At 38.1% G+C, this 70,584-nt stretch overlaps 1 protein-coding gene across 4 annotated transcripts; it reads right to left on the reverse strand.

Annotated features, from left to right (window-relative positions):
* Window positions 1-18,777: 18,777 nt before the first annotated feature.
* On the reverse strand, window positions 18,778-56,142 carry tfap2b (transcription factor AP-2 beta). Of its 4 annotated transcripts, none has more exons than XM_007892976.2 (8): window positions 56,046-56,142; window positions 50,767-51,216; window positions 47,459-47,605; window positions 42,293-42,353; window positions 29,362-29,578; window positions 28,762-28,880; window positions 25,348-25,489; window positions 18,778-19,545 (listed from the first exon to the last, which is right to left on the reverse strand). In XM_007892976.2, exons 1-8 carry the CDS (start codon window positions 56,124-56,126, stop codon window positions 19,464-19,466), a joined length of 1,299 nt encoding a protein of 432 aa, XP_007891167.1. In that variant the 5' UTR covers window positions 56,127-56,142; the 3' UTR covers window positions 18,778-19,463. The 4 variants fall into 4 exon arrangements, with proteins under 4 accessions (XP_007891167.1, XP_007891163.1, XP_007891165.1 ...); XM_007892972.2 differs by having other exon boundaries at window positions 19,477-20,532; XM_007892974.2 differs by lacking the exon at window positions 47,459-47,605 and having other exon boundaries at window positions 19,477-20,532.
* Window positions 56,143-70,584: the final 14,442 nt, after the last annotated feature.

Here is a 70,584-nt window from a genome sequence, read left to right on the forward strand (position 1 = left end):
CGAAGAGATGCTGGATTTTCTCAAAACCAAAGTTGAGGGGATCCGCTCAGCTGTCTCTGCCCTTCCGACCACTACCCCTCCCCATCTCTCAATCACACCCCGGCCCTACCCGTCCCTTCCTCCACACCTTCGAACCTGTCTTCCCCTTCTTCCTCACTAACACCATAACTCACATGATACTGACTACCTGCTTCCTCGACCCCATCCCTACACCTCTCCTTACTTTCTAGCTCCACCTCCATGCCCTCCTATCTACAGATATCATAAAACACTCCCCGTCCACTAGCATTGTTTCCAACCCCTTAAAAATGGCTGTCAACACTTCTTTTCCTTAAACCTCCCACCACCCGGACCCACGCCTACTCTCAAACTACCACCCCATCTACAACCTCCTTTTCCTTTCCAAGTTTTTGCAACAAATTGTTGCTTCCCAGCTTCGCTCCTTCCTTCCCGCCACTCCTTTCATGAACCGTTCCAATCGGGTTTCCGTGCCGCCCACAGCAGAGAAATGACTTTGGTCAAAGTGACAAATGACATTTTGTCCATCTGTGACCAGGATTCCCTCTTTCTCCTCATCCTTCTTGTCCTCTCTGCTGCTTTTGATACCGTTGACCACTCTATCCTCCTCCATCACCTCTTCTCTCACCTCAACCTTCATGGTTGTGTCCTTGAATGGCTCAGATCCTACCACTCACACCGTCTCCACTTTGTCTCCACAAATAGCTTCTCCACCAGCCCTCACACCATCTTGTGTGGTGTTTCCTCAGGGCTCTGTTCCAATCCTCTCCTCTTCAACCTGTACATGCTCCCCCTTGGTGACACCATCTGCAGACATGGGGTCAACTTCTACATGTACACGGGTGACTCCCAACTCCATCTTTTGCCTCCACCCTCAACTCCAGGACCACTGCTGCCCTGAAAGACTGCCTGTCAGACATTAAGCCCTGGATGAGAGCCAACTTTCTACAGTTGAACATCAGCAAGACCGAGACTCCTTGGATTGGCTCCCATCAGAGCCTCTACACCTCAGCCACTGACAGCAGCACCATCCAAGGATGTACACTCCACCCTACTAAGCCAGTCCGGAACCATGGCGTCTTGTTTAACCCTTAACAATTTTGCTACTCCACATCCGTGCCATGACCTGTTCTGTCTTCTGCCATCTCCGTAGCATCTCCTGGCTCTGCCACTGTCTCATACCGCAGGCTGCCAAGACCCTCATACACACATTCATAACATCCTGGCTCGACTACCCAAACTCCCTGTTTGTCGGACTCCCCAACTCCTCCCTCTATAGGCTGCAGATCATCCAGAACTCTGTAGATCGTGTCCTCTCCTCACCAGGCTCTGTGACCCTATCACACCCATCCTCGCCTGACTCCACTGGCTTCCTATCACACAGAGGATACAGTTCAAGATCCTGGTCCTCACCTTCAAAGCCCTCCATGGTCTTGCTCCCCCCTACATTTGAGACCTTCTAACCCGCCATCAAACTGTCTGCTCCTTCCGTAAAGCTTCATGTTCCCCGCCTCGCCTGCCTCAACATTGGTGGGCGGGCCTTCTGCCACTCTATCCACAGCTTCTGGAACTCCACTCCACAGTCCCTCCGCCTCGCCTCCTCCCTTACCTGCTCCAAGACCCATCACAAGAACCCCCTCTTTGACTGTGGCTTCAGTCACCCTCTTTCACGCTGCCCTCCACCCTCCGCGATCCCAACCCCCAGCTTGGGTCCGAAACATTGATTGTCCAGGGCCTTGTAACATCCTCCCGATGTTAAAGGCACTATACAAATGTAATTTTGTTATTGTTGTTGTATGATTCAATATTGACTGGAGTCGCTTCAGATGAATCTGATCATATTGAGATTGTCATAGAATCATAGAATTATGCATCACAGAAGGAGACCATTCGGCCCATCGTTTCCCCTTATCATTGCCCGGAACAAGCGGAAACAATGGGAGGAGTTTGATTTCACATCTGAAGCATGTGCCAGTGAAGCATGCAACAGTAAATAGGTAAGCAGATTCAGTACTCAGATCAGGCTAGTTAGTCTGATCCCAAATACATTTAGTTTACATGAGGGATGATTTTAATCTTCCAAATAGAAGGGTTTAAATCCAAATTGACATCAAAGCAAAGTAATTTGCAAAGATTATACATTGTGTTTTGAGCTGGAACAGTTGCAAATTTGGAACAAATCAGAATTTAAAGCTCTAATGTAAATGCAGCTGTAGCTGACTATTATTTTCCTCTGGAGCAGGGCCAGACTGCACTGAGTTTGGTTTTGAATCACACAGAAGCATCCTTATTTCCCCGTAATAACTGTACATGAAAAACATACAGTAGTCTTAATTTTGAAACTGCAAGTGCTTAATTCGATCCTGACATGCCTTTGATGTTGCTGTCTTAGAACTTTCTTGTGTTCAGTGTCCTTTTTTTTCCTCATATCCTTTCCCTTCAGCCCTGTGATTTCTATTCTTAAATAATTTGCTTTTATTATCCAATTTTGCAGTTGTCTTCTCCGTGCCGTGCACTAGCCTCTGGTGGAGAGCAAGCAGTCAATTTACCTCCAGGTTCTTTTCAGCACTGCTCTGTAATTGGCTAATAAAGGGTGCCCCAGAGCGATATGGGGTGGATTAGCATCCAATGATTTTTTTTGTTCCTACCTATGATTGTCATGTATTTGGCTCCTTACCCTGACAGCCCACCCAAGGACAGACACATGTCATGTAGGGAATTGTGAGCGCACACTGACAACCAAATGCTGTGTAAGTCACTCTAGGCCCTAAATTTCACCTGATCTTAGCTGAATAAAACTATTGTCATAGAATTTATGATGGCATTGAATTGTGACAAATTCTCCAATTCAACTTTAATTTGGAAGCAAATTTTCATATTTCTTAAAAATAGGACTAAATTTAAGTACTATCAAATTCTGAGCAATCTTAAATTTTAACACCTTGGTTTCCTTGCGAAGACCAAGTGAAATTTAGGGGCACAGGCCTTTTGAAATATATTTTTATTTTATTCCTTTTTGGAGGGAGGAGGTTGCGAATTTATTAATTCCCCCAGTAAGGGTAAAAATCGCAACTCTCAGTTTATCTGATTCTTATGGATCCAAATCAAACATCTAATAGAGATGCCTATTTGTTCATTGACATGACCTCTGTATCAATGATATTACATAAAAATCATTCATGATTTAATGATAATAATAATCCTTGCATTTGATATAGCACCTTATTGGAGTCCTGTAGCTCAGTGGTTAGAGCATTCGTCTTGCAAGCGAGAAAGTTCGATTCCCGGCAGGGCGAAACCTTGGGCAAGTTTCCTTACTCCACGCCTGATAATAATCACTCAAGAAAAAAAACAATAATTAGATTGGTCACTTCAATCCACGACTGTTTGTGGGACACAGCTGTATGCAATTGGCTGCAGCAAATATACAGTCAATTCATTTTACAGTATATTCTGTGAAGCATTTTGAGATGTCTAGAAGATGTGAAAAGCACTATATATATCAAATGCAAGGATTATTATTATTTATTATTATCATGTCATGGAGACATCTCAAGGATTTTACTATGAAGTGTAATTACTGTGAATGTGTAGGCAAATGCGCTAGCCAATTTACACACAACAGTGTCCCACAAATAGCATAAAGTGAATGATTTGATGTCTTTTTAATTTTGTTGCATTCATATAACTGAAAGAACCCAATTCTGCCAAATGCAGAAGTTATGATATCAATGTCAGTTGAGCTTAGTACAACAAAAACAATAAATTGTATCGATACAGTGCATTTTATATAGTGCCTTTACATCGGGAGGATGTCCCAAGGTATTGGACAGTCCAGGGTTTGCCCCCAAGCTGGGAGTTGGAATCAAGATGGGTGGAGGGCAAGGTGGGGGTAGGAGGATGACCGAAGGCATGGTCAAGAGGAAGATCTTGAGATGGGCCTTGAAGGAGGCTGGAGAAGGGATGATGCAAAGGGACTCCGGGATGAAATTCCAGAGGATGGGGACAAAAAGGCTGAAGGTCTGACCACCAATGGTGGAACGGACAGTGAGGCTGACATGGAGTATGCCAGTGCCTGTTGAGGGAGCGGGCAGCTTGGTAAGATTTTAGCAAGTCACAGAGGTAGGGAGGAGCAAGACCGTAAAGGGCTCTAAAAGTGAGGATGAAGATCTTAAATTCAAACCTCTGGGTGGGGAGCCAGTAGAGCCAGGTGGGACAAGGGTGATTGGTTCATGGAGCTTGGTGTAGGAGAGGAAATGATCTGCAGAGTTCTGAATACAAAATCTATACTTGTGGCAAAGCCTCACCATTATGGAACCAGAAGCAATTCATTAACTGGTGAAATCCAAGATTTTCGTCCTCTCTTTTTTGCTGCCTAGTCTCAGGACCACATAACCTGAACCCAAAATAGTATCACTCCAAACTAGAGAGTCAAGGATACCCTTCCTATTTTAAACTCATCATATAAAGTTGAGTCATATGGCATACAATGAAGTGAGGGTAAGTGATTTACAGGGAGGAAAAATCATCTCACAGTCAATAACTCACTTGTACTGTGGTTGGCACCATTCACTGATTTATTCCCTGTACACCACCAATCTCTGAATCTCTGACATGTACCATTTATGTAATAGATGGGCAATTAGGCAATGATGAACATGAATGAATGTACAATGGTGTGCATGTGTGTGTTTGTTGGGGAGGATAAGTAACTAACCCACATGGAGCTTATTGCTGCAGCTGACAGTGGAAAAGACCAAATGTGCCTCAACATTCCCACACTTTCAAATTTGATATTACTTTAGTTTTACCTTTTACAACTGCCACTGATGCACAAGGAGAAAAAATGTCTGCCGCTCACTGCAATAATACAGCAAACCAGGTAAATGTAGGAATGCCAACAGGAGAAGAGAGATACCGATCTGCCAGCCACCCTGACTGTTCCAACCATTTCACTGTGCCACATCACTGCAGTTGTTTTCATTATGCGCAAGTGCTGGGGTTTCCTCCATGGAAGATTCCATGGTAACCGGGGCATGGTCAAGGACTAATTCAAAACATTGCAACTGTAACAGCACGGGTTTGGATGTCAGGTTGCATCCTTGTGAATGCAACGATGCTGCCACAACACTACCGAGCTGTTTTGATGTAACTTGTTCTCTTTTCAAATTTAGAGTTTCATGTGAGGTTTGGCCCTGCCCGCAAATCGAACCCGGGTCCTCTTGTTTGCGAGACCCATGCTCTATTGATACATTCAATTCACTTTACAGTATATTCTGTGAAGCACTTTGACATGTATCGATGACATGATAAGGCACTATATCAAACGCAAAGATGATTGTTATTATTTTATTTGGCACCTTAAGTCTCACAATGCAGTTCAAGCTATAAGGTGCGTAGAGATATGCACAAAGAGGCTTTCTATACCACAGTATACTATACTTTCCCAATGTTTTTCAGTGGTGAGGATGTTATCTTTCATTAGCAGGATGCCTGCTGCACTGACTCAGAAACCTAAAATTTCTTGTGGGCTTAACTGGAAGATTTAAACTTCGGCCTTAAAATTTGGTCATGCAGAATTTGAGAAAATTGTTAAATGCGGTCTTAATTTGGAAGCTATTTTTCTGCAGTTTTTTTTAGGAACTACACAATGAATGGCTTCTTAATTAAAACTGAATTTAAGAACTTTCTATAATTCTGCACAATCTTAAATTTTACAACAAAGATCTTAAGGTTAGGGCCATGAGAAATTTCGGGCCTTAGGAGCGTATGGTTTTGTGTATTGTTGTAAGCCCTGCGGGCTAGTAGGGAGTCAGGAACTCTCTCTGCAGTAGTTGATTTCAGCAATTTTAATGCATTTGATGTGCAATGATTATGGTGAGACTAGGGATGTGGTAGGGTGAATAAACTAAACTAAAGGGAAAGGCGATAAAGAGTAAATGCACTGTGGAGTGATATGCTGTAGGACGGTGCTTTGCTATGGTTGCTGACTCAACTATAATTCAACTGAACAACAATTTGAAATGCACATATGTGGTGGTGTCAGTTAGCTTAGTTGCTGTGTTCTTTCCCTGGGGTTCATATCTCACTAGGGCATTGGATTTGTAGCTAACACTAACACCCCAGGGTGGTGGTTGGCTGGAGACTGTGCTGTCAGGGTTACTCTTCTTCAGATAAAATTTAACTCTATCACCCGTGGCAACTTTGCTCCAAGAAACCTTCCCAGTGCCTTGCTTCCCAAGGCTCCAGTGTAAATAAGATGTGGCATTTCATTGGAATGCCTTGGGAATACCATGCATGAAAGTGGCACCTCTTCCAGTGCTTCAATAAACAAATCAGGGTCTTCACATGAAGTCCAATCTCATACCAAAGAATAGAACGATAATCTTAGTTGTCCAGTTTTTGGATATGTTTTTAAAGTAACTGAATATATTTATTTTTAAAGTAAGTGGTGCCCTTCAGGTATTGCTACCAAATTTTGATTGCTTGTTCCTGGTTTGATATCTTGAGATTTACTCACATAACAAGATCCATAACATCATTAACTTAATGAGAGGTATGGTTTTATAATGGAATCTGATTTTCAGTAATTTGTAATAAGAAATCTGATTAGAATTCCCATTCCCTGAGGGAACTCCATTCCAGAATGAAATCCAGGAGTTCTGATGGATCAACCCCAACACATCTTCAAAAGGTGTTCCCATTTACCCAACTTGAATTCTTTATTAAGTAATCCTGTTAAGAAATATTGCAAATTAGGCTTTGCACACAAACATCTGACATGGCAGTGTCAGGATTTCTTGCCAAATAATCATGCTTGTTTACTTTTTATTTTATCAAGCGTTGAGAAATGTTTCCCATCCACAGATTGTTTTAATGATGAGATAAAGAATAGCAAAATTGAATGAGCATTACCACAAATTAGACTATGATTCTGAATGTTATTTGTAAGAAATTTTAAATAAATAGCATTAAAACAATGCAGTGGCTGTAGTAAAGAAATCAAAATTGCAAGATTCACAGAGTAATTTGTAAATCATGAATACTGAACGAGTGATTGACAGTGATCTGGAACTCTGCTGGTGCCTCGATCTCAACTTTGAGTTGGGATTGGAGCAAATTTTCAAAGAATGGACTGCGACACATCCAATATTTGCTATTTGTAAATAATTCTTCAATGAATCTTGTAAATTAGAGCCTAGGTTATGGCACTAATGTAGATCCATTTACATGTAACTATAGGATTAGGTGCAGATGCAGGTAGTGGAACTTGCAACATCTGCATACCTATAGTTGACTATGTATCCATGTACCAGTGCTACTCCTTCCACTTTTGTGGTTCCTTACAAAGATTGGATTGGGTAGCTCACATGGCACAGGCACAATGAGCTGGATGTTTTTCTTCTATGTTGAAAATTGTTTGATAATAATCATAATAATAATCCTTGCATTTGATATAGTGCTTTCAACGTCTTCTAGATGTCTCAAAGCGCTTCATAGAATCTACTTTAAAGTGAATTAACTTTATATTTGTGGGCAAAACGCAGCAGCCAATTGCGCACAGCAGCGTCGCACAAACAGTCATGGATTGAAGTGACCAATTTACTATTGGTTTTTTTCTTGAGGGATTGTTATCAGGTGTGTTGAGTTAGGAAACTTGCCCAAGGTTTCACCCCGCCGGAAATCAAACCTTGGTCTCTTGCTTGCGAGGCGAGTGCTCTAACCACTGAGCTACAGGATTCCATGCCTTGACACCCTGCTTGCTGTGGCTGATCTTACTATAACCAGGTTCTTTTAAAACAAACTTCAGAAAACTGGATTCAAAGATAAGATTGATTCCAAGAGTGAAAGTATACAACACCAAAAGGGAAATTCATGGTTCACTGCATTAAACAAATACATTGCCAGCACTGAACAAGTTCATAATTTGACATTCATTTTAATGAACCTGCCACTGTTTTGTTAATGAAATAATTTGTGAGTTTTACAAAGTCAAGTAAAGCTGTGCAGTACAATCTGAAGAGGAATATCAACTAACAGTTCACTCACTCTATATGCCTGCATGGACATAATGGTCTTCAACTTGCAGAGTTTACTTGGACAAATGGACAATGACATCTTCAGAGCCTTGACAACCTGCTTGTTGTGACCGATCTCACACTGGTACCTACTGTATCTAGTCTGTTATCTCGCAATACAGTGGTTCAGTGACATTCCTCATTCAGTAATGTTTTAGAGAAAACTTTTGAGTGAAATTGAATTGACCTAAGTTGTTTTGTCTTTTCTTCAATTGCCATAATATAGTCACCAATGCTGCTGCATGCTTCGCTCAGGCAGGAAATTCCTCTGGATGTTTCATTTCATTGTTTGAAACTTTGAAATCTTTCTTTATGCTTACTATAACCAGGTTCTTTTAAAACAAACTTCAGAAAACTGGATTCAAAGTTAAGATTGAATTCTGCACGCTATAAAATGTTAAGAAAATAGAGTGAATCTATACACAGGTGAAATTTCTCCTATTCTGTGTTAAAATTCTAAGATTTTGCAAAATTGTCAAAAATATTTAAATCATTCCTTAATTTGAAAAATGGTTTTCCACAGTACTTAAAAAGAGACAGCTTTCAAAGTAAGACTGAGTATAATAATTTTCTACAGTTCCATGCAATCTTAAGATGAAATGAACATACAGACTTTAAATGGAGTAGAATTTCAGGCTTCTGGCTTATTTTGCTTATCAATGTATAAGAAGAAGAATTTTTATCAGGGAAGATCTTGAAAATGAGTTGAAATCTACTTTATATTAATGCCTTGGTGAACTGTTGGCTGTCAATTCTTTCTAATGACAAGCTACTTTACTGTACCAGATAACTGAGGATTGTCAGATGCTTTATAATCAATTTTCTCACTATTTTGCAGCTTCCAAAGAATGTTGACTTGCTCCATTACTACTGAATGACTGGCTATTTAACCTCCTGTCACAGATTGGAGTGCTTCCTAATAGCTCTTTGAATTGAGCCTGCCATGTTCTTAGTTAAGTTAAAATGTATCGTCAGGATGGAGTGTTTTCAAACCTTGAAAATATTTAATTCGTGAAAACAACAAGGGATGCAAAGGGCAGCAACAGTATTACTTCACAAGTGAGACAGGATTTGTGTCCAACTTAATGAGATAGGATAAATGTCTTCTCTTTCTGATAGCTATTTCAGATTTTATGTGAAATGATTCAGGGCCATCACAACCCTAATACTCCAGAGAATTGAGTACACAATTTAATTGGCACTAATTAGAGAACTGTACTCTAAAATAAAATCATAAGAATAGGTGGTGTTAAATGAAAATATACTGAAACAGTAAGTGTGACCTTCTAAACTTAAAGGCATGTTATTTGGACAGAGCGGAGGGAACTTTGCATTGGTTCTGACCTCATTGTTATACAAGAATTAGGAATGCTTAAAGCTCACACTGGGTCAAAAGGTGTGAAATATGTAATTCACCGAAACAATATTTTAATAAACACACAAGAAAATTTCAGTATTTATATTGAACTTTGTATAAAATGACCAGTTTTCGCAATGGAGGTAACGTAATATTTTGTTGCGGCTTTGTCTTTCTCTTTATTTTATGTATCTGTACTGCTGGGATTATATTAACTAACATCTATAGCTGCACAACACTACAGCGTATATTTCTACCACATAATCAGATGTGTGTGCCTGTAATAATAATAATAATAATCCTTGCATTTGATATAGTGCTTTTCACGTCGGGAGGACATCCCAAAGCGCTTCACAGAACACACTGTAAAGTGAATTGACTGTATATTTGTAGGCGAACGCGGCAGCCAATTGCGCACAGCAATGTCCCACAAACAGTCGTAGATTGAAAATGACCAATTTATTATTGTTTTTGGTTTTGTAACTCTCTAAATGGGAAACTGCTGATCATAGTCCCACAATTTGGGAGGTGTCCCAAGTGACAATGGTGCGTTTCTACACAATGCAGCTCAAAAGATTGGGCTGGATGAAGAAAATAAGTCAAATTGGTGGGGAAATTATTATGTGGAATTGATGATATCCAATTACATTATGAACTGGATAATACGTATGCAGTAAGTAGTGTATTTTAATGCTTCAATAAAAAAATTAAGACAAGGTTATAATCCTTGAACGTGAATGTTAAGAAGATTAAGGTGGTTGAATCTGATAGTATAGATACATTCAAGAGAAAGCTTGACCTTCGCATGAGGGAGAGGGGAATAGAAGGGTATGGGAGGAAATAAGGAGAGAGAGGAGACTTGTGTGGAATAGAAACACCGGCATGGACTGATTGGGCCGAGTGCCCTGTTTCCATGCTGTATTCTCTTTGTGCATCTTTGTAAGATTCAGGGCACAATTTTTCACCTACTCTTAGCATGCAAGATCATTTTGTCTTCAAATTTAAGATCAAGCAGAATTATTAAAATGTCTAAAATTCATTCTAAATTTAGGTGATTTTTTTAAAAAAAACTCAGGAAATCTGGTATCCAAATTAAGACAGAATTCACAAAATGTTTATAATTCTGTATAATGCTAAATTTTGAGACAAATTACTCTTACAGCAAAGACAAAGTGGAAATTTGTGCTTCAAAAGACATTTGATTAAGTCAGCTAAATCACATGGGTGGATCTCCTTGAAGGAGATTGCAACCCAGGCTAATAGATTAAACTGATTTTACTGTGCCTTACTTTGTAATATGTTTAAAGCCAGTATTAACCCCTCTTTAATCATAGATAATCTGATAAGTAAAATGATATAAGTGAGCTTTGAGAAAGCTACAATCCATTAAAACAAATAAATACAAGTACTTGTGTAATAAATGTTCGCATTATACACATCCCATGCAACAATGTTTTCTTTGATAAATGAGAATTGATTCAACTGCTATCAGCTTCACAGTGGTTACAGGGATTCCTTTGGAAAAGGTTTGAAAAGTATGTTTAAAATGGTGCATTATTATTATGTTTTTATTATGTGTTGTCATTTAAATGTTTTGATAAGACTATTTTAAAATGAATCAAATTGTTATAAAATGTTATTCAAAATATTGTTTTGATTATTATGCATTATTATTGAAATGGTTCAAATTGATGGATTTGGTTTCAACTTCAAAACCAGTTCTTAGCAAAATGTACAGAAAACTAACTTCAAAATTAAGAGTAGATTTAGGAATTTTCCAAGTCCTGGATGCTATGAAAAGATACAAAATTGGAGCAAATCTAGACCCAGGTGGAAGTTCTACTTAATTATCACCAAGGATAGTTAAGGAACAAATGCTTTTAAGAATGCTACAGCTCTATGTTACTGATTCAGTCTCAATCTCGGTGGCTGTCAAATATGGAACAAGGATACTCGAAATAAGGATATCCCTCACAGGGATAATGTATTTGTTCAAAAAGATAACAGGGAAAGACCAGAGAGAAGAGATAATGCTAACTTAACCACAAAAAAATGCATAATTGTCTACAAAATACAACCAGGAGGACGTCCCAATGAGTTCATGGGAATTACTGTAACGTGCAATAATTGTGTATTTTTTGTGGTGAATGCGGGAGCCAATTTGCACAGAGCAATGTCCTACACACAGCAGAAGTGAATGACCAATTTTATTTAGGATATTGTTGGCCAGGACATCAGGAGAAACTTCCCGTTCTTTTCAAGTAGTGTCATGGGATCTTTAATGTCCACCTGAACAGGCAGGTGGGACCTCAGTTTTACATCTTATCCGAAGGATGGCATTCCCAGCACTGCAGTGGAGTGTTAGCCAAGGGTTCAAAGTCCCAGGGTGGGTCTTGTATTTATCCTTCATCTCATTGCCAGTTGTTGGGTTTAGTTGATCCACATTGGCTGGTGCATTCATCAATTACTACACTTTGAGACATTTTAGTGTTATGAGGCCAACATTCCTAGGGGCCAAAATTTTATTAGGGTGGCAGGAGAGTTAATGACATAATTTTAAAAGTTAAGTAGTGTGTTCCTTTTTTATAATGTAACTATACTCTGTGAATTGTCACTTTTGTCTGAACTAAGAAAAGTTATTTTATGGGTGTTAGTTTTGGCACTAACATTCTTGAAGCTCGTCTTAGAAGGAGCGGATATGTCTGCTTGGAAACAATTATAATGCAAAGTATGTTTGTTTAACAAATGGATAAATTTGACTTTGATGCCCAAGCTGTCAGGTGCACATGCCACTATTACTTATCTCAGCTACCCTCAGACAGTAGTCAACTTGTTGCACTGACCCATCCAGCAGAGGAGTGGACCCATTCTCATGTACACCTGGAGTTTATAGCCTCAGCTCTACAAATGATAATGTATCTATAAAACTCAGAATTTCCTTTTAATTAGTGTGCACCGTTGGCAATGGTACAATTTCAAAAGACCTTGAGAAGGCAAGTGAGTGCAGGTGATGTCTTCACTGGCAAATAATTGAAAGACATTTTTAAGAAAGTTACCATCCACAAAATGCAAGAATTAGCACCTACTTGGGTTCTGTTAATGGATCTGTTAGGTGTTCTACCGTGTGAATTAAACCAAACGTTGGAATCTGAAGAGTGGTTTCAGACTTCCCTACATCAAGTTTGGAACCATTTGGCTGGAAATTGATGTATTGCTAGTGTTGTTTTGAGCCCATACCCTGTGATGTGTTGTAGGTCTTGTAAAGTAAGCTTGAATGTAACCAAATAGCTGCTGGTTAATCAACATGCTGCTGCCTGAAATAACAGCTTTTCCCCAGGATGACTTTAGTTTTGTTGACAATGTAAATATGACATCTTTTAGGAAGCAGATGGTGGCTGCAACAGTTTTGTTCCTCTCTAATATCCCAATGCCATTGCTTAGTGCATCAAACAGCTCAATGGTTACGTACAAGCAGGGGAAGGTGTATGCAACAATGGCTATCAAGATGGGCAAGCCTTTACAGCAGGTGACAAGAGATGTACCTTCTCCCAGCCCAGTGGAAACTAGTGGAGTACATTGTGGTATTTTTGCAGAAAAAGACAAAAGGAAAGTTATCCTGAGAAAATAAGAACTAATGTGCACACATGAAGATCAAGTACCTCAAATAACCTTCAGCTGAAATTTCTTCCCAATGTAGACTAACAAAGGACTTCACAGGATACTTTATAACACACTGTACATAGATAACATCTCTGAAATCACTGGAATAGATAATTGATCCTCCACCCCTGCAGTTATGCCTTACCAAGGCACTAGAAATCTTTGAAATGTGTTTTATAGATATACTATTTACAGGAACACTAAGCTTCCTTCTTATGTAGCCCTTTTCTCAAATCCTCTTTAGGAATATTTGTATGTGATGTTTTTAAATGCTGAATGTGGCATGTATTTTTATGACAATGAAATTTGTGCAAAGTGTTTGGCACTAGCCAAGAAAGTACTTTTGTTATTGCATCGGTACACACTATTACCTTTCATTGTTTGACAGCACTATCGTGTATGCTTTATAAATATTGTGTTTGGCATTTATATAGTATTTCACTTGTCTAAAAATTGGAATTGTGTTGTGTGGAGCAACTGTTGTGTACCAATCAATGCAATAAGATATGTAATTACCCCCATCTTATTGTGTGTAAAGTTTTTAAAACTTTCCATTTGGGCCAGAGATTGACCTGGGTTGGAAGGGATTGGTACTGCAGGATGTAACTTTAGTTACGTAAGAGCTGGAGATCACCAAGGATATGCATTCCCTCATAAAATCCAGCTCCTGAGTTTCATTGATAAATCTAGAATTCAACCTTGCACACTTTGTCCCTCTCTGTGTTGATGCTAAATATAACTCCATTGTCGAGCTTACGACTTGTAATCAGTTACTTTGTCATGTTGGTTCCCTGAATTTCTCTCCCTATATCAAATGTGAATATTATTATCACATCCCCCGACCCACCTGCCCCACCATTAGTGGGAGAGCCTTCAGCCACTCTGCCTCCAACCTCTGGAATTCCATCCCCCAATCACTCTGCCTCGCCCCCTCCAAGTCCCACCTCTTCGACCATGCCATCGGCCACCCCCTTCTCCTCCCTTCTCCCTCCCTGACGCCAGCTCGTGCCTGAAATGCTGTACACTGTCCAGTGCCTTGGGACATCCTCCCGACGTGAAAGGTGCTATACAAATGTAATCTTGTTGTTGTTAGAAACTCTTTGGATGCCTCATTGTGTTGCCTTCTACAATCTAAAGGCTTTTGAAATTCAAATTTGGTATCACTCAACCATTGCATGTTGACTAAACGTACCTTCTTCATTTTTCAGTCATGATAATCCTGCACTAATGTGCACTGGCCCTTTAGCTTGGTTTCTCAATTAAAAAAAACTGTGCAGTATTCAATTACATTGTACTCAATACCCAACTCTTACGGTGCCTAAACTCTGCGCAGAATATAATAACTGCTATATTGCATTGGTGGTTTGTACATTTTTGTTTGAGTAGTGCGTTCAACATTAAATCTGAAATATCAAATCTGATTTATTTTTTATTTTTCAAACCTTTGCCAAATTTAACCACATTTCTTTTAGGTGTGGACACATGTTAACAGACAGACTTAGCATTTGTGTAGTGTTGGATCCTTGTGTACCTCACTGAAAGAGAAAAGAACATTTCAATTCATTTTGGAAGCAAGGTTTATTATGTGTTCTTTTGTTTCTTGAAGACAAATTGGTTTTCATTCAAACAACCAGTAGGTGGACAGACCTAGCAACATAATCTGTCTGAAAGTGAAGCAGCATCACATTTAAACTGAATAATAAAATACAACAAAATCACAAGGTACTCGTAACTTTTTTTTAAAAATGAGGACCACAACTGGACAATAAACAATTTCTACCCATCACCTTTACAATGTGTCTAGTGAACAGAAATCAGATAGTGGACTATCTAGTGTCAAGCATTTCAACCCACTCACAGAGGTATGGAATCATAGATAAATACCCCACTACTGGCTCACCATATTTACAATCCCATTAAATTAACATTAAATAAATATATACAAACATGGACAGTGACAACCCCCCCACCCCCCCTCCAATTTGATTCCCAATGGAGATCCAGCAGAACTGATAGTCCAAGTCATTACATTTGGAAAAGATTTATAAAATTCAGGTTACCTGGAGACTGGAGTCAAAACACATTTTTGTAGCATGAGACAAGGATGGGAAGAGTCCAAATTATACAACCTGTTGACAATTAGTTTTGGCACACTGTGCTAATGAATTCAGCGCACATTTTTGACAAAAGTGGATTCCTGTTAAGTGAATGAACATCAGAAAATTCCTTTACTAGGTGGAGATGTTAACAAAACAGGGTTTGGTCGCACAATTTTAAATGTAAGTGTGCAGGTGTGTGTAGGGGGTATTACCGGTAAGTTTTTAATTCAAATCAAAATGAGAACTGTTCTCTACTGTTAGTATTGTTTAAAGTCTGCGTGTTCAGTCAACACAGAAAAAGACTGCAAGAAAGAATCAAGTTACAAATGTGTCCAACATGTGCAAGAGGTTTTCACTTAAAAGGAATTTATCGGTACAAGCATTCAGCAAACAAAATAACTAGACAAAACTTAGATATAAAATACTCTTTCTTTTATGCTTGATTTACTGTGCTTTACTTATCAGATAATTACAAAATTCAAGGCAACTGACAAAATGGATTGTTGGCTGGTACCAGAGACATTATCCGTGGCTGCTATTGCCACTCTGTAAAATCTGACTGTAGTTACAAGTTTCCATCTGGTTCAATATTCTGCTTATTATATATTCTATGAAAAGTGTGCGCATTTTCTGAACTAAAGTCTAGGTATTTCTGACTTGAGGTAATCATAATGCCAAATGTTTGCTTTTTCGTTAGACTCAACCAAGCCAGAGGCATATATACTGAAAACCACAGTTATAACATTCCTCTTCATTATTGCTTTTGACCATTTTTTGTTATGCTAATTTCTTTTTTCCGGTAAAAAGTCTTCAGACTGATAATAATTTTCATAGTTTTTGTTTGTGCAATGCAAACTTGCTTCATGATCATTTTTTAACTCAAGGACAAATACTAAATTAACCACTGATAGAAACCAGAAATCACATTAAACACCATCTTAGAAAATTTGACCTATTTTTTGTCCACAAAGACACACCAACAGCCAAATCCTTTCCCTTCAGATGCTTGCCATCTGACATCAAAATAAAATATTCTAAGCACCTTTTTTTCCTGGGACAAGCAGTTAGTTGTGCTTATGATTTCTGAAAGTAAAAATGTTGCAGTGGCTCGGTTGAAAATACATAGTTCCTCAATAACCCCTGAGCCTTGTACAGTAGTTACTCTTCCCTGCAAATTGTCTGCAAAGAGAACGTACAATTAACACAAGGATTTATTCTGCAATGTTATCAGTCATGAAGATTACATCTAAGCTTGGGAGTTATTTCTAGTGGTAATTTGATATTTTGGACACAAGTCCATATGAATTCACATGACTACAATATAACTTCCAGGGAAACATTTTCTAATAACTGTTCTTGATGTACCATTAGTCAGAACAGCAACTTAATGTCTTCCTAGATCAGAGCAGTACAATAAGAGATCAACAGATTTACCTCACTGAGATACACTATTGACAGTGATAGAGATTGCATTGCAACCACAAGTCAAAAAGTAAGATAAGCAGTAGATGTGCATTTTCTCATATTATTTTTTGTTAATCAAATTTGTTTTGGCACAAGTTTTTCTAAGTTTCTACCACAGAATATCAGAATTTTTCCCTGTGGACCCATAGGAGCTCACAGACCCTGACACCTTAACTCTAAGTGCTATTGTATTTGCAAAGTTTCAATGGAGCAATGGAACAATAGATACAGATGCAACTAATTGACTGGGGGCTCGCTGGCTCGAATCATTGTTTGCTGGTTTTAGCCAGAATCTTTTGTGTAGACTAAGTTGGCCTTTGCCTGCCCAGGGCAAGGGAGAGCGTGTTAAGCACACTGCCAAGGCTACCTGGGCGGAATATCAAGCATCTTTGGAACCACATCCCTGCATGAGGAGGCAAAGTATCAGAGGAGGCTAGGGGCCAGGAGCAAAGGTGTATGTTAACAGAGACAAAAATCAAAAATAATTGGATGCATTAAATTTTAAAAAATAGGATTCATCGGAGGTTGTGTATTCATCAAGACAGTTTTAACTCTGGAACACAACTATAAATAGCTGATTGTTTAAATATACTGGCAACACATCAACCCAACATGTCTTTCACACACTTGTGTTGTCCCCCAGCTCTGCAAGTGTGGGAATATATAATTGACTATAGGCCACCTTTAGTTACCCACAGCACCATGTGTATCAGTGTATCACTGATTGCACTGAATTTGATGGCCTAGAAGTGAAGAATGAAGTAGAAACCAGAGAGAAACAAAGGAAAATAGCTTTCACAAAGATCCCTTTAAATTCTGTATGAATTATCAGTTTCATCGTTTTGAAGACTGATTGATTTAGTACAGATAATATAACTGTAATATAACATAATATAATGGGCAATAAGGAAACAATAGCTGTATAGGTGACGACTATGGCACAGTAGTTCCAGTTGATAGGAATGTGGAGACAAGAGTGTATATTATTGTAAATGAGGGCACATATCTTGTACATAGCAGGAATAAGGACCAATGATCTATAAGCTGGCAATAATGATGCATTTAATAATTACATCTGTACCTGTTTATGTACATCAATGTATTCAAGCTGAGATTGAAGAGCTGCAATCAGACACCCTTTTATGTGAATAACTTAGTTACTTTACCTTCTTTAAAAGAGATTCATTGAAAAGATTTCATTTATAAATGCATGTGCACAGCTTGTTTCATTGGTAGGAAGCAGAGTTTGGAAAGAACTCCAGGAACATGAAATGCTCAGAAAATCAGTATTGGCAAGTATTTCCCAGTAAAGAGGACAGAATTATAGAATCATAGATCATAGTATCATCATGTAGGGAGAGGCCATTCCAAGCCTAAAGTGGAGCTAGCACTCGCCTTTGTTCTGGAACCAACTACATTAATCTCAATTCCCTGCCTCTTCCTAGTATCTTTTTGCATTCTTTCTCTTCAAATATTTATCCGATTCACTTTTATATTTTATTGTAATCTCAGCCTCAATAGCCACTTGTGCCAAAGCATTTGGATGTTCTAATAACCCTCTGCAAAAACCCTCTTCTAAGCTCCCTGTTAACTCTTCCAGGTACAAACCTTTAAAGTTTGCTAATTCTTAAAATAGAGCATGTGCTACCTTCAACCAACTGCTAGCATATTTAGATGCTGTTCTAAATGAAAATAATGAGTCCCAGGATCATTTCTGGCCTGTGCTAAATTCACACATCAAAAGCATAGTGGAGAGGTGCTGAAATTGACCGCAGCTCTCTTGAACGTTCAGGACAGAATGAGAAGAAAGAGAAAATCAGTCATTGTTCACTCCTGATTTATCTATTCATCATTAATGAAAATTAGATCTCTGTCAGGAGGTACATCACTTAATCATAGTCTACAAAAGAAGAAATTACTGTTACTTTTAGAAGATCTCAACTTCTTCACTTTGAGGGAGTTCCCAGTTCACAAAGATCACAGCTGCAAACTGAGCTGCAAACAGAATGTTGCTTCCCTTTTAAAAACAGACATGACATTTCTTTGGTGAAAACACTGTACGTTTTAGTAAGCTAACATGATGTGTCTTACACATATGATGGATTAATAATGATAAATGGTCTCTCAAAGGTTGATGCATAAAATAAAGCTGTGTCATAGACTATCTGTTCTCTAATTCTATAACCCTCTGCAAAAACACCCTTCTAAGTTCCGTTTTAATTCTTCCAGGTAACACATCCCCAATAAAGGGCACTCTTCAGAAATGAGCATTTTGAAATCTGCGAGTTTTCTTTGTAATTATTCAGACTGGTTAGGTAGTGTAATAGTTATGAAACTTTATTCATGACTAGTTCACCTGGGGTCCAAGCCTAGTTCTGCATCCTGTTTAAAATGCCATGTCTCCAGTTAGTTTTCTGCTGGGTCACAGATGGGTGTTTAGTAATTTCAGAACACCTCAACATTCTGAAGGAAATAACTAACACTCTGCTTAAACCCTGGGGTAAGTAAATCTTCCTTCAGCCAGGATTGAGGGTGTTTAGTAGAGATATTTACATCTTGCTCACTCCTCTCTGATCTGAAGAAGGATGCAAGATTCCTTGAAGGGAAAAAAAGCAAGAAATACAGAAAGTAAAATAAATATCATACCATAGATTAATTACTGAGAGGTTGGCCAGTCAAATTCAGTCCTGCATCAACATAAGTAACGGACTACTTGGTATGAACAAAGATCTGCTGTTGATACACCTTATTCATTATTCACTTTATGTCTGTCTCTTCAAAGTGAACTCACCTCAGAGAAAGGCCAGTGCTCAATCTGCTTTTCACAGTTATTTGACATTGTTGTCCACACCTTGAATTTGATCTGAAACTGTAATGGAGGCTGATGATTACTTTGGTTGAATAAGTGTATCAATATCTGATTAGAGTATAGCATAGCTCATGACAAAGGAAAGGGTGTGACTGGGGTTAGAGCTATCAGGAGTAAAATGGGAGCCCATCTTCAATTGTGCAGAATTCTCTAGGATGGACGATGATAAATCCATGAAAGCCAACATCTCCATCATATACTGAAACCTTTACACAAACCTTCAGATGTTGGGTAGTGTCTTTTTGTAGGCTCTGCATTAAAACTGACAAATAAATCTCCCTCTACGGGTCTCTTCACTGACAACAAGCTTTTATATATTAATAGTACCTGGTTGCTGTTCTTTTTTTTGCTGGAATGCTTCCATCCTCAAAACATGCAAAAATGTGCACAGAAATCAGAACTGGAATGAAAGTGGGACCAAAAGAATTTGATATTATATTAAAAAAATGACAGTCACACAAGTGGGTCGTGGATTCACCTGTTATTCTGACATAAAATGGAAGTCAAAACATTCACAAAATTGGAAGTATACCAAGAAAAAAGATCTTGATGCCTTGCATCCAGTTCCATATTGGCTACAAACAGTTGACCCAGTGTTGCTCCATTGTGTGTGCATTGTTGTCTTTTCCAAGTCAATAGAAGATTTTTTTTATAAAGCTACAGAAAATAAAAAGTTTGGAGGAATTTTCTCATTTCCTGTTCTTTTCCTCCTTGTCTCCAGTTTTGTTGCCTGCTTCCCCTCCAGATGTATGTCTATTTGGGTTGTTGTTTAAGAACATCTTGTCCAGTCCTTTTAATGCTTCCGTCAGGTAGTTCTGGACAGCTGTGAGTGCAGCACAAATAGCAGGAGAGCCAAAGCCATGTGTAATGAGGCTAAAGTGAGTCAAACAGCTTTGGATGCCTGGATCTAGGATGGGGTTGGGCCTGGTGTTTCCCAAAGGAGACCTATCCTGTGCCAGCAGATCTGTGAATTCTTTGCAAAGTTGCCTGGGGGGTTAAGAAAATAAGACAAAGAATTCTGCTGTCAGATAACACAAATCAGATGTACACAATGACGCATTGTCAGGTTGTCATGGAAAAATAACCACCTCCAACAGCACATCTTGTTTACTGTATAGTCATCAATATGGCATTGAGTTCCAATCAATATAAATTTATAATCAAAGTTTGTTTTTCCTTGTAAAAGGAGACCAATAGTCAAATATTTTAGGTTGTTTTGATGGAATCTAATGTATTCTCAATTGACATAACAACCCATGAATGTAAATGTTTTTCCACTTTTTTTTCTTTATTGCAGTAAAGAATGAAAGTAACAGTGTGATGCCAAATTTAATATTGTTGAACTAGTTTTGTTAAAACTTTCATGGGTTCAAAATTAGTCAAAGGATAAGGTGAGGTTATTTGTTTTCTGCTGTTATTTCTGAACCAAAATAGGACATTGCTAATAGAATACCCTTTTGTTAATTAGATAACCTCAACTTCATAAGTACACAAACTCAGAATCCATTAATAACCCTTGTATTTGATATAGCATCTTTCACAGTAGAAGGACATCTCATAGCGTTCCAGAGGATTTGGGTGTCATACTGACTCAGCCGATAACATTCCCAACTCTGAATCAGAAGGTTATGGGTTCTAGCCCCACATTGGGACTTGAGCTCATACTCACACTCCAATGCAGGGCTGTATAGGCAGAGGTGCCGTCCTTCAAATGAGGTGCTGTCTACCTGCTCAGATGGATCATAAAGATCCCATTGCAATATTTGAAAAGTGAAGAGTTTCTTTTGGAATCCTGGTTAAAAATCTTCTAAATAAAATGTGCTATTCATTGCAATTACATTGCTACATGCACAGTGGCTGTCACTTTTGCCTACAAAATCCACAGTCGCTACTCTTTACAGTAAACCCTGTGAAGTGCTTTGAGATGTCATCCTAATGTGAAGGATACCATATTTCATGTAAAGATTTTTTTTACGTAGAGTATCGTGTCTGTAAGAATTAATGCTGCAAATACCAAGGGAAGAAACTCAAATAGGAATTGGGGATTCAGCAGATTTAGTTTTTTTGGACAGCCAGGTGTCTGAAAAAGAGTTCCTAGGCCCTGCCCTGCACGAAGGGCATTACATAAATGCAAATTGTTGTTATTGTTGCTTAAGAGTATCCAAACCAAACTGAGAGTTCCATGCATCCACATATACATGGAATTCCCAAGATATTTATTGGAATGGAATGCATACTCTCTCACTGCAGGGAGACATTCTGCTTACCTAATTCAGGAGCATAATAGACACAGATTGGCAAGAACCAAGATCTAGCAACCCCAGAGTGTGTGTTGGCCTACTGCTCAAGTCTAACCATTGCTTATCCAGATAGAACCACTCTACCCGTTAAGGCTTTGGTTTGCATGGTTAATAGGAGCAGAGTGTGAAGACTCCATGTCCCCAGTGGTTGCTCTGCCCTTCCAGGTCCTGCCGATGAGCCAGGCTGACTAAGTTGTCATCAACAGTGCACTGGAAAACTGCGTCCCCGCTTGGCTCAGGAACTGAACTACTTGGGTTGTTAGAAAGGCTTGGCTCAATTCTGACATGCCTTTGACAAAGATGTCACCTTGGAGCCAATTCAGCTCCAAGAAAACCCCACTTACCTCCCCGCAGAAGAGGATAGTCACTATTTGGTCATTAAACATCTGATAGGTCTACGTTTGAGCCACAGTAGATGGAAGGCAAGTAGCAGAAACTCCATGTGAGCTTCCTAGCCGGTCACACAACTCAGCATTTTAAACTTTAAACATTTGGTGTTTAAAGGGTTAAACTTTACAGTACCGCATCACTAATGTTAAAGATCCCATCATTTCCAGATTGCGCACTGCAAGGAAACAAATTGTTCTATGTTCTTTCTATACATTGTTCTTGTTCGATTTCTGGCAGTCGGCATTTTATTTTACATTTGGCAGTCCTTCAAAAATAAGCATATGTGAATTTTAAAGCTTTACAATTGGCAGAAGTCTTGGAAGCTCCTTTTGGGAATGCATGAAATCTATTTTTAGTTTTATTTCTTCCATGCAAAATTTATTGACATGTGAAACAGAGTGAAATACTTCTGCAATTGTGTAATACACTCTTTAAATATCACATTTTTCTTTCAAAAATCTCAATTTAATCTTATTGGTGACATACAGAAATGTTCATGGCTGGGAGTGAGTCAGGGAGTTTCAGTGAAAGGGAAACTATGAGAGGGGAAACTTGAGACGTTTAGGACCATCATCTTGAATTCTAGGTTTAGAATATGTCCTTGCGATCATACGCATATTTTGTGTACTTCTTGTGAAGAGTGACTGCATTCACTTTTCAGTCCGCTTATTTTGCCTAGACAACAACAACTTACATTTATAAACCACCATTCATTTAAAGGTAAGTCTCAGCAAAGTTACGCCAACTGCTGACTTGAAATTTCCCCTGGGTCTAGATTTATTCTATTCATGAGCATTTCAGAGCATTCAGAAGCATTCATATTCTTAAATACCATCTTTAATTTTGAAGTCAATTTTCTGTATTTTTTTTAAGAACTGCAAAAAACAGGTTTCAAAGTTAAAAACAATTTCAACAATTTGCCAAAATAAATACTACATTATTTGCCAAAAATAAATACTACATTATTATTATTAAAAATTGCACACTTTGAATTGTTACATTGATGGAATAAATCTAGACCAAGGTGAAATTTCTACTCACAGATTGGTGAGCACTGAAGCCCATCAGTATTGCTGCTGAAGCATTGATGATTCTTATGTAGCTCCAGATGTTCGATAGTACACAGTAGTTGGCTACTGCTGAGTAATATGTCCTTATGTATTTTAACCTACTTCCTTGCCTTTTTTTGGAAAATTGCTTAACACTTAACATGTGTGGAAAGAATATTTGCTAATATATTTGTTATTTGATGGCCAACATCCAAAATGATGCTGCCTGATGCAAATACTGAGAGATTTTTTTAGTTGGAGGGTGGATTGTTTCAATAACAGAAGACAAAGAATATATCTCTGTTACTAGTGGTACATTCTTACATTGTGAAACATATCCCAATAGCAATCAAACTATTGAAGTTTGTATAATAGAGCAAGCTCAACAAGCCTGGCATATAAAGGTGTGAAGTGCTACGTCATGGAAATTGGAAGGTTGCCGGATCAAATCCTAACCTGTACTGTGTCATTGGTCTTAATTGAGGCTCTACATTTTTCCTAGGTTAAAGTGAGGGAGAATAAAGTGGGGATCCCACTTCTGACTCTGGGTGATCTCCCATGAAAGTGGATAAGGGCAAGATCAGATTGAGCTTCCCTGACTCTCACTATTTTGACTCACACGTGGAGAATGGTACCTTGGGCAATGCACCCATGAGCTATATCCTTGTGGCTGTTAATGCTTTTGGGAGAGGATAGAAAATTGGCAAAAATATATTGAAAATATTACAAATGAAGACATTGCAGAAATCGTTCTAACTAACTTCTCAAAGTCCAGTTTGATTCTTCGATTCTACCTATTTTTGTCTATCTTGTTCCTGTTCCCAACCAGAGAAACCAGAAGGAAGTTGCAGGGTTATGTAAAAGAAAACAACCTTCAAAACCAAGGGCCACTCTGGGCTGAATGAATTGAAGACCTGAGGGAATCTCAGATTGAAGATAGAGTAAGTGAAAAACAAGATGCTTGTCCACACAATGATCAGACTAGAAATATATATATATATATGAATATTTTGCAATTTTTTTTAGTTGCAACAAAAATGCAACAAGCAATTAGTTAGGAGATTCTTACTGTTTTAAAATATTCATTTTGTTTTCCTTTTACTTTCCTTAATCTTTCTTTTTTTTCATTTTCGAAATATGCGCTGTACTTATGAGAGTTGTGTGTGATAGCACACAGATAAATATGTGCATAGGAAATCATTATAACTATGGGAACAGTCTAAACGCCTGCATTCATCCTTCTGTATTTTTTTTACTATGTAAAAGAGGAAACGTCCACCGTGAAGGATTAATGACAGGGAAGCCAAGCTTTTCGAGTCTTCAAAGAAAAAAGGATCGCCTGCAAGCAATTAAACTTCTGAGATTGTAATATCTTTTGACCCGGCGGAAAGAAACAATTAAATTCAAATCACGTCTAGTGAACATCTGGACAAATTTGAGCAAATGATTTTTCAGCCCTTTTTTAAAATCTTTGGAGGAAGTTGAGAGCTCTTTTTCTCAACAATATTAAAGACAAAGACAGTGGAATATTTTCATGTTGTTTTTCCTTTGACCCGAGTTGATTGAAACTCTTTTGAGGTCGTTAGAAATTGGGGTATCTGGGTGGTGGTGGGGGGGGGGGGGGCAGGTCTTTTTTTTTTAACAGGTCTTCTGGAAGCCAATGCTTTAATTTATACAATGCTGGTTAAACGGAATTGTTCCTTTAAACACCGTAAAGCACGTTGTTTTCTAAAACAAAAGCACGTAAAAAACAAAAAGATTTGATGCCATAGTCCATGTAACGCAACTGCCATTTAGTTCCCTACCTGCACCAACTATAAACAATATATTGGTTGAAAGAACAGAGAAGCGTGGAAGCTCAGCAGCTTTGAATGCATGAAATAGTCAAATCCTTGTTTATGGAGTTGAAGTCAAGTCGTATTACCTAGTATAAGTAACAGTATACAACATTGCATGAGAGTGCATTTCATTTAGCCCCTCAACGTGTAACTATGATTCATTGTTTACTGCAGATGGTCATCTCCGCAAATCCCCAATAACAGTAGAATAAGTGAGTAACTCACTTTGTGGCCAGGATCATATTCTTTCGGGAGTGCAGCTCGCTGGGGTCTGTGTGCTGTCTGTTCAGGTAGTCAGCAGCAGCTTTGGCGGGGAATTCCGTCTCACAGATATACCCAAAATCTCGGGCTAAATGCACGGCTTCACCTGCAACACAAAACCAAACCAATCAGATGAAAGCCTTATATGCCCGGCGGGTGGACAACTCTTCAGCTGTTGGTTACCAACATTTGCATATAGTGTGTGTGTGTGTGTGTGAGAGAGAGAGAGAGAGAGGGGGGTGGGGTGGGGGTGGTAGGAAGGGGAATAAGAAAAAGCAAAGTCCTAAACGTATAGTAATGTTGCATTGGAGGTTGGCAGAATGAATAGGTTCGAGATTTGCCCATTAACACCGAAGTGGAAGTTCCTGATGGAATTCGATGTGTTTTGCCCTCGTTTTTCAGCACTTTATTTTACAGGCCAGACGAATATGGGAATCCAGTTGAAGACCAGAACTCTTAATGTTAATAAATCATCAATAATGTAATCCAAATCTATATGCAACATCATTTCTAATATATACAGGAAAAAATATTCACAGTTTTGAAAAAGCTTTACCAGAGAATCCCTTTCCAGGGAATGAGCTATTCTGCTATGATAATATTTTTTTCTTACACTTTCTTCTCCGACAAACCTAGTATATTCAGTCACTGTGAAAGATTAATATTTGAAGCTTGAATTAACCCCTTCGCAGATTGAATGAAACCGTTGTTTACACTGTACATACAGTATGTAACTTGGAACCCAGGTAATGGACGTAGAGCTGGCTATGGATAAAGGCTAGTTTAAGATATGATTGTTTGATGTGAATATGTTATCGAAATAACCATGCAAGAAGCCAGATTAATGCTTAAGTGTATTGGTTATATTTGAAGGCGTGGTCTTTTCCACTATAGTACTCAGTATGCGTTCAGTTATTACACACAGAGTGCATTGTACAGCGTGGATTATTGCATTGCTAACATACTTTTAATAATAATGTATTCCTTCATATAATACGACTAGCGTGTTTTATTTGCCCTAGGTAGGGTTTTAAGCCTTTGTTGTGGGCAATCAAAGTAAATACATTTGCTGCAAAGCAGTTGACTGTTCCGAAGGGCTGACTATGGTACATTTATCTTTGAAAAGATAAATATTGTAATTAAACGAAGGACCCCCAGGAGCTCATAACAAGCAGCAACTGAGCATTACTTGCCAAAATAACAAACTGCAACAGTGAAGTGTGAGATTTCAGAATGAGATTAGTAATGTCTGATGTTATTCATGCAGAAGTAAGAAGAATAATTACTATCAATCCGTCTGTTTGCCTATCCATCATCAACCTCTCTCTCATATGTAGATATAATGAGTCTGTTCTTCTATCCATCTGGCTATGTGTGATACGTGAGTATATCATATATGGAGCTGCTCATCTACGCTTCCATACAATATTAAAAATCGTCTGTATAAAATATGCACATATTAGAGAAATGCATATATATTTTTTTCAAATTAGCATTTTACTATATATTTTGTCAGGAAGAGTTTAATAAAATTCAATATAGTACAATATAGTGGAACAGAGTATAGCACATTAAAATTCAATGTATCAGTTACAACAAGACACATAAGAAATTACCATGAGAGACCACGAAAATATTGTAAAGCAGTAAAAACTAAGAGGGAGGATCCCAACTGAACAATGTGGAGTGCTGAAAACTTCTAAATGCTTTTCAGACGAATTTACTGCATATAATTATTCAGTGCATATATGGATGCGATATAAAGACCAGTGTTAGTTTATAGATCAGACCAAAATAGTTTAAAAAGTACAAACGAGCTACAATATTTTCATTTCCTATATTGCTATAGTTTTATGTGTGTTTTATTGAGAATATTCTCCAGGGATTTCCAAGTCATCAACCCTCCCCGCCTGATGCTGATGTTTCAGCGAGTACCAAAGGCTGGGTAATACTACAAAGTCGAGCTCTGGGGGAATTCGAGGAGATAATGTCTGAACCCTCCAGCATAGATCTTTTCAAATAATAAAGCACTTCGCAGGCGGGAGCCTAGACTTAGACAGGAAGCTAACATTATAGCACCAAAGAATTCAATCAGATTACTGTGTCTCGAATGATAAAGACTAATTATTGTTTGATTTTTAACATTTTTTTCCTTTGTGAGGCATCTACCATAAAATATATATTCATTGGGAGTGTAATTTGTTTTCTTTAAAAAAAAACTCCGTTACATGTCTACCCGAATGGAAATTTAATTAGCTAACAGAAAAAAAATATCTAGTGTGTTCACACTGATTAGCATTATTTAGAAAATACACATAGATAAACTGGTAGGTACGAATTGATGGCTAATTGGGCACCAGAAACAGGGCAGAATAGACGGAAAGACAGCCAGACAGACAAGACAGACAGACCGAAAGACAGACAGACAGACATATAGACAGACATATAGACAGATAGACAGACAGACAGACAAAAATAGCTAATCATAAATATATAAGTCCCAAATATCCTGGTTCAGAATGCACAATGTCAACGGTTTTAGTGGTTGAAATAACATGAAATAAATGTTACCGACTGGAATCCAATAAAAATCTAAGAATAAGTAATGGATTCGTTTTAATAACAGTACATCAGAAAAATATTGATGCAAAGCACTGAACACATATTGTTTTCTAAAATGAAATACGCAGATGTGCACGACACAAGATGTAATCATGAACATAAGAAATACTGTGTACATGTATCTCTGATGCACACTCAGAGAGCGAGAAAAAAAAACAGTCAGGAAATCGATCCCGTAGAAATCACAGTCCAAAAGAAAATTGCCAGTGTACTTCTGTGTGTGCTGTAACTAACTTATTGCAAACGCTATTATATATGCAAATTTGAATAGAACGATGAATTATTCATGAAGCCAAGTCAAAAGCCCTTAAGGCCCTGGGATAAATGTATTTATATTATTTTTGTATTATTATTTATGCACAAAATACCATGTTACCTAAATTAGCTTACTAATGTTATCATTTTTTTTGCAATTGCAAATAAACTGTCTTCCTCCAAATGCAAAAAATCATGCAAATGATATGATTTGATTCTTTTGGTTCCAGCAGTCCCCTCAGATCGCTGCTATGTCCTTTGTAAGATAAACATAGTACTACATGTACAGAATATGCTTAAGTGTAAAGTGATGAAATTATACCTCTGTCAACATGATAAATAGAGGATAACACTGTGATACAAATACGTGACAAATTAGACTCATACATCTTTTCTTTTATCGTGTGGAGGTTAATGGCTTTAATTTTGCGACAATTATGTATGGTTACCAGTACAAAGAAATGAATACATCTGCCGCCTCTGCTTTTCCCCAGTGCTTACCTTCCACCAGTGAAGTTAGTAAAGTGACGTTCGCAGCTTTGCGTCTGCCCGCGGGTAAGTTTAAACCGATCTTCTCCAATTTTTCTCTCAATGATCTGCCACCATTTTTCGATTTAGCCCTGGAAAATAACACATGATCAACAATATGAAGACGTGCTGTGGTTTAACCAGCGAGCAAGTTGGTATTTTTTTCTTAACGGAATGTCTGTTTGATTCACACAGTAGTATTACAGGACGGCAATTAGACAGACAACCCGTCCTTATTTTGAAAGCAATGTTTTAAAGTTTTAATTGAAAGGGGCGACTATGCAATGTACCAGCAAGACTGTACGTTACCCAAATCAGTCAGATAGAGATTCAAATAACACAATATTGTGACAGCTGGACGAATGTTTGAAATGCCTGCATTATGTGAACAGATAGGTGGGCAACCCGACACCCCGCCAGAGACACGGATGGATAATGGACAAACGTCAGGACGCACTTCATTTGCAAGATCGCATCGGTTTGTGTTTGCACCATTGCACCTGGATTTGTTATTTGTCTGTTTCAGTGTGAGTGTGTGTGTGTGAGTGTGTGTGTGTGTGCTTGTCCCCCTACCTTCTGAGCACTCCCCCCAGCAGGGACGCATTCAAACATTCCGGTGGGGACAGCCGCCGCTGAACTTCTCCCACCGTCACCTTGTACTTGGATGTGGAGCTGAGCAGTGAGAGTCGCCCAGGCACCGAGCAGAACACCTCGTTAACATTAGCAACTCCGCCGAGCAGATTGTCCTTATTGAGCATCAGAGACGTGACCGACTTGTGAGGAACCGGAACTGAAAAGAAGCAATCGAAAACCCCAATATTGTAATGCTTTAATTCGTCTGATCGGACATATTATACATGCAATATTCCTTATCGGTGAATGGTGTCAATTGTACTTAAAATGCACTTCAATATGCAAACAGTGGTGGTTTCATAAGAAAAAAAACAGTATCAATTAAACTAGATATTTTAAAGTGTTTATGACAATATTTTTCTACCCATATGTAAAAGCACACGAGACAATATTTTGGGGAAGAGCCAGATCATCCAATGCTCCCTTTATTTCCATTTCATTCTGTGACTTGAAACTACAAACATGCAATTTGTTATCGCTGCTCGCATTTCACAGCGAAACTCAACTGAAGTAGTTACTTTCAAGCACATTTGTGCCATCTGTGCTCCAGGATAAGTCCACTCTGTCAGCAAAATAGTGTTGGACGAGAATATTCCTTTTTCAAAAAAAATAAAATATTGCTAAAAAAGACACGAGAAACCATTTAACTTCAAACCTACATTATGTCCGACCAATCATCTCTTAAGCACAATCATTTTATCAAAAGTCAGTTGAAATTGTCATTCGATTCTTTTGGAGCGACCAACAGCGACTGGTACAAGTTGGTTATCAGCAACTTTGTCATTAGTTAGATTGACATAAATTATTATTTTTAACAGCCTTTTTCATTTTAATGATCATAAAATCATGAATAATTTTGAAACCAGCAAGGAAAGCAATTAATGGGGATCACGTCAACATTCTACTTCTGTGCATACATATATTTCTGGTTGTGTGATCATTACTGAAATGTTGTAATACTTAAGGAGCCCTGCAATAGATGGAGAAACCATAGCTTAGTCAAGCGTGTTATTCTTATAAAAGTGAAGATTGTTCGAGCCTGCCATAAAATCAGTAATCCCTCTCTACATTGTGTTACCTATTAAGAATATCTAGAGAACCGAAATTCACAGGGAAACGCCCGTGAAAATAAAATAGATTGTGGGGTGAGTTTGTGTGACCTCTAAATACTTGCCAAGTATTTTAGAATTAATTTAAATCTGCCTTGTTGCACTTTTCGGATTTTAAAATTCCACTGCAGCTACTGCACTAGACGTCGAATTCAAATACGTGTAACCTGATCACTTAATACAGGGAGGTGTGGAGCTGAAGCCAAAAGATGCTCACTTAGGAATTTGCAGCTTGAGTTACTTAACCAACAAGCAGAAGACCAGGAGGGGACAACAATACCAAATATGGCTATGGAGTTTAAACTTGTTTGTTCACTAAGCCTCACTGTAATTTGCCTTGAAAAGCAAATAATTATGGTTAACTTAATGGTTAACATTTTGTTGACTTTTTCTTCTGCCTTTGTATTGTTTATGCCCCATTTGTACATCAGGATGCGATGATACAGCACTTCCAGTAGTGAAACGATGTGAGTGGGTAGATTGGGATCAGTTTATCTGCTTAGATCATATATGAACGTGATTCAATGATTTGCATCGACGTTGATGTTATGGCAGAAACTGGAATGCCTGCGTGCAACATTGCCTCTCTCTCTCTGTCGGGTCCTTGGTGATGTTGTAACAGTGCGGTGCCTTGACTCTAGCGGTGGGAAAGCAGAGATAATAATAATAATCCTCGAATTTGACCTCGCGCCTTATCACGTCTTCGAGACGTCTCAAAGCGCTTCCCAGAATATACTGTGGGCGAAACTCGGCAGCCAATTGCGCACAGCAGTGTCCCACAAACAGTCGCGGATTGGGTGATCATTTTTTAAAATAATGTTCTGAAGGAATTATTAACCACCGGAAAAGCGATCCGCCAATCGACTTACAACCGGGTTCCTACTTACTGCTCTGTAAACAGAGGCGTGTGGAGTAGGGAAACTTGCCCAAGGCTTCACTCTGCCAGGAATCAAACCCAGGTCTCTCGCTTTTGCGAGGCGAGTGCTCCAACCACTGAGATCCGATTCAGTCACACCTGTTGCAGGTTGGAGTACAGATGTGGCCATCAATTGAATCTAAAGTTACCCGCAAGAGGAGGTTTTCTGGGAAGGACCGGTAATAGGTCCAATATCAAGTTATCCCATAATTATAGTATCAGTTCAACGTGAAAACTGCGTGCAATTGACACAAAAGATTTAGCAAAATGCGGGCAATGAAGTGTCCATAACTTCGTTAGAGGAACTGTCACGCAAGAGTTACTGAGCGCAGTATAATGTGCAGGTACACAAACCAGGCAGGAGCTGAAACACCCTACCAGTAATATTAGCAATGCAATTCCCTCACACTGTGAGCTTCAATAACTCCTCCCAAGCATTTCCCGAAAGTGTCATTATCACTCACGGTTTAACAGGAACATGAACAGAACTAAAAGCACCGCACGCCAACGTAATGTGTTAAACTTCAAACAAAATCTTTAAAACAAGGGTGTAAATAAGGTAGAGGCTAATTGTTTTTGTACTTCTCAATGGAGCCAGTTACGCTGCACTTTCTATATTGATTCAAAACACTTGTTTTTATTGTACCTGGCACTGACACCGAGAAACTGCACCGTGTGTCTGGTTTGAAATTGAGTGAAGGGCTGGTGTGGCCAGATGTTTGGGACCACCTCCAGTCCTCAGTGTCAACATAATAGGCATTGACACGGCCAACGATAACGATCAACAACAAGCTTTACATATGTCTAAACTTTATTATTTATTTTGGAAAAAATCGCGAAGATCAGCTTACTTGTTGTCAACGTTAGTAAAACACCGAAAAATACAATATCGACAGTTTTCACCGACCAGTTAACAGAGCTCTGTGTATATGTACAGTGTGAGCACCAATGGATGGAGCTCCGCTTTGCCCGGACACAGGTCGGAGAGGAGGGGACTGGACTGCGATACTGCGGGAAACAGTGCGACTTTGTTACTTGGGAACGGGAAACCGCAGCTGTGCTTCCTAGTTCCAACCAATGGCTCTTCCCAAGGAAAATGCATTCCCAAAGAGGTCTGTGCATGAGAGACTGATAACGCGTTCAGAGCTTCGCGACCTGATGCTCAATGCCAGTTACTTTTTTTTCCAGGTGTGAAACAAATGAGAGTGCAGTCGTCCGTGAAAACTCTAGAGAGTCCAGGAACGCGTAAAAGAGTATAAAAGATCCAATTGCATCAGCTGCAAGAGCATTTGAGTTGTGATTCAACTGCATTGAATTGATTCTACTTTAGTTGGTTTGGGGAATAGGAGTCATAATTGAATCGATCCTATTTAAACAAGATTTATATATTTTAGGATTGATCTGACGCTCCAAATATTTCCAACTGGTGCAAACTTTGTAAGATAACTATAATTCAGTCATGTTCCCTCACATCAGTCCGAAACAGGTTAACCGAAGTATAACTAAACCATATACCAACTACTCCATACTTTGTCTCTTACAGAACACCTAATGGTGTAATTAAATTAAGAAAGAAAAATACCACAAAAGCTGGCGTTGTTTCTGTAACTGGTGACGGTGATATTTTATTATTTTTAATTCCCTCAAGGTAAAATATTCTGATAATTATGCACAGAATCAATATTTCCCATTCGGTCCAGGTATCAAATTCTGCTTCAAGCAAAGATTTTCTTTAACAAATTGGTCAGAGTTATTCGTCACTTCCAGGCAGTCCTATTTGTTTTGATGAACCCCAGATGGGCTCTAAAACAATGTCTGTTTTCAAATAATGTTGAAATCTACGCGGTGAACAAGGAATGGTGTCACTAACACATTCTTTCCACTGACATAAAAAATATCTGCTTGTAAAAGATAAACAGAACACCTCTTCTGCCTACATTGAATCACGTTAATTATGCGGGGTCGTGCATTATTACATGCCACTAATTTAATACAAATTGAAAATATAATTCTTTATGCTTTTTACTATTATTTGAATTTAACTGGGGGCCTCGTCAGCATAACGCAACATGAAAAGTTTGGACTTTGGAGAATATGAAGAGCTATTATTTGAGCGAGTTAACGTTCTCGATTTTTTGTATCAGACAGTATTATCAATGTGTTCGTTTTACATAGATTAATTTAAAAAAACACACCTATTTCAATTCGAGATAATGCACACAATTGTTTTCACCCATCAGTGGGTTAGGTCAACCTAACTATGCATTTATTTTAAATTCTCCCTACTTACATGCACGCACACAGGCAAGCAGGACAGTAGCAAACATCTGGTTTGCAAATTCCAACTCAGGAAATCGATCTAGTCATCGTGCATTTGTAAATATATATGTAATATATAATGAAGACAAAATAAATACAAACACTCCTTTTAACAGGAGGATACTATATTTTGGTAGGGGTGTTGTGATTCTTTACGGTAACGTCAAATTCATTTGTTCAGCTTACTCTATACCCACAGTATAATAATTAATATAATCAGCTATCATTTCCCATAACCTTTGCCCCGCTAACCACAGAGAAGAAGACGTGGAGATTAAATTCTATAAACAAAGTATAACCGTGACTTATTACTGATATGGTCATGGCTGCTTCCTCCACATGTCTATAATACATGCTGAAACATTTTTGAACTTAACATACACACTGGAAGTTGCAAACGCATAGTTACTGTACGTTACACACTTTTGATATATTCTTTTAGGTCCATGTTTAAAACTTGATGGTAAGTAGTTCTTATAAACAAACTGATGCATTGCTGTGCATAACTGTTGTATTTATCAGGTGATTAAGAAACAGCCGCTTAGAAAACCCGAGTTGATAGCTCTCAGCCACTTCTCAACGCATGTGACCTTATTTAATAGTTTAGCAATGACATTTACCGACGCAAGTCGTAATAACACTACTAGCACTTATTCGATGATGGTAAATTGCTTAAGGAATGCACGTCCAAATTATGCGTCACAGTCTCACCGCTCATTTAGGTGAAGGGAATTAACACTCTGGTAAACACAAATTCTGGGAAATGTAAAGTGAGGACACAGTCAGTTACATGCTAAAGTATCCCGAAAACTTGCATCATAGGACCATATGCGACATATACAAATATAGGGCACATTTTCGCTATACTACTGTTAGTGAAATTTATTAATTAGACAAAAAAGTGCAAATTGGCAATATATGGTGGTGCATCTCTATAATTCAGATAGAAAATTATAATAACTATCTGTCTTTGCCTTTTAATCTTAGCAAGGCAGAAATGACTGGTGTTTGACAGGCACACAGAAACAAGTATTGCTACTGTCACTTCATAAAAATACCGAAACCTAATATTTAATATGCCGAGATTAATTGTGAATCAGTGCAGGACTGGATCAGATAAACGTTTTCAATCATATTTATTAAAGTCTTGTAATATCGCGTTGCTAATTTAGTTCAAAATATCTCCAAGGCACATTTGCGTGTTAATTCCTCTCACAAATCATCAATATGGAAAATAATACTTGCTTCATTTGTTAATAATTATGAACAGATTGTGCTTTGAAACGTAATTCTGCAACGAACTTGATAACGTTCAAACGACAAGAGGAAATCGCAAACCAATAGACCGTGACAAAAACGCAGCTTGAAGCCTTCAATTTTTTACGTGTATAGAATGTTCAACCCGCATTTTCTTCAGTGTGGTTTTGTAATGTAATGTGTAAATATGTGGCGAGTGTATATGCAGTCGTTATTGAATTCGGTTCAACCCTAATAACCACGAACGGTTGCAGATCTAATGTCTCAAACGCATACCTGACCTCTGTACAGTTCTGACAGCAAGAATGTCAACCATACACCTCTACTGTGCAAAATTTTGGATTTAGACACAGTATCTCAGAATTATCAGATTGTATCTCTACAATCATGTCACATGCACGTCAATACATATACTGCAGACCTCGCTTATATACTAGCCAATGCTCACACGGTTATTGGTCGAAAACGATTGCTACATCATCTGTGTGTATAAATAAACAGTATTAATATATAATTCGCGAACATGTGTGCGCTTATGTAACGGTAAAACATACATATATTTTTTGCGGATAACTATAATTGAAGTCCAGTTAAAAAGTGACACGTTGCCTAGAGTGATATGAAATTGACTTGCTAATATTTTATACTGCAATGTTGTCTGTGAAAAGACACATGGCTTTAAGTCAATGTTTGATAAGTGTTAAACTAGCAATGAGATCATGCGAAGTTATTTTTAATGCACAGTTTTGCAAACGTTTTAAACTAGTATTCCTTCCCTTTCTTATGAAGATACGATATTGCTGAAATGTTCAGAACATCAAAACTCCTCCATTCATCATCCACTTATCTATAGAACTAGATCAAGTGTATAAAATATGCAAGCATTTCAACCACTACAAAAGTTATTGCATTGAGCAAAACGCCTGCTGAGTTAAACAAATGCAAAAATCTTTTAACGATTCTTTGCGTGATCTCGATCTCACACAGCTTTCCTGGGTTTTTAACTTACTAATGTAGCACATCGTTCTCATTATCATGTTATTGATTGCTCATTGACTGCAGTCTGAAAATCATATTTACTTCCTTGCATCAATCAGTATTAACAGAATCATTTAAACACATTCCGTTATCCACCACACTGAAATCAAAAGTGCGTTTTAATGTTGGCTGTAATGTTGCTGCCGAGACAGGAGCCACGGTCCCTGAGTACTGTATTAATAGCTCAACGGGGGCTAATACGGAAAATTAGACTTAAACGAGCTCTAGAGATCCCTAAATGAAAGCGCCATTTATCACGCTGGCTACTTTAACTCTCTCCGTTTGCTCTCTCTTCTGGGACCAACTCATTTCCTGTTAAGTAAATTACCTTAAAAAGTGCCGGACAGCTATTCCCACACAAAATACGGCACACTGACTCTTGACCATCTCGTTAACCCCAGTTTCAAAGCATAACCATCGTATATTTTACAATTAAATACTAATTGTGCCATTTGCTTGGTTACCCACGCTGTATTTAACAACTTTGGGAAATGAACTCTCAATATATGTCTCAATATATTCCCCTTATATGTTTTTGTTTGAAAACAAACACAATCTTTCAGTAATGTTTTCAGAATGAGTAAGTATCAAGTCAACAAAATAAAGCGCTCCTGAAATTTATGACAATATCTTTAAATGAATGTCCTCTGTGATATATATGTGCTATGTCCAGTAAATTTCATTTGTGATAATCTTTACACAGTGGACAGTTGTTATCGTTCTCCTCCTGAGCCATTTTTTTACATACTAGTTTTAAAGGAGTTTCAATCCTAATAATAATTTTTTTTTAAAATAGCTATTCCCCTCAAAATTGTTGCTTCAATGCTTTTACTCTTTCGAGTTTTAAATGCGTTTCCTCTTCGAACACGGAAACCCGCCTCATACTCTCCCTCATTATTGTGATCTTTCATTCATATCAATGACGTTTTTTTCCCCCGAGGAAGTACTTGAAAAGAGAAGTGCAGATGTTAGTAAATTATAAAGTTAACTCAAGGCCACCGATGGGTCCACTTTACGATAAAAGGCTCCTCTGTGTACAGTTGAAACTGCTTGTGTATTTTCTTCAGCTGAGCATACGAACGTATAAAACAATTGTGGATTTGTTTCAGTATTATAAAGACACCATAGGAGTCACCACATATTTCAAGCATCTTTGGATACTTATTACATCGGCTCAGAAACCTATCTGAAAGCTGAACATATCCGAACACCGGTGTGTATGTGTGTGTGTGTTGGGGTGGGTGGCGGGGACATTGTTAAGAAGATATAGAATAGGACGCCACTATAGAATAGGACACGATTCACAACACTCAACGGGTTGCAGAAAGGATATCTACGCCGTGTACTCAACCACAAGTGTACCCACCAGATTATGATGACATTCGTCCAAAATCTAAACACGGTCATGTAACACTAAATGGAATTAAATGGAATTTTAAAATAATTTTCACTTGGGAAAGGATAAATGGAGAAAATGTATTCCCCAGTGCATCAAGCACCGATGAATGTGTGAAAGGCAACTAAGGGTATGGAAATATCCCAAGATGGATAAAGTACTAATGCTAAGGAAACCTGGTCAAGTACCCAAATGGAAGCATTGTAAGCGCGTGCGCGATTCTATCCAGGTCGAGGTTGGGGCATCATCCTCCCAATGTGAAAGGCGCTATACAATGTAATGTTGTTGTTGTTGTGTGTGGGGAAGTGTGGGGGGGGGGGGGGGGGGGGGGTTTGCTGGCATGGATGGCTCTATCACAAAACAACAGCAAAATGACATTTATATAGCGCCTTTAACGCCAAAAGAACGCCCCAAGGCGATGGGCAGTTAAGGACAAAACTATTTACATGTATAATGGTAACTGTAAATGAAGTCCAGTTGAAAAGTGAAATGTTGTCTAAAGTGATATGAATTTGGCATGGCAATATTTCATAATGCAATGTTGTCTGCAATTAGAAGTATTGCTTCAAGTCAATGTTTGACAGATAGACAAAATGGACTGATGTCCTCTTATCGCTAAGACAATATGAGTTTTACAAACTGTTGGAACTTTTATTTTGATTTGCTTGGTTCGCAGCTGAGATTTCCCATTGTTTCCCTAAGTACTGGATCCTACCGGAATCACAGTCTTGTGTCGCATTGTCGTGCCGCGAAAGAACTGGAAAATGTCTACATGTCTCATAAAACATGAAGGTAGGTTTTAAATCCGTCATTTTTCATTTTATTTTTGCAATTACAAAACAAATCCCCAGGATGGTTCAGCACGCCTTACATTAAACATGTTGTATCCCAGAGATGGTTACGTTGAAATACCAGTGTGTTCTAAATTAGAAAGGTGTTACTTTCATCCCAGCAAATCATTATAGCTTTGAACAGCTATGGTGAAATGTTCACATGTTTAGTAAATGCCAGATGTTGTTGGCAAATCCAGGGACTCCAATCACCCAGTGTGCCCTTTCACCAGGAAGCCTCGCCCCCTAGAGCATGTTTACAGTTTTTACTACTGACAAACTTTTAGTAGTAGTTAACTACCAACACGGAATCAGATCTAATAAAGACACAAATAGAGAGGAAACGCAGTCACAAATAAACACGGAATGTGTCCATCCGGTAATTCAATCGTTTTTATGTGAATCAGAAATTGAAACTCCATTCACAGAACGAGAACAAGACGTCCGTCCACTCTGACAGCCTAATCACTGCAATATTAAAAACTTTCCAAACGTATTAACGCCAACACGTGTTTGAAAAAATGAGAGTGCTAAAAATAAACATTATCGACCTTTCCTATTCATTTGTCAACATTGCCCATGTAGATTACAAAATAAAGATTACATTTATGAGATATTTTATAATTTTGTACTTATACTGAATTTGTTTTGTAAATGAGCTCTACTTTGCGCGTAAGACACTTTTTAGTGGTATGATCCGACCGAAAAACATTAGTGCTAAACGCAATCTTTTGAACATTGATTGATCTGTGATAAAAGTTTACTGAGTTGCTCTCGACTTATGCACTCTACTCGAATTTTTAGATGGAATGTGTTGCAATGTTGCAAATACTAATTAAATATTTTTTATCGAATTTAAGAATGGAAGGATTTGAAATCCTCCGGGCAAAAAAAAGTTACACATATACATTTATATATAAATATGGAAATACCAACTAACCTTTTTTCGCCTGTGAACTTTAATTGCATAAAATATCTGCATACAAAACAGCATCAAGGCAACAGACTAGCGGTTGGATACAGTTATTACAGAACTAATGTCCGTTCCATCTAGTAAACAACTTGGAGTCATCCTTATTGTGAACTGAATAAATAAACACGCACAGTTCTGTCGATCACTTTTTCACTCATCTTTCTATTGAAACAGAAAATGTTCTTTAAATGTGATGGGGACAATTTGCATTAATGCACTTACACAGATTGTTTTAACTAGAGAGAACATAACCACTTTGTTGCAATTACTTTGTTCCTTCCTACTATCATTAATCATAATCTCCACACAGCTTTGAGTTGACAGTTTGCTCTTATCCATCCTTGTATCTAAAGACGCTATTTCTGTGTTTCAGTTGTATTTTTGTGTTTTGGGTAAGACTAGCTCTGTTTTGCCAAGGACAAAATGCTCTTAAAAGACAGTTGCATTACTTGGTTGGGACAAAGCTCCAATACTGATAATGGTTTGCACTTCTGAAGAAAGTTAATCGTAAGAGGAAAGATAACTGAAAGAACGTAATAACAGTAATAACTCGCAGCTGTTGGTTTGCTGTTACGTTTTAGTGTTAGCTAGATTGAGTTACAAATCACTGTTTCTTTGAAGAGAAATGAAAAACATATTTTAGGGTTGAAGAGACACATTTTAGATAGTCTCTCTTCGTGTTGGAGCAATCCAGAGTTTGAGGGCATCGTGATGAATATACTTATTCTGATCGCTCTTTCGTAGGTTTAATTTAATCGACATTTTTTTTCTATCCAAAAGAACATTTTTATGGCCACATTCCTATTTTCCTACTTCTGATCATTTTAAAAGAAATATTCATCTGTTGTCTATAAACACCATGCTTATACGTATTTAAATTACAGATTATTACAATTATTGCCTTCTTATAACTGCAGCTAACAAGTGCAGAATATGGGGACATCTAGTGCATTCGATTATTTTAAAAATTAAGATATATCTTGAAAACGCTTACAATATTTCCAGCTCATATGACTGTCAGCCAGAAACTTGTACGTTGCTCGCTTAAAATTCAAGCGAAGTAGACTGCTGACACCATCATATCTGTTAAAACAGAGCCTATGGAGTGAAAATGGATCCGCTGTCTCTTTATATTCACCTGGTTATGTGACAGCTGAGAACATGCAGTTCCTGTCCCTCGTGCCTGTGNTTTTTTTAAAAACTGCTGATGGAGATTAGAGCAGGCTGATCACTCAGACGTGGAAAAAAATAGAAAGCTGGGCTGTGCACGGTTCACAGATCTTGCATTGAGATAGCAAGGTGCAGGGAATGTCAACATAACCACAACACATCAGCATAGGTTACCGCACACAGCCACCAGCCACCAATACACAGCAGCGGGGCAGGAGAGCAAACCCAACGCAAACCCACTCGCCAGAGAACAACAGGGAATAACAGGGAACAGAAGGATTCAAACTGAAACCCGGGACCCAAATGGGAAGGGAGAGTAAGTTCAAACACAGGGTGCAACAACAAAAACCGAGCAGTGGTAACATCTCATCACAGTGGGGACAGCGTTCGCCCACAAAACACACAGTCGCTGCATTTTACAGTATATCCCACGAAGCGCTTTCCGACGTCCTCCCAACGTGAAAGGCGCTACACCAAACGTTAATGCACACGCATTCACAATTCACAATCAAGAGAATAGAATAGAGTTACAAAACGATTAACCAGGTTCATAAAATAGTCCTAACAACCGTCAGCACGCTGAAACAAATAAACAACTCCAATTAATAAGCAAATAAGATATATCCCAATCTCAGAATACAGTAGAGTGCAACAACAAACAAACGCAACCGCGGTGTATGTAAAACTACTTGAACCAAGCATTTTGAAGAATTATTACGTCTGTGGATTATGGATGTAGGAAATTGATTCTGGAACAAATTAATAGCATGTTTGGAAAAACGCCACCAATCGAGGCCTTTTCTCTAGAAGGACCAAGATTCTCACATCCTGTGCACTTGTAATATCAAGTTTAAATATCACATATCTGCCATTATCTACAAATAATATCCATACAGAATACTTGGCCGTTTGTTCCTAATATTATGTACTACTTCTACTGCATTGGATTTCATTTGAATGATGCAATCATTTCCAATATTTAAAGACAAAGGCCTTACTGCTCTGTACCATGATGGCATGTCTAACAAGATTATCGTTATACATGGGTTTCTCTAAGTTTCCCAACATGTCTGTGTGCATTACGGTGTTGAAATCATTTGAAACATTTCGAACGCTATAGCATATGTAAATTCAGTGTGGTGTCTTTTTGTAAGCTACACGTTTTGCCAATTTGAAGCCAGTTTAGCAAAATTGGGAGTTTTAAATGCACTAAATCTAAAATAAGAAATATCAAATCACCCTAGAAATTACAATAATTACCTATTACTAAACGAAGTTAGAGAGGCTAATTATTGCACTTTTTATACTATTGTGAAAGTTTCGAATAATTTGCAATAATAACCATCTCCATTTATAGTTTTAATGAATGTTGAAGTTTGTTTCATTTCCTTCATTTTCAAACTATGCCCGTGGTGCATATATCCATATATTATAACGTGTTGTGCTCCATTGCCCTAAAGAAATAATGTAGTTTTCTATGCGTCACCCCTAAATTACGCCCCAAATTTCCCAATTCAGACTGACGGAACGTCATTTTGGATTATAACTATACTAAAACGGACCGGTTGAAATCTAACAACAGAAAGCGTCATAAAATTATATGTAAACGGAGAATTATAATATTTTAGTCTGTTACAGCATTTGAATGAATGCTTAGAAAGTACCAAATAGTCATACTACTGAATTACACGTGGGAGATTAAGACAATAGTTGGATTCATATTTAGTAGACATTTAGAACATGAAGTTACAAATAAAGTAATTCTATTATAGTAGCTGTTCACATTACTGTTTGACTGGGAAAATCTCATATGGACTGATCAATTCAACCGCTTATTTTAATGCAATTTTCCCCATTCCATACCCTTTTTAATGACAGACTGGTCCAATAAGCTCATGCCACTGGTATTCGTTTCATCCATAGCCTGTTAATACATAAAAAACACCAGTTAGGGTCATATCACTATTCAAATTGACTTGATATTAAAAAGGCATGTATATAAATCAAGTCGAACGGAACTCGACTATCTGTTATTTACATTTATATTACCTGGTTGAGGTTTATTATTCTAGGAAAATTATCAAAGGAAATCAAATTCTCCAGAATTATATATCATCAGAAAATAATCTGCCCAACATCTGGGGCTCACTCGCGTTCTTTTATTATCAAGCAGAGCACATAGCGTACACTAGTAGAGAAATAGACAAATATGTGTTTGATTCAGCAGCAAAATTGTTACAAGCAATTTAAATATAGCTCATTGTGGCACTGTATTTATGTCTGTACACAAGTAACTCTGGATACCTATATATGAGGTGCATAATTATATATGTATATTACAATGTGTACATGATGTGATGTATACATGCATATTGTGAAATACATGCACGTGTCAGACAGAAACAGTGACATAGTTTGCGTTTGTGTGCATTATGAAATTAAGACTGTCATCGTTTCTTTGGAAGCGACAAGAAAAAAAGGTGCATAAAAATACTGTTCTATATCTAGGCAGATATTTTATTAAAATTGTGTAAGGAAAGCAATACTGCTGAACTTGGCAAATAAGGAACCCTATCTGGATCCTGTTGAAAAAGACGTAGTTGATTGCTTCGAATTAGTGTTGAGCTACCTCCCCACGCCTACCAGTATTTAGAAAGGTATTTCACGCTATATTAACTCTCTTGGAACAAGACGGAGGAGAATCTGACAAAACCTTTAATTAAACAGTGGTCACGCAATTGCTAAAGGTTATGTGCCATCTTGTTCCCTGTGATATTCCAACCCCCACATTGAACCGGTTTAATACATAGATTATTTCCAAAAAAAAGATTGATTATATTTTAATGTACTCATTTATTTATAGCCTCGCGGATTTATCCAAACAACACTAGTAATATCCAGCCCTCCGAGTACTAACGTATTTTATGTAATTCAAACTAAGTATTTGTATTAAAAGGATTGGTTTATCCATCATCACATGCAGGTTTATAGTGGTATATCTGACTTACAGCAGTGTAATAACAAACCACAGTAAGTAGACTGTGGACATTACATGTCTTTTATATGCACTTATAATAAAGTTAAAATATAACTTTACTGTATTTTATTTTATTATTTTTGCTATTTGCTCTAAACGCTCGGAAAACCCACCAAAACTGAAAACAAACAAAAGGAAATCTTAGAACTTTATATTATTAGGAGCTGCTTCCTGACCGATTTTAGACATTTTAAGGAAATACTAAATAGCCATTTTAGCAGCCCTTCAATTTCCATATTAAAAAGTCCTGCCTAATCTATCAGTGTGTGTGTGTGTGTGGGGGGGGGGGGGGAGGGGGGGGAGGGATATGAAAGCCCAGTCACCAGTTCCCAGGATCCATTTGTTTCCATCACTGTTTTGTTAAGTACCCGATTCCTCAGAACCAGTTTGCATTATTATAATCCGTACAGTATTCCATTTAGCCATTATTTTTTTTTCTGTGGCGTATAAATGAAAACCGTACAATCGAGCAGTTTCTTAGAGAAACAAATGAGGGGAGGAATGAACTTTGAGAGAGAGAGAGAGAGTCGCTGTCCATGTGCCTTCGAGCACGTGCTGTTGCCTTTGATAGAAATTAGGCAACGAGATGACAGCTCACAGCGTGAGAATAGGCGGTCAATGTAAAGCGGTCCTGATTTCCTGGAATTATTTTAGATTTTTTTTGTTGGATTGAAATTAAGTATTGATCAAGTGCCTATGAGCTCTCTATCCCCCAGCGTTGCTATTATTCGCGTGTTATGGGGGAAAAAATGGTTAATAGTGTTGCTTATATAAAGCATGTTTGAAATATACTACATGCATCGTCTGCATTCAATAAATAATTTCTGAGTATATTGTTTTCCTATTTTATCCAATAATTTCGGGAAAAAAGGTATGTTATTGCGACGAGCCTTAGAGCAAGCCGCTTCAACAGAACGTTAAAACGAAGTTTATGCAGCTAATGAGAAAGGTCTACTTTGATTTTCTATCTAATTATCACCGCCTGCTGGGTTTTTGTAGAGGATATTCACGCAGCATGTTGGCAGTTAATAGTCACAGAGAGTATCATAAAGATTTAATTAGAAATGCATGCGGAAATGAGGGAAAAACAACTCACACTTTTAATTACCAGACTCTTTGCTTTAAAGGGATGTGAACAGCAGGATTTGAACAAATTGCGAAAGGAAACGCGTGCACGTTTACAAACAATTTACTGCACACATCTTTCTGCATTTCACCTAATTTTTATGGTTGCTTCTCTTCACACCCTGTGCACCCTATGCCAGCAGTTTCGTGTCTCCTACACTTTGAATTAACTTGCCCTCAAATTATAGTTGTTGTTGAATTCCTCAAAACCGATGCGTCCCTGGTCTAGCAATCTACTTGTCAATTTCAATGGTTTATTGTCGAGACAGTGGTGGGTTTAGAAGCGAATCCACCAGTAAACAGAATGGGGGGTGGGTATGAGGGGGAAGAAAATGTCTGCATTCATTAATTACTTACAATGATTTATACGGGCGACAGAGTTACAGTTCTTAGTCCGACACATTTCGGCAGACGTTTATAAATGATCAGATAAGAAACACAGCAACTTTTGTGTTTTATTTGCATCACTTGCTTGTAAATCTGGAGTGTATTCGCCGTGGTGCAGGAAGGTTGTGGATTTCATGTATGCAATGGTTGAGTGATTAGCGATGTCCACTGAACAGAAGCTTCCCAAACCATAGTGAATACAGATAGGTTTCGCTCATTGTAACCCAAAACAAGATTTTATAGCACAAATTATATATGCCACAATTAAAGAGTCACATTTAGCTGTTGGGCCGTGTTTGATTTCCTACCAGAGAGAATGACGTTAATTTTATATTTGTGGATCAATTTACGTTTAGATATTTAAAATATGCCTATCATGATGTCGGCAGACTTTGGCAGGATAGTGTATCCCAATACGTCCCAATAAGACTCATGGTATGTGGAAGAAAGTGTAGCTAAGAAGTTATCCACCTTGGCAGAAAATGGCCCTGTATATAGCACTGTTTTATTACATATAATAAACGAAAATCCAATATACTGAAAACGCCACGTGAATATTCCTGGCTCTTCTATATTTAACTCAAATATGAAGAACTTAAACAATAAACAGTCGCGAAAAATTGGCTTTGACCTCATAATACCTGTAATTTATTTTCATGTTAAATTCATATTAACCTTCTTGTGAGTTAAAAACTATATTTTTTGGTATTTTTTGTATAGATTTTATTCAATTGATCATTGTTAAGAGTATCCAGCTTTTTCAAAAAAAATTTGATCTTAAGGGGAAAAGGAAGATTATCACACACAGTCTGCTAAATTACATTGGTCTTGATCTTAAAGAGGGAAATTCATCTTGTTAGAGAAAATGGCAAATGGACCAAATAAAGATCAATCACTTTACTGTTTTTTTCTTTCTCGTGGGGAACAATCCACTCACCGAATTATGATTCATTCTGACATGCTTTAGTGTTGTTTTCATTTTCAATTACTCGCACACTTTGAAGTTTAAAGGTAGTGAGAGCACAAGTCTTGGTGTAGAATTGCTTTAATTGAAGGCAACTCTTTACATACTTTTTTCTATTTTTTGGAAAAAAATAAATTGGAGTTTTGCATTTCAAATTGGATTGGTCCTCTTTAGCGCTTATATGAAACAATGACTGATGTTTTCTATCAGAGTACACAGGTTAGAGGACCATTAGTGTGTAAACCTGTCCGACCAGATTTTGTCAATTTTGGGCCAGTTTAGCAAAATTGGTCATCTCACGAGTAACTGATTCGGGTAAGAAACCAAACTTTCAATGACAATTAACTTAGCTGAGGTAAAAGAGTAAAAAAACAAATCAGGATGCCATTTACAAATTGTGTTCGGATGTCGCCTTAATGTATTGGGTACCAATAAAGGCTACTGCAACATTATAGTGTTTTGTTTAATCCAGCTAAATCCCTCAAACATCATTACTTGGTGCATTGTGCCAGAGATCGTTTTGCATCTTTTATTCGCTATATGCCCCCTCCCCAAAAGAAATAACAAGTGTTTATTACCATCATTGGCTAGCTAAACAATTCAACAATAACCAAAAAGGAAAGCAAAATGAGGTTTAAAATTGTGTTATAAGTTGCTTGTAATTATCAATACTGTTATTTAACTGGTAAACGTCGTGAGCGTTGGATTTTGATGGAAAAGCATAATACACTATACATTGAATTGTTTGGTGGTGAGACTTTTTTTATCTAGGTTTAGGATGAAAAAGAAAAAGAAAAAAAAAGTATTAGAGACTTAACTATTTATGGAAAGCCCCCAAGCTATCATTAAACTGTGGCGTTTTTGCATTTTTAAAAGGATAAGGTTGGTTACAATAGTCAGTCATTTTATGGGTTTTCCTAATTGCACTTTCCAACCACAATTTCTTTATTTTTTTAAAAAAATGAAATAGCGAATTTAAAATAATGAAAGAAAAGGCTTTATTTAAATGTATTGTGCAGTTTAAATATTCACCTCTCCAATTCCAATACGTCAGGCGAAAAATACACAACAGTATATTTGATGCCATCGATTACGTTAGGTTGAAATGTGTTAATAATTATTCTCTCACTATGTTCCTAAGCGTTCAATGTGACTTTCGCATTGACAATATATTTTTAAATAACATCAGCACCGTTTTACGACGTACCACCAAATTATGTTGAAAACAAAATCTTGCCTGAATGTGAATTGAAAAGTAAATGAATAGATTAGCCGTGCGATTAAGATGGTGAGCTTTTACGCCAAAATAAACATAATTTAAGAAATCTCATTTTGCACAAAATGATTACAGATGCTTTGCTTTTAATTTGTCGGAAGAAAAAAAATAGCAGAAAGATAAAAGCAAAACGTGACGAGGGTGCAGTGAATTGAGTAAACATTCATTAATATTCTAGCTATCGCGGATTTTTCTTATTTTATAAGTAGTTACGTATGCAAAGAAGATAGTGAAACCTACGCTTAAATAATGCAACTCAAACTTTCCCTTTGGACTGGCATTCCTGGCGATATCAACCTCAGCTTTGTGGTGTCCTTCAGCTGCACAATCCTGACATGCTCCAATTTGCTTCCAAAATGACCAGAGTCGTTTATTTTCTGAAGGGATCTGAGTAACAGTAAATATTGAGTGCAATGTGAAAAACAGCACATTTTCATAGACTCTGTCTTATATTTATTTTAGCAATATTGTATACAGTAATTAAAGGTTTCTCAAAAAATTTGACCGTCAAAATAATTGAGAATTTACTAATTTTGTAGAGGTGGTTGACCCTCTTAATAAGAGCACGATGCTTGAAGTCTTGAGTTAATTTTGATAACATTTGTCTGTTTGCCATTTTTTTTACCTATTTAGCTCATGACTAATTATATACAAACTGAAAATATCCCCAGAAAAATATCTATGCGATATTCGGTTGCACTGACTTTTACCTTCGATTTTGGGGTATTCCTAATCTGGTAGATCATATTAAGATTTAAATTAGACTCGTGTATTTCAGAGTACATATTTCAAGATCGCACGGAAATGATTTTAAAAACAGAATTGATTGAAGCGTTTGTGCTGTGATGATAAATTTCTGGTTAAGATATATTTCAGATCTATTCTGTCCTTTAGAACAAGCGTTTAATTCGACCGAACATATCAAATCTGAAATACTATTGTATCCACACCGGCTACATTGCATGGACCAATGCTGTAGTAATAAATGCAATTCTACTGCAAATGAATGCTGAGGGGACGAATCGACTATGGCACTACGGTAAATTATATTACTGATGCTGTGAAGTTCAGTGCTTATACAGCAAAATACCACCTCCGATTCGAAAACAATCACATTAAAATGTTGATGACAGATATGTGTACATGTATCATTGTGGCATTATCCATGATTACATTTACGGGTGACGCTGTTAGTCCCGCAGTGAAACGCAAAGCGGTATTAAATATAGAAAGCTGCTGAGACGTTAATATAGTCGCATGCTGCATGCATAATTCTAAATTTACAAAAAAATACAGTTATGACAAATTATGTGCACTTATTATATAATAGTCAATGAATAAATGCATGGTTAAATGGTAGTAGTTCAGTGGTTAAAACATAAAGCTACAAGCGTACTCGGATTTATAAAGTCCCCTGCTGCACGCGAACTCAGAGAGGCAAACAATAAATGTCATGGAAAAGACAGCAGTACAATAACTGATCTTCATAGACCGTGGTTTGAAACCATCAATAAATCTACATCAGCGCCTCATTCGTCCAGACAGTAGCAGCTAGCAACTGAATGAGCTTGGGAAGGACAGATGTCCAAAACGACCTGAAATTTGTCCCCTGTGCACATTTGGAAGTGATAATATTCTTTTGCATAAATCAGCATGGCACTTAGCATACTTCACCCTTCTAGCTGCTCCATATTATTAAAATGATTCAAAACGTACACTGATCTTTGTGAAAAACGATTGCAGTCAAAATCACTTTTTTTGAAACGAAAATAAACAGCGTTTTTTTTTGTGTGTGTTCCAAAAGTTACATCTATTGTCAGTGGAACAACTCTATTTTCCATAAAAACGGAAAATATTTGGCAAAGTTTCATGAAAATAGAATCCACTAATACCCACGGCACTTTATTAAAGTGCGTTTGAAAAGGCAAGGCACATGCTGCATATATACACCAAACAAATCCAAAGCCAAATTTTCCAAAGGATTCGAGCTTTGGTAAGGATCTCTAAACTTTTATCGCCACTATTGTGTAATGTTCTGATGTAAGTGGCTTTTCAGTTAACATGGACGTCAGGTAATCGAAAAGGTGAGAGCACTTTCACCAGCCCTACTGTGGATTAACACAACAAATGTGCGCAATGTGCTTTTAGTTTCTAACTTGTCAAAATATTTTAAGGTGCCTCAAATATATATTAGTTCAACAGAATCTAAGCGGCCATTTTTATCCATTGGCAACTACTTTTCGATCATTTTATGAGGTGTATTTTATTGTAACTTTAGAATATATTTCAGCCCCAAATATCTACAGTGTCACACTCCAAACCAGTTAAGTTATTAAAGAGTATGATAACCTTTAAATTATTAGTAACTTCCCACACATGCACACACGGTATATATATACAAGGTCAGTCTCTTTGGTGTATGTACAACACATTATAAAAGAATGTATCACGTGGCCCTTTTCATGTGCAGAATAGGACAACTGGTATCAGGGTCTTTCAAAACATAGCTTTTTCAGGTAATTCAGGTTTTAAATGACTCCACATTCCCCCTAATAAATCTCTCTCATGCACGCAGATTCACAACTGAACTCAAATTGTGTTTAATCAAAATTGCAAAATAAAGACAATTTCCTGTAACAGCCAGTCAGACTATTATAATCACAATTGCCAACGAAATATTGGTGTCCCTGATAAACAGGAGGCAGTTTCTACTGGGTGTTATTCCTCTTCAGTGAACGCCCCTCCCTCTCACACCTCCCATTATAATGTACGTTTATATCAACTTTGCAATCATCTCGTTCCACGTAGTCTCCATAAAGCTGCATCTGCTTCTATCTGACTGAACAATTGCGCTATTTTATTCGCGTGTTTGTTTTCCATCAAATCGTTCCAAGCACATTCACTGATATATTAATGTATCCGGATTAGATCCACAGTAGCTTTATTGTTTTATTTAATTGTAAATCGGAATTTGGTGTCGTGGGGCACTATTATTCATATTCTAATGATCAATCGTCTCTGGGGGTTAGTTCTGATAAGTGGGGACAATACTTTAGCTGGCAGAATGTTTACAAAACAAGTCTTTACTGATAGTTTGAGAAGCGAATACATAGATGTATATACTGTAAAGAGAGTGGGTGAATAATAGTAATTCTACCACGGATTAGGTGCAAGGGACGACGCTTAAATCACAGTTAAACTGACTCTGAAATCTATCAATCCTATCGTCCCTAATAAACCAAAGGAGTGCCTATCAATCATTTCTTGCAGAGTGCTCGATCAAGAGGGGTTCACTATTAGGGTGAATATATTTCTCCCTTTTTGGTATCGTTTTAGGATATTAATAAACAGAAAATATTGGCACGTTGCCTCTTTTTGTTTTAGAATAGGACGGATGTTGCAGGTCATATGAAAATAATTATTTGAGTTGTTTTACATTACTTCAGATTATTTTCCATTGACAGAATCGAAGTGAAACTGCAATAATGCATGCGTGACTTTGGAATAAAAGTCAATGGTCGTGCAATGTCAATGTCCAAAGGGCTCACCTGCACGTCCTCCATTCCTGGGTGGTTGATGCCATGCAGGGACAAGCTGTCCCCCATCCCCGAATCCAGTCCATGAGCGGAGTGGATGAGCACGTCTGGCCGCCGCACGCTGGGGTAATCCCGGCGAGGGTCGAGCCCAGTGAGCTGGGGCAGAGCCCGGGGCTGGTGCAGGAGGCTGGCTTCGGCTCCCACGTCCTGCCGCTGCCTCTGCTGCCAGGGATGCTGCTGTGGCTGATGCAGGGCGTTCAGGGAATAGGGATCGTTGACGTGGGAATACGGATCCTGGCTCTGGTGGTAAGGGAGAGGCTGGTAAGGAGGAGGGAAGTAGGGTGGCTGGAAATCCGAGGTTGGGGTGTGTGAGAGCGGTGGAGCCGTGGAGTAGTGTCCCTGAGAGACCGACCCGAGTTGGGACAGCCTCGAACTGTGACTGTTAACTCCATCATGCCGGTCCTGCAAAGCAGAGATAACCCAACTTAATATAACACGTATTATATCAGCATAAAAGTTATATAACACGAGGGCAAAAAGAAAGGCACTATTTTTAAAAAAATCTTATTTTTCGTGTTTGGTAATTCAACAAATGATTGATAGTAGAATGATAACAAAACGAATGTGTTTATAAAGTTGGAATCAATCTTTAATAAAGCATACAAAATCCACCGCGGCAAAAAAAAAAAGCAATAGAGAATAATCCGTTTCAAACTATCTTGCTGTGAGCTTTTTTTTTTGCATGAGAAAAAAATGTAAGCAAAATAACATTATAATTTCCAGATAATAACATTATATTGGGCGTCCCAAATTTAAACATTCATTAAAATAATAGATTTTGCCTTATTAGTGAATGCGCATTTAACACGTGAAAAAGTCCGAGCAACTAAGTCACACGCTTCAATCATTCCGATCTTAAAATGCCAAATAAATATTTTAAAGACAAATCCAATAACGTCAAACGTTACGCAAAGTATTGTTTTTGCTACACGGGAGGAAACTCGATTTCAATATGTGGCTCACAGGAAGACGGGGGGAGGGGGGGGGGGGGGGGGGGGGGGGGGGGCGGCTAAGACGCGTAAAATACCACAATTATATAATTTAAATAATATGAAACAGAGAGACAAAAGTGATACGGAAAAAGAAAAAAAAAGCGAAACAAATACACGCCTGGTCCGCCAAGAATAGTTAAAACAAAATCAAACAAAAACAAAATTCGGCGTGGTTAGATAAGGACGCAGTAAAATGCAAAACAAAACAACAAAAAAAATGAAGCTAGACAATGCAAGTCCATAGGGAAAGCTGCCGAGCTAATAACAAAAAAAGAGCAGGAATGTCAAGTAAACTAAATAACATCTTTAACTAAAATTGCGACTCAAATTGCCAAAAGCTATGCGAGCGCTGCTGAAAGTTTTGCCCACTGACGCGTCCATCTAAACCCGATTAGATAACAATGCAAACAAGAGAGAAAGAGACTGCAATTATGGACTAAATTACAAAGCCATCGGCGTTTGGGGCGAAATGGGATTCTGTCGAGTACTGATCCAACTCACCATGGCTGTGTAAGTGTGGACTAACATCTGTAGTAAGTCTGATCACAGAACATCAACCAGAAGGGAAGAGAGACTGCAGGGAAAGATGCTCGAAGCCTGAAGTATCTCCAACACTATATCCATCAAAATTGGCCCAAAAAAGAGGACAAATGCTGTATATTTTCTCTCTCTCCCCAGCTCCCAACCAGTGCTAGCCTCTCCAAGGCAAGGCGCTGACTGTTCACATCCCCCTCTCTGCCACTCTACACCGCCTCATAATAATTGATATTCATGACTATTAATATTACACGAATACTTAAAGGAAGAATGGTGGCAAATCGAGCGTGAAGCAGCCAGCGAGCGCTCCCCTACTATTGTAAATGACGTTCATTCAGACGAGAATTACTAGATGTAATCAGACAGGGGGGCTGGCGGCACCGCGGCCAGACTTTGGGCAAAACTTCTGCAGAGAAATAGCCAGACAACCGAAAGATTATAGTCCAACAGTCCAGTCAGATAGGCAAAAGGGGCTGTCTTAAGGAAGCAATACCTTTGTCGCCGTTTAAATGTCGAGGTACACAGCGTCCTCTTTAACATAGTCCAGCCTTCCAGAGCGGTTGCACGTAGACGTTACACAAATAATTATATCTAAGCGCCACAAACTCCCCCCCCCCCCCTCTCTGCTGTGTCTTGGTTTTGCTTACATTTCTGTGCATTCATGTACAGCTGCCGAATGCTTATGGAGTTTTACGCGGAATCTTGCTTTTTAACCCTTTCAAACCCGAATTTCGTTCGCAGTTTTCAAGCAGAATACTTCGTTCATGTGGCAGCTAATTCGAGCATTTGATCTTTTTTTATTCGTAGTGATCTTTCACAGCCGAAGGTTGGAGGTTGAATTGGGGAACGCACACACATACACATACATTGGGAGACACACATCACATCTTTGATTATGGTATTTCCACAAAGAAGCTGCGACTACTTACAATTAAATGAGTTAACGTCAAATCCGCGTTGAGAACAATGTACCCGGTGCCATAATCTGCTATTTTTGCTAGATTTCCATCCTTGATAAGATCAAAACTATTTTACCACCCTTCCTCTTGGCAAAATACAGTTGATCTTATCAGAGCTCCACTGAAAAGAACAGCATCTTTCATTTTAAAGACTCTCTCCCTCTCATATCCTGGTGTGGTATCAACCTAATTAAATCCATTTTAGGTGAAAGGGAACGATTTCAGTGAAGAGTATAGGTCTTTATTCTGATCAATTATAAACAGCGTATGATACTCAAACATTTTTTTAGCACAGTACTGCAATACGGAAGTTCAAATGAGTCAATAGTCAAGAGACCTACTTGTGCACGCTTATGAAATACCGTATAATATCCAGTAACCGGCATTTCTAATGAGGAATGAAAGGTGTTGGGTGTTTTGCAAAGTGCTTTTGGAACAATCTACAGTGTAAAGGTCTGTTTTGTTATCGCAAACTACAGTCAGTGATCCAACGCATTGCAAATCCAATCCTCTCGTTCCCAACGTTATCTGGCAAATTAAAAAAAAAACGTTCCCCTTTCATGCCGGCAGCTGTAAAACATTTACAAGGAATTCTGTAAAGATCGTCGAAGTTTACAGAACTGATGCAAGCCAGAGGGGCTGTTTTGATGCTTTGGGGGAATGCGTTCTAGTTGTTCCGGGTTACGCTGGAACCCGTTGGACCGGCTTGTTCAGCCCATTTATTAAAAGGCAATTTATTCTTCTGACATCAACCTCGTCGACTTATCCCTGCAATTTCCACCCGAAAATTATGGCTCCTTTATATATAAAAAAAGTTTGGAAGTTTCAGTGCGCGGAATCGGTATAATCCGTCTGATTGTCTCATTGGGGGCAGATATTGTTCTCGTCAGTGAAGTGTGTACCTAAAGCTATTTTATTCATCAGTGTTAAATGCATGCATGAATCGTTTACTGGTATTTCAACCCATTCAATTTTTTGGGATGCCCACTCAGGGAAGGAAAGAAAACAGGCAGGGGAAGGAAGGGAAGTCGACTGCATTTAATGCAATTAATTTGATAGTACAATCTGGCCAACAAAAGGGCTGTTCGAAGACAAGTTACAGTATGAATCATCCAATCGTTTATTCCATATATTACTGCAAGATTACCGAACTATAGATAACAAATGCTTGTGTAAGTGTGGCACCTTGAATTCACGACGAACCCTCATTTCTGCTATTTACATGCATTTCGGTATCAAATGAATGAACCGATCCATTTCAGCAGCATCGTGCAGAATACATCGGGGAAAAAAAACAGTCGACAATTCCACATTCACTGGGCAATTGACAAAACAAAACCACCGGAAAATATACACCAAGTCAGCGTTCTTTTGTTTTACTTCTATCAAACACGAAGAGCACAGATCCCTCCCTGGCCGAACGCGGGACTCAAACCATGACATTACGCTTAACCTTCAAAATGACGGCAGAAAGAATTGATTAGAAATTGACGGCATTTTGCCTGGAAACGCAAATAAACGATCGGGAAAGTCAGCGGTCGGGTGAAATAGACTTGTTCTGGTTGAAATTCTGCTTCAAATGCTTCGGATTTCGGCAGCTTGCGGTTGATAATTAGCCCGACGAGAGTCTTGAGAGCAGAGGCATGTGTGGCTCTGCAGAGGGCGGCTACCCGCCGGGCTGAGCTCAAGAGCCCGTTAAGCGGCACGTTTGGCACCAATTCATCAGCCCGTTTACTCTCTTCCATAAGCCATTTTCTGGACTCCTTCTCCATTGTGGGGTCGGTCACTTAATTCAGCCCATCGCTGCGGGAACGCACTGAGCCAAAAGCGCGTCCACACGCGCGGTGTGTGCCTCACCGTGTAGTGTGCGCTCTTTATGCAATCTATTGCTTTCTGGCTTCTACCTCACCCTTTCGCACATGGACCGCAAGATCGACGTCGAGAGAACACAATCGCTGAAACACAATCTAGTTTTTTTCTCTTACTTTTCTGCACTCCTTTACAATCGCATAGTTATCCCCCCACCCCCTCTCTCCCTCTCTCTCTCCACTCTCTCTCTCTCTCATTCTTAACACACATTAGCATGCCAGTATGCGAAGGATGTGCTGCAACTTTTTAAACATTAACTGGTCTCCAGGATTACTGGCACTCACAGCCTGACCTCTCGCAATTGCCAGCCTGACATCGTTTCACTTCACCGGCTGCGGGCAACAGGACTCACCACGTACAACCTCCGAAACTCTCTCTAAACATACACTTAATAATTTGGAAGCAATCACATTATCATAAGCCAACCAGAGAGCCTGAACGCAGCGATCGTTTCAAAGTTTATTTCCGCAAAGCTCTGAGTGTGCATAATGCAACCAATTCTGGCTATAATGTAGTCACCTTAACGAAAACTGGTTGAATCGTTCCTATTGTAGGTCTATGAAGCACTGCACTTAGCATATATAACACAGTCGTTTCGCCTTCTTCCTTATTTTACAGCATTGAAAATAAACAACTAGCTCCATGTCGCAGTAGTCAATATAAGATTTCCAATATATATATATATATATCTAAACACATCAATGATATCAAATGGTCAGTAGAGCAAATGCAGTTGTTTTTTATTAATACAACAGTTTATTTGTTAGACGTGCGCGCACACACACACGCACACACATACACAGAATCAACACAGAACTCACAAAATGCTTACAATTTAACATAAGTACGGAAAAAAAGTCCCCGTAGTGCTCACCTCGTAGATGTCCTCGTATTTGACATTTTCTACTAGTTTCCAGAGCATGTTTGCAGTCTGGTCTTTAGGAGATGAGTGCATTCATGTGAAGAGCAGCTGTCTGCTTTCTCTCTCTCCCTCTCTCTATCCCTCTCTCTCTCTCTAATGATCCACTTAATTGGCAAAAAAAGGAACCCAATCCGAGACGAATTCCTTCAGCACTATATACACTGACACGACCAACTCAGCCCAAAACACGCATATTTCTTTACTCAATAGTACAGTCTAAGTTTACCCTTAATGATAAACATCGAGTTAAAATAAAGGTATTTCCTTACAGTTAAAATTCAAGCTTCAATGTTACCGCTGCCTAGTTCGGAAACGAAAGGCTCAGTGAGTGAGTCAGTCAGTCAGTCAGTCTGTCTGTCTGTCTGTCCTGTTCATTAAATAAGTGAACCATTTACGGACGGGTTGTATCCGCACTCCGCGCAATAAGAGGGCACATGTCTGTCCGTCTGTCTCTCCCTCTATCTGTCTACCTATCTCATTGGACGCACATGATCATCGTAAAGCTTTGCAAGCTATAAATGTACAGTATTTAATATTTCACGTTATTTTCTCAGTTTTGATCCAGCTCTTTTTCATTTTGGGAGCCATAGTATCTATCTATCTATCTATCTATCTATCTATCTATCTATCTATCTATCTATCTATCTATCTATCTATCTATCTATCTATCTATCTATCTATCTATCTATCTATCTATCTATCTATCTATCTATCTATCTATCTATCTATCTATCTATCTATTTGTCTTCCTCAGACTGAATAATCTATTTTTTTTTCAAAAGTTTTTAACGCAACTCTTTGCACAAATCACGCAGCTATTCTGAAAGAAACCGAGCCCTTCAAATCAATGCTCTGAACGGTTCTTAGTCGTTATATTTAACAATAAATATATATATATGTTTTAAATCGTGAGTTATTTGAGGTTGCCTCCCCTTTGCCCAGAGTTACGTGTTTAATCTCAGTCAGACCCTGGTTTTATTTATCAAGTGTCGATTTTCATACAATTACATCCTAAGTGAGAATGGATAATCCATGCAACTTTTATCTTGATAATACATCGGTTCATTACTGACAGATAAGCAAATAAATATCCCAGTACGATGCTTAGAGTTTTTGATCTGGGTATGTAACTTTTCAAGGACGAAATGACAATGCAACGGAAATCAATGTTGTCAGTCCGAATGCGTTGCTTTTTCTGGTGACCGACAACAACGCTGGGATCTGTCTTTGGTTAGTATCTGTTCACTGAATCTGCAGGGGATTGGTATTTTTTTTTGGAATACAATATATGGCTACGACCATACAATTGCAAAATAACAGTTCAACTGAGGCAATGCCACAGATTTTTATCGCACTTCTTACATCGTATGATTTCTCCACAGTACTATTTTCTATACTCGACGCGTATAATGCCAATATGGTTGATAGAGTTTTAAATTATTAATTATATGTGTGCTTCATATCCAGCCGTTCTTTGTAATGATTTATATTTGTCACATATGCACACGGATGGGTACATTTCATGTAAATGTTTGGAAAAATATACGGTCATATATGTGCAATATACAGGGAATAACCCCTAAGTAATGAACGAATAATAGGTAGGTGAGTAGATAGATAGATAGATAGATAGATAGATAGATAGATAGATAGATAGATAGATAGATAGATAGATAGATAGATAGATAGATAGATAGATAGATAGATAGATAGATAGATAGATAGATAGATAGATAGATAGATAGATAGATAGATAGATAGATAGATAGCAGAACGAATTCTGTGAACCCTTACAGCGTTTAATGAAGTGAAAATGACACATGAGATCAGTATAGTGAAGCATTTTCAAATCAACTGTATGTAAAATAGAAAACGAAGTAAAGGTAGGACAAAAAAAAGTTTCATCAGCTATTGAAAATAATTTCTAGTTGCCACATTTAATTCACAAATTGAAAACCGCAATGAACGCCAATTTGATTGATTGGTTATTGCTGGAATACAATCGTTTAATGATGAAATGATTTTCCCGGGGATGGGAGTGTATTTAAAGCCTGGGGTTATGCCCGGATCCAACGCTCCATCAATAAACCCAACAGCTGCTTGCATCAGATGATCTTTTCGCACAAAAGAGTGTTCAAATTGAATTGCTTGGTATTATGAAAGCAACCTTTCTATTGCATGCGTCAACAATGTCAATAACAGGTACGTTCATTTGTAATGGAAAAATATTTAATATATCATAATCCAGAATGCAATAATATATAACCGTCACGTTTCGATGGCACCAACTCCGAATTAATCCTCAAATCATTGTAACTTTTAGGCACGCGAGCATCAGGTATGGCCTTACGGTTGCTCCATATCAATAAGTTAGTAAATATGCTGGTTTTAATGTTTGCTCTCTAAATAGCATTAAAACGTGGACATGTTTAACGTACACGCGGCAGCTTGCGAACACGATGATGTTCGTTGTTTATGTGGGCGCGCACTGCAATCCATGGCATCGTTAAACGACACAGGTCGGAGGTCCATTTTTAATCATATTTGCTTTTTTTAAAAAAAAAATGTGGCATTTGTCTTTAATCTGAGAAATTCCGCGAAGAATCTTTTCCAAGTTCTCGTGTCTTGCACTGCGCGCCCCTCCTTCAGTGTTTTACTTTTAGAGGTTTCTTCGCAGCTTTGGTGTCAGGAAACAATAACAACCTGGGCGTTGTTGACAATACACAAATCAACCTTTGCCAACTCGAATGCATCCAATATTGTTTAAGAAAAGCATAGCTTTAAGACCAACCTTTGGATCAGAGTTTGGAATAAATTGGCGCGATAGGCAATCGGCATTAATGAAGCCATTCTGCCCTCTGTCGGAAATTAGGTGTAAAATAAAAAATAAAAAAACTCCCACCAACGACTTGTCTGGTCATTTTCATGGAGCTTCGTGAGTCTGAAGATTTTTTTTTCCTTTCACACCTTAGGTGGGGGACAACGTATAATCACCTCGTAAATATCGACTTGCATTTTATTTCCATGTTGTTGTTTTTCTTTGGTGAATATATTTCAAGTCATGTGGTGTGGACCGTTTGGTCGTTAAAACACTCCATGCGACCTGGTGACAAAATGCAAACTGATTTCAGTGTAAAATGCTTCCAATTGACATTATTTAAACCAAAATAAAATACTTCTACTGGCAATAATGACAAGAGGCTGTTAACTGGTTAGTGCGGACAGAAAAGTTGGACAATGATCAATAATTTATACAAAACATGGAGATACCAAAAATGTATCACAGTAAACATGCGCACCTTTGAATACTATTATATCTCATTATCTAACAATTTTTACTTCCATTGGAGAGAATAGCAAATCGAGTAGATACCCTATTATTGAGCATTTTAGATTTGTCGGCAAATATTATTTTCTCTCTCACAATTACTTTTTCAACTATTATTAAACATTTCACCTTTACGAATTTATTCAAATGTGCGTTTTCCATGCGTATAACTGTTATACCAATTCAATACAGTAGTTACATAATTCTTAATGCCTGCAATCAAACATAATTCGACAATCTGTGTAACCGCCCCAAGAATTTATTAGGGTGCACTAAGTATCACTGTCTACCATGCTTTGGGAAAGCGATATTATAACACATACAAACAACATTAACAATAATTGTGCACGTTTCGATGGTTTCTGGACTGCTGTTGAAACAGTTTATGGGCTAAACCTATATTTTCGCTCCATCAGGATATGTACTGTTTGTCAGTGCATAAAGTAAATTGAATACATTCTTTCTGAACTATGCATAAATAATTGCTACAATTTCATTGCTTTCTTATTCTGTGCTGAAATTCACTGACTCTGCTCAGTGTAAAGCTGTCATCTGTGGAGTTTCATTTTCACAGTTGTGAAATCTCAAATCGCCCAATCTTTGGAACTTTGCTTGGGAAATTGTGCGCAGATTTGCAATCATTTCAGATATACTTATCAACGTTGACTTTACACATCTAAACAGCGTGGTTTTGCATGCAGTAGCCAACAACTTTTCCACAGAGCTGAAAAAGCGCAGTAGGTGAAATCCACACAGTGATTCACAACAGCGCCATCGCCTGGAAATTAAACAAAAGCACAAAGCGGATCATTTGCTTGTGCTCCATCTATTATTTCTATTCGTCTACAGAGCAAATAATCATGTCTGCACGTATGGAAACGTTTGATTGAAATAGTTTTGATATGATTCATTAAATAACGAATCAATTTGTCATCACCTTCCATTTAAACTAAATGCCATCTGTCTGAAGTGAACGTTAGCACTACATTATTGCTTCTGATTGTCAGGATTTGATTACAAGGATATACAAATTATATTCAGTTGAGGCATTAATTTACAACAGGCATTCACAAAGATGGGAAAGCAAATATAAAATATTTTTATTGCAATTAACTATTTCCTGTACACTGAAAATACAGCTACTGCAGCTAACTGTTCTCTTGCAGTGAATGAAGAGGTGTTGGTCTGCCCCCAACCGAATACATCAAGTGTGAAAGACACACCTGTTAAATAAATATCACATCCAATAGGCGACTTGCATCACAGGTGTTATGTCATGAGCATAAGTATAAAATCTTAATGTAAATACCTAGTTTATAAGAAGTAAATATTAAACAAGAATAATAACGCTATAACTTTATACAGCATCCTTCACTTAGCACCTCCCATCTCAGAGTTCTTTACAAAATCAGTGTTGGACGCCCTCCCAAGGGAGGGATGGAGGAAGGGGGAATTGGTCATAGGTGCGTTCTAAGATTACAAAATTTGAGGCAGGAATGGACAGAAAGAATGGACAGAGTGATTCAGGGAGCGATTTCTAGATGTTAGGGGCCTAAGAACTGAAGAGGGCAGGGGACACACAGTAAGCCTGAGTTAGCCGAGGGAAGGAGGTGTTTGGAGGAGTAGGGTAGGAGAAGATTTATGTAGGATTTCCTTCCAAAGATTTAGTGGCTGAATGTCTGGTGTTGCATAATAATAATCTTTACCTTTGGTAAAGCACTCTGGGATGCTACCCTGCATGAAGGGTGCTACATAAATGCAAGTTGTTGTTGTTATTGTTGATATAGTGCCTTTCACATCAAGAGGACATCCCAAAGTGCTTCACAGGATATACTGTAATGTGTAGTGACAGCGTTTTGTAGGCAAAGATGACAGCCAATTTGCACACAGTAATGTCCCACAAAGAGCTGTGAAGTGAATGACCAATTTTATTTGGGAGATTATTGCCCAGGACACTGGGTGAGAGAAACTCCATTCTCTTTTCAAATAGTGCCAAGCATCTTTAATATTCACCTGAACAGGCAGACAGGGCCCCAGTTTAACATTTCATCCCCCCACCCTCCCTCCCACTCCCCCAGGACTGCATTACAGTGATAGCTTAGACAATATAAATTCCAAGTCCCAATGTTAGGAACCCAGAACTTTCTGACTCACAGGCGAGAGTATTACCAATGGAGTCAGACATAATCCTAAATTATACAATTCAAGAGGATGGCAGCTTTGAACTGTGAGTCCTGCTGAGTTAAGTAAACTGATCTGAGGTGGCAATGAGGATTTGCTTTCATTGGTTCAGTTTCCCTGACTGGGGGAAAAAATTGTTTTATTACCTGCTCCTGACTGTTGTCCAGTGATCCCTCCTCGGTAGTGTGCATATAAAAGATGAAGGCAAGGTTGGACTCAGACTCAATGGGGCTAAATTCTTATCAGTATGCATTGACTCGCCTCACACATGAAGAACACTTATTTGGGTGTGGGGAAAGAATCATATACTGTACCATTTCATTTTACTCCTATCCACAACAGGATCACTGACACCTTAGACTGGGAACCAATATCCTCCATACCTGTGCTATCTATTCCAGTTCTTTTTCACTAATTTCTCCCAGCCCTTCATTTCCTGAAGGTGTGAACATCTTGCTTGTATACACTTCCACAAACACTGGATATCCTTCTTACTCGTCAAGGTGATTATTATTGCTATGTGATTCTTCAGTGTAAGTAAGCTATTAAACAACAGGAGAGGAGAAATTTGCATCTGAGCCTGAGCTGCTAGAGTTGACTTTAATGGTAACAAGGATTTCATTAGCTTTGGCTTTTATGCTCCACTTTCATAAAGGATTTGACTAGTAGTTTCAGAGAAGCTGAAATCCCAGGAGTAGTGAGTAGGCCACAGATAGTACAATAATTCTAAAGGCCACAGATCTCCCAATGTTTCACCTTGGCTGACACACATCAACATTAATACCAACATTTGCAAACCAAGGAATGACTATCGCTAAGAGATAAATATTAAAGTGACGTAAGAGGGCTGTTGAAACTGGACTACAGGCATTGAATTATAGGACACTGTTTTCAAATGAACAAGACTGGAGTTTAGGAAAAAATATTTAAACTACAGAAAAGATATTGAGGATAAACTCCCAACGGACACAGTTGAGGTTTTGATCATTAACCTCTCAAAGAGCCACAATAAAAATAGGGATGGAGATAACTGTTCTGGATCTTTTGCTTGAATATCAGTGAGATCAGCAGAATTTACATGGAAATCTCCCTCAACAGATATAATAGGTGGGGAATCCACACACAAGTCTCCCTCAGCAGATAGAGTAGATGGGCTACCTTTTTGTTGTGAGAGAATAATAATTAGTTTCCTGTTACAAGACATTCAGTGTTGTAGTATTATTATCTTGCAGCCATCATAAGATTGTATGCTCTGAACAAAACCCTCCATTGCTACAAAATAAATACCCCAATTTGTGACCTTGGCATTTATTCAAGGCACCAGGGGTTAATTGCTTTGTACACGACAACATAACAAATTTATTGGTTAATTAAATGTTGGCTAATTGGAATGATTGTGCTAAATTAATGTCTAAACTGTGTTAATAACTAATGTGTGACTAGTATTTAGCACAGTTAGACCTCATGATACCATTCCCCCTTATAGCAACAGTTTTGGTCACAAGCCAAGAAAAATTCAGCACAACATGTCTCCCCTACATGTTGCCCTTTTGTAGCATTGTTCCTGCTTTATCCACCCTCTGCTAACTACAAATACTATCACAAATATTAGTTTGCTTCTTCTAAATGTCAGCCATGCGTAACACATCTTTTGTCCGTTGCAATTTTCTCACTGGTACACAAACAGGATCCTTCTCATTGCTTCGGTGTTCAAAATTCTGTTCTCCTAGCTGATGCCTAAAATAGAAAAGATGTCATAGAGATGGAGAGAATTCAGTGCAGATTTATCAGTGTGTGTATGTATGAGCAATTATATTAGTAATAGTGATGCTAATCTTTGCATTTGATAGTGCTTTTCACATCAGAAGGACGTCTCAAAGCACTTCACAGGATAACTGAAAAGTGCAATTACTATTTTTTAGACAAATGTGGTAGCCAATTTGGGCACAGTAGTGACCCAAAAACAGTCATGAAGTATATGACCCATTTGATTGTTTAAATTGGGAGCTTTTTAATATTGAATCGGAGGAGATAGAGAGGGGATATGACAGAGGTGTTTAAAATTCAGAAGTGCCACCACAAGTTAAATACTGTATCCTTTAGTTAGCAGAGAATCATTGGAAAAGTGAGAAGGAATTTCTTTACTCAGTGGATTGCTAGTCTGAAGAATTCATTACCACGAGTGACTATTGTGGTCGGACTAATAGAATTCAAAAGACAATTGGATGAGCATCTGGGAGTAAAAATGTTAAGGGTGTAGTGAAAGAGCTGGATAGTGCGAATATTTAAAGAGGCAGCTTAAAGCACAGGTTGCCGTGGCAGATATTGTGGATCAAAGGTCTACCTTCTGTGCTTGGAATTTCTATGTTTCTATCATTAAACAGAAGGTTCCAAAAATATCCAGCCTCTGTTTCTGTGGTGTTATCAAGATGAAGTTCTCAGCACCCTAGAGAAATGTGAATCAGCCACTAACTCTCAAATGCTGCTTCCCCTCCTCACTGATCTCACTCCTCATATCAATGAGAAAGGGGGAGCAGCATTTGAGTTGATTCTGAGTTGATTCTGTTTTCCACTTGTAGCCAGAGCAGTATCCCTTCACGTTTTGTTCACATTTACCTTAGCCAAATGTGCAACAGATGTGGAAGAAAATCTGAATTAATTAATTAATTAATTAATTAAAAATCGTTGTTGTTTGATTTATTGCAATATTTCAACTGATCATTTTAGTGCAATTTTAGTAAGGTTTTGATTTTACAATAAATGTTTCAGCAGAAAGGACCTTATTTATAATACAATCAATAGCAAAACAAATATACCTCACTGAGAAAATCATCCAAATTGATACACTGCAATACTAAAACTATTTGCTAGGGGGAGCCTGAGCTCTTTACATAAACAAACTATGTGGATTACACAGTTGATTCCAAGTTAAGTGTGTACAGTACATCTCACATAAGTTGTATCAGTTGGGACCATACATTTAATATGACTTATGGAATGTATAAGTTATGTAAAATTTATTAATATTAGGAAATTCAATGGGACTTCGGCAGATGTACGATTCAGGTGTTTATACAATTTATACAGATCAGACTTAGTCGAGCTTTACTGTAGTGCCATTGGCGACAAATTGATACAATAGAATGCAAAATTACATTTGCATAGTGCCTTTCACATCGGGAGGACGTGAAAGGCGTCCTGCAAAATCTCATGGTAAGTCTCCTGCAAATTCTTATGGTCTTAGCCTTAAGATTTGTGCATAATTTTGGAAAATCCTTAGCAAGAACTGCTGGAAGCAGATTTCCAAATTAAGTGTCTGAATTGAAGAATTTTCAAAACGTATGCATCTTGGGATAATGGTAATAAGGCTAAGGCCTTGAGAAATGTCAAGCCTCAAATCTCTCTGAAAAGGCTAATCATCACTCACTGATCTGCAAACCCCTTTATGAGCAGTTATTTGACCTTGCAAATTGCTAAGAGTTCTGTATTGTCTTATTGTCCTACTTTACTCCTTCTACCTTTGCCTCTAAAATTGGAAACATATACATAAATGTGGAGTCCTGTAGCTCAGTGGTTAGAGCACTCGCTTTGCAAGCGAGAGACCTGGGTTCAATTCCAGGCAGGGCAAAACCTTGGGCAAGTTTCCTTACTCCACACGCCTAATAATAATCCCTCCAAAACCAAAAAAACAATAATAAATTGGTCATTTTCAATCCATGACTGTTTGTGGGACATTGCTTTGCGCAATTGGCTGCCGCGTTTCGCCCAGAAATATACAGTCAATTCACTTAACAGTATATTTTGTGAAGCGCTTTGGGACGTCCTCCCGACGTGAAAAGCGCTATATCAAATGCAAGGATTATTATTTTTTATTATAAAATAAGGTGAATATTAGACAAATAAACTAAAATAACAGGAACATTGGTGGCCCCTGATATTTTCGCATCATGGTTTTTAACAACCTTAAAAGTAAGATACAATAATATCCCTCCAACTTTGTGAGGAACTCCATCAACATAACACTCATTATGTGCATTAAGTTTACTCAGTGTCTTACACATTAGTTTTTTGCTTTTCTTCCCTTCCATGCCTTCCCTGGCCACTGCAAGTTATGAGCTCACTGAATCAAGATGTGAGTTGAACAGTTAAGATCCTACTTAAGCACTGCTAGCCTTGGGCTACAGCTAATAGAAGAGGTCAGTGCCATAGTGAATGGTCAAACCTGCGCACAGGCAATTTCCAGGGTATACTGCATTGAGACACTGATGTTGCAGTTGTGCTCCGCCACTGTCAGAACACAGTGTTCTGAGATACTACCCTGTGTGAGAGGTGCTATATAAATGCAAGTTGTTGTTGTTGTTGTACCACCGTACAATCCCATATGATTATTTTGACTGGCAGTGGGCTAGGATATTGGTTTAGTCTAGCTATGCATTCATATAACAAAAATTAAATAACATTTAATAACTATTGACAGATCAAACTAATACCAAACAGGATGGAACTGTATAAGACATTGTATTTATGAGTAAATTAGTGCAAGGAGCAGGCTCTAACTTTACATCAATCCTAACAAAACCTTTATCCATGCCCTACCGTATTTCTGTGATCTCCTGATGTCCAACTCCCCAGTCTAATCCTTCCATTTTGTTAATTCTATTTCATGTCCCTCCCCCCCGACCACCGCACCATTGATGCTTAAATAGCAGCATGGGTGGAATTTGATGTTTACATGAAAGCTGGATGGGCGTGCGGGAGGGGGTGCTAAAATGAGAGCAGAGGCACCTGTTTTTAGTTTAGAGGTTTGGGGGCTGTCAGAGGTCCCCAGTGAGGTTCAGGGATGGAACCCTGGTGGGGTTCAGAGGTGAAGCCCCTGACTCCTCATGGATTTTCAGCCTTTTGCAGGAAATACTAGTTTTTAAAATCTTTTTACTAGGTTTGAATGCTACAAAGAAACCTTCATGTAAACCAAGGCATATATAACTTTTGCTTATTAATCATCCTGTGATTTTTTTCTGCAAATAATTGCTGAAATCTAGTCAAGAGAAATATGGTCTTATAATGTATATGCTTGTTAAATGACAAAAAATATACAAGTCAATATATAGATAGTCTCACCAAACAAAAGTCCTTGGCATGCTGAGAAACTAGTCAGTGTTAAATATCAGTATAAGAAGGAAATACTCACATGCCCACACAGAACAGACTAATTTAATGGAAGAATTGTATTCATCTTTTTCCTCGGCTAACAAATATACACTGCAGTTCAATACCAAATTATATTTGTATAGCAACTTTCACATCAGGAGGACATCCCAAGGTGCTGGATAGTCAGGGATGAGGGCGAAGTTGGTGAAAGGGAGGTTGAAGGACAGGGAGTGTAGGAGTGTGGCCAAAGGCACGTTCAAGGAGGAGGGTCTTGAGATGTGCCTTAAAGGAGACAAGGGAGGGAGTGAGGCAAAGGGAATGTGGGATGGAGTTCCAAAGGATGGGGGTGGAGAAGCTGAAGCCCCGATTGCTGATGGTAGGGCGGACCGGGTTGGGGATTTGTTGCAGGCTGGAGGGGATGCAGAGCAAATATATGTGTACAATTTGTCTGGAATTAGCTTGGCAATTACATCTCACTCAATAAACTTTTAGTTCCTCTCTCTCAGATATCACTGTATTAACAGAAGATGAAGCAGATACCACCTCTGGAGCTATTAGAATCTCCCTATTTGTTATTGGACTGATAGCAGAACAAGCTAGCATTAGAGGTGTTTGAATATCTGACTGATTAACATTTGTTTTAATGAAAACATTGCGGATATCCATCTTTGTAATATATACAGTATTTAGGAGTCCTGTAGCCCGGTGGTTAGAGCACTCGCCCTGCAAGCGAGAGACCTGGGTTCCATTCCCGGCAGGGCGAAACCTTGGGCAAGTTTCCGTCCTCCACAAGCCTGATAATAATCCCTCAAGAAAAAAAAGCAATAATAAAAAATTGGTCACTTCAATCCACAACTGTTTGTGGGACACTGCTGTGAGCAATTGGCTGCAGCGTTTCGCCCACAAATATACAGTCAATTCACTTGACAGTATATTCTGTGAAGCGCTTTGAGACATCAGAAGACGTGAAAAGCGCTATGTCAAATGCAAGGATTATTAGGATTATTATTTATTTTACAGTGCCACCTTACCAATCAATTTGTAAAACAGAGAAACTAGTGAATTTTCACTCTGCCGGGATAGTGTTTTCTTTCTCACTGATGCAAGTATTTTTAATACAAATCCAGGGTTACAAATACAAAGGGACCAATCATACCACAAAGTATGTGTCTCTGGACATCGCCTCGCCTTGGCAGCACGCACACACGCTCCAAATCACTACACAAACACGCGATGGTGATGGTGAGGGTGTGGGATTCGTGTCAATCTCGAGCAGGAAGAAAACCTGCAGGTCCGAGACAGAGTTAGTTTGGGGGGCAGGGGATTAGCCCCTCCAAGCCCTAGTCAAACTCTGCCTGTGAATGGCAGCATGGGTAACAGTAACAAAGCTTGTCACACAGAGATTTGCTCCCCCATGGATTTACTTTAAGCAGATTTTGAACCAACTCGATGGGGTATTGAGGAAGAAGGAAGGAGTCAGCGACTCCAGTGACATCTGTACCATAACTCTAGGAGTTGCGCTATGAGCACCAAGGAATCTTGCATGGAACAACATTTGTCAACAGGACTTTCCCAGTTCACAGAACAAATAGAAAAAACAGAATTGAAAATGGCCAAGACTTTTATATATATTTTCCCCCAATGAGCACACACTGCCTTGAATTTACATATTGCATTGAATGAGAAATGTAAGCAGGCAAATGCTTCCTGAAAATATAGGCTATTTACATGACAGCTGGAGCACTGTTTCTGAGGAGCAAGGCACCCTATAATTTAGTTGGAAAAGTTAACATTCCTAGCAGGTTACTTTACACAAAAGCAATTAGTTTGTAGCTATTATCTTCTTAAGATCAATATATTGTGACATGCTATTTTTTTCTAGATCTAATAGTAAGAGCAGAAGAAAAAATCCTCTGAAGAGCAGTTATAGCACAGAGCAATTAAAGCTCAGAGCATTTTTTTGTTGAAATAGGATCCATGGTTCTAAGAGGAAGAGACTGCATTTAGAAAGATGAGTTTGAATATCCATGTCTGCTGCAGATTGTATATGTTGTAAATATTACTTCCTGAATGCTGCAAATGCTGTAAATTCTGAATAGATCAATGGTTAAAGCTATGCTCCAGTAACCAACCCAGGACAGAAAAGTCCTTAGATCAAACTTAGTTAGCTGATCTGAGCAGAATGATGGTAGATATGTTTCAAATGACTTCACTGTCTGAGGTATTCATTCCTAATTGTTATCCAGTGTGATCAGTACTGGAAATGATATCTTTGGTAGAACAGGATTGAGTTTGGCTGTAAAACCTTCCTTGTTCCTCCTCCTTTCCCATATACACCCACCCACACACACAGTCTCAAATACATGCATTGTGTAAATGGACAGCAGACCTGCATTAAGTTCCTCATTAGAATTTTTACAAAATGTAACAAATTATCACCACTTTATTTGAAGATAACATTTAAGACTTTTTTTTATTTGTGACCAAGTGCACACAGATGTTAGATTACAAATACAACAGTTCATGTACAATACATGTTATAGAATGCAACAGTAAAAAAAACAACCAGCTATATGCAGGCTGCTACATTTCTTCAATTTACAATAAGAAAACTAAGCTTTCTGTCTACCAAATCTCTTGATTCCCATTGTGCATTCACCAAATCTCATAGGCAACTCAGTAGATTGCAAGCTATTTTTTACCCCTCCATTTTCCAGATGTTTATTAACTCACTTAAGTTTGTAGTATTACAAAGAAAACAGTTGCCATTTCCTTCTATTTTTTATTTTTATTTACCAGAAATAGGGATATGTGCCATATGGATTTCATTTTATTTACATTTGTTTTCTTAAATCTTTTCCAGGTTGCCTCAGAGCCAATGATCTGCACTCGATCTCCTTTAGCTGGGAGCGAAAGAAAATCTGGAAAATCTCTATGACGTTCACCAATTCAATTAGCTAAAAAGGAGGCTGTCTTTGTGACAGGGTGCAATGAACAGTGGCACGTTCCTGCCTCTATGGAAAAACAAAAAACCTTTATCTTGTGGGTGACAGAATGTCATGTCACACAACTGAGACATAAACCTACAGTCATTTGAATAAAAAAAGGTTCTTGAAGTTACATGACTAAGCTGAGTCTTCAATGCTCTCTATTATTACAGCTCTGTGTATCTATAATATAACTTTCAAAAATATGTATTGAACAAAATAATGATATTGGCCATCACAGGTATATTTTGCAAGGAACAAATCCACAGTCCTAAGAGATATTACTACTCTCTGATATTACCATTGATTCAACTCAGGTGAACCAAATAATTTATCCTACAAATCCCTGAAACTTTGGAATAAATGAATAATGCATACAAATAATGGTGGTGTTCACAACTTGTTTCGAGGTGATAGGATTTTCCAAGAAAAATATCCCATCAAGCAGGAATCCACAATGTGATACAAATGGATAAAATACTTGTCAAATGTTCAGAATATTTCCTTCAAGGTTCTTTCAATCCTCAAATGTCAAAATTACAATACCTGCTTTTATGAGTCTAAATATAAATCAAAATAAAATAAAGACTGATTGGTGAATTAATAGGGTTTAAAAATAGCCATGTATTGAGCCTGTTAAACTTTCAGTATTGACATAACATGCAACATAATACTTTTTATCTCAGAGTAACCAATATGGTACATTCTTAAAAGAATTTGAAACAAGCAGGATCAGTTTTATTGAATGCAGGCAGATATGTATTAATAAAGAGTTTCAGTGGTAAGAAGCTACTTTTCTCATGCTACTGATATTGATAAGTTTCCCCTGCTTTATTCACTGCAATGG

This window comes from Callorhinchus milii, unplaced genomic scaffold (genome assembly GCF_018977255.1).
Source record: "Callorhinchus milii isolate IMCB2004 unplaced genomic scaffold, IMCB_Cmil_1.0 Scaffold3, whole genome shotgun sequence".
Lineage (NCBI taxonomy): Eukaryota > Metazoa > Chordata > Chondrichthyes > Chimaeriformes > Callorhinchidae > Callorhinchus > Callorhinchus milii.

Bases quoted from the DNA above. Each gene is read 5' to 3' on its own strand.
- tfap2b (XM_007892972.2), bottom strand. From the start codon at position 56,126: ATGCACTCATCTCCTAAAGACCAGACTGCAAACATGCTCTGGAAACTA. The intron at 42,354-47,458 runs GTAGGTTTCACT...ATGTATTAACAG, and splicing joins TTGAGTTGCATTATTTAAGC to GCTATGGATGAAACGAATAC. The intron at 25,490-28,761 runs GTAAGCACTGGG...TTTGTGTTGCAG, and splicing joins ACTAACTTCACTGGTGGAAG to GTGAAGCCGTGCATTTAGCC.